The sequence below is a fragment of the Nelusetta ayraudi genome, unplaced genomic scaffold (genome assembly GCF_046127955.1).
Source record: "Nelusetta ayraudi isolate G7.1 ecotype Tasmania unplaced genomic scaffold, CSIRO-AGI_Nayr_v1 ptg000034l, whole genome shotgun sequence".
Classification (NCBI taxonomy): Eukaryota; Metazoa; Chordata; class Actinopteri; order Tetraodontiformes; family Monacanthidae; genus Nelusetta; species Nelusetta ayraudi.
This window is the reverse complement of record NW_027466084.1, coordinates 1351068-1421182: the sequence shown is the minus strand read 5'-3', so window position 1 is coordinate 1421182 and position 70115 is coordinate 1351068. Positions and strand designations below refer to the sequence as shown.

At 46.3% G+C, this 70115-nt stretch overlaps 6 protein-coding genes across 9 annotated transcripts in view; 3 read left to right on the top strand and 3 right to left on the bottom strand.

Moving 5' to 3' along the window:
• LOC142892306 (vesicle-fusing ATPase) overlaps positions 1-16988 on the bottom strand; it is a 47251-nt gene extending 30263 nt beyond the window's left edge. For 2 of the 4 annotated variants that reach the window (XM_076032348.1, XM_076032347.1), the window contains exons 1-2: positions 16767-16987; positions 966-983 (exon numbers count right to left, since the gene is read on the bottom strand). In XM_076032348.1, the coding sequence (XP_075888463.1) occupies positions 966-983; positions 16767-16778 (30 nt within the window). In that variant the 5' untranslated portion in view covers positions 16779-16987. Of the gene's footprint in view, positions 1-965; positions 984-16766 lie in introns of all 4 variants that reach the window. The other 2 variants (XM_076032346.1, XM_076032349.1) reach the window with 2 other exon arrangements.
• A 7790-nt stretch (positions 16989-24778) lies between these two features.
• On the bottom strand, positions 24779-30423 carry LOC142892305 (cyclin-dependent kinase 5 activator 1-like). The gene is made up of 3 exons (XM_076032344.1): positions 28880-30423; positions 27039-27680; positions 24779-26370 (listed from the first exon to the last, which is right to left on the bottom strand). Exons 2-3 carry the CDS (start codon positions 27549-27551, stop codon positions 25879-25881), a joined length of 1005 nt encoding a protein of 334 aa, XP_075888459.1. The 5' UTR covers positions 27552-27680; positions 28880-30423; the 3' UTR covers positions 24779-25878.
• Positions 30424-31732: 1309 nt separating this feature from the next.
• Positions 31733-34653, top strand: rpain (RPA interacting protein). The gene is made up of 7 exons (XM_076032343.1): positions 31733-31908; positions 32020-32211; positions 32390-32462; positions 32895-32997; positions 33114-33177; positions 34217-34357; positions 34443-34653. The coding sequence occupies exons 1-7, from the start codon at positions 31837-31839 to the stop codon at positions 34470-34472; spliced, it is 675 nt and encodes a 224-aa protein (XP_075888458.1). The 5' UTR covers positions 31733-31836; the 3' UTR covers positions 34473-34653.
• Positions 34654-35222: 569 nt separating this feature from the next.
• LOC142892307 (26S proteasome non-ATPase regulatory subunit 11A) lies at positions 35223-45196 on the top strand. The gene is made up of 13 exons (XM_076032350.1): positions 35223-35374; positions 36093-36194; positions 36576-36772; positions 37651-37708; positions 37886-38080; positions 38690-38834; positions 39952-40012; positions 40602-40664; positions 40765-40890; positions 41860-41895; positions 42441-42492; positions 42653-42796; positions 43768-45196. The coding sequence occupies exons 1-12, from the start codon at positions 35284-35286 to the stop codon at positions 42793-42795; spliced, it is 1269 nt and encodes a 422-aa protein (XP_075888465.1). The 5' UTR covers positions 35223-35283; the 3' UTR covers position 42796; positions 43768-45196.
• Positions 45197-46974: 1778 nt separating this feature from the next.
• On the top strand, positions 46975-54979 carry LOC142892309 (homeobox protein Dlx3b-like). Its single transcript, XM_076032356.1, has 3 exons — positions 46975-47674; positions 50732-50916; positions 53112-54979. The coding sequence occupies exons 1-3, from the start codon at positions 47224-47226 to the stop codon at positions 53580-53582; spliced, it is 1107 nt and encodes a 368-aa protein (XP_075888471.1). The 5' UTR covers positions 46975-47223; the 3' UTR covers positions 53583-54979.
• A 14342-nt stretch (positions 54980-69321) lies between these two features.
• LOC142892303 (homeobox protein Dlx4a-like) overlaps positions 69322-70115 on the bottom strand; it is a 14207-nt gene continuing 13413 nt past the window's right edge. Inside the window, exon 3 of the mRNA XM_076032342.1 lies at positions 69322-70115. This exon is cut by the window's right edge and continues 1872 nt beyond it. The gene's annotated coding sequence lies outside the window, so the exon portion shown is untranslated.

Genomic DNA, 70115 nt, shown 5'->3' with positions numbered 1-70115 from the left:
CGGACTGTCTGTGTGCTGTTGCCCCTCTTGGCCAGGTCGCCCTTGTGAAAGAGGTCTTGATCTCAATGGGTCTTTTATGTGGTTACATAAAGGTGAAACAAAAGGCCATCCCATAGTGTGTTCAGCACATCCTGACTGATCTTCCTTGCACTAGTAATGTTCTTAGAGCATTCCAGTAGATTATTCCATCAAGCTGCTCATAATGGAGCTCAATGCAGATATGAGTCAGTGAGCCCCAAAACTATTGACCGGTCGCGTATTGTAGGACTTTCCATGTGATGGGGGAGGAAAAAAAGAAAAAAAAGAAATCCATTTGAGGAACTCAACAGATGCGTCCGGTCGCAGATTGACTACTGAGGGTTGCTCGCAGATCTCAGTTCAGTTCACAGACAGTGCGAGAGGCTCCTGGAGGGACAGCCCGGCAACTTAAAAAAAAAAAAAAAAGCGAGGCCTTCCGGGCTCGAGTGTAATGTTTGGCGTCATCCCTTCCGGAAAGGCTCTTATCTGACGCCCGTGCTCCTCCGCCTGCCGAGCGACGGGGAGAAGCTATACCCCGCAGGGGGAAAACCCCCGCTCGCGACGGAGGCCTGCAGATTAATGGGAGTTACTGGATTGAGATTAATGGGAAGCGATATCGCCGTTACGGGTTTTTTTATTTTTTTATTTTTCTTTCACATCATTTGGTTTCTTCGCCGTAGGCGTAGGCGAAGAAACCTCCGCACTTCCATTTAAAGCGGGAGGTACGTCGCTTTCTCCGAGATCGGATAACGCGCGGTGAAACAAAATGTGGGAGAGAGAGAGAGAGAGAGAGAGAGAGAGAGAGAGAGAGAGAGAGAGAGAGAGAGAGGGAGAGAGAGAGAGAGAGAGAGAAAAAGTGATGCATTTTTGATGTTGTGGTGGATGAAGGGGGACCGGGAGTGGGGGTGGGGGGGGCGGGGGGGGCAGAGATGTGTAACTATACATACCTTGAAAAATATTACCACCTTTGCGGGCGCCGGGCGGAGGCAAGCAGAGAGGAAGGACAGAAGACAGTATTTGAGATGCAGGGGGCCGCAGAGCAGCGAGACGCTGAGGTGAGCGGAGGGGAGATGTGGCAGCTGACGAGAGTCGCATTCAGGGGTTTGGGTGGGGTGGGGTGGGGTGGGGGTTGGCATTCACCCATGCAAGACACACTCTCAGATTCAGTCCAACGTCGAAAGATGATTTATCTTTCGACGGCAAATTTCGATATCCAACAGAGTCGACCTTGGCGTCTGCTAGCCCAGAGTTTTCAACTTTTTTGACATTGAAAAAAAAAAAATCCATGGCTCACCACCAGAGTAAAATATTAATAATGACAATGCAGTCTGAATTTATTTATATTCACTCAAGTTTGAAAGCTCATCCTGTTTAGATTCATTGACAGATATCCTGCGAGGAAGTGAGGGAGGGAAAGCGGCTCACATTCCTCATAACGCACAGTCACTCCACAACGGAATGTCAGTATTTTGTTTTGAGAGCGAATTAAGCGAAATTGGATCATTATTTCACGGCACACCTGACATTATCTCACAGTACACCGGTGTCCCGCGGCACTCTGGTCGGGAAAAAAACACTGCGCTGGCCAATGGCAATGGATCATTTCGCTCGCAAACTTTGGTTTATGCTCGGAGTGAAAACTTAACGGCCGTGCCAAAGAAGTCGAAAGTGGTTCCACTTCATTACGGTGGATCGAAACAAGAGCGTTTGTGCCAAGAACAAAAGACGGGAGAACAACAAAGTGCTTTCCTGATTTGATTCACAAAGTAAAACGTAGAATAAAGTTTTCCGGTGCAAAGCAAATGTATTTTTTTTTTTTTTTTTTTTGCTAAAGCTTAGTTACCTGATTTAGTTACCTTTTTTGAAATAAGTAAAGTACAGACACTGTGAACATCTTTGGATTTTTTCTTTTTTTTTTCTCTCTCTCTCTTTCCAAATTGGTTTTAAAACATCTGGTATCGTTCTGGAACCATTATCAAAATTCGCATTGCATCGAGCAATTTCAAACGGTACCCAGCCCGACTCACACACTCACTCACACACACACACACACACACACACACACACACACACACACACACAAGCACACAGTGAGGGGACCTCGGGTGGTGTTGCATGCGCACAGGCCAGATTTGAGGCTCGCCAAACCATCTTTTGGTTGAAGACGCTGCTGCGTCAACTGTTGCTGTGTCTCTTTTTTTTTTTTGCGGCGACGCGTCTTTCGGTTTGACTCTGCGGCCCAAATCTGACCTGGCAGAGGGCGGCAGGCCGTCGTGCCCGAACCGGCGATGCTGCGTTCGCAAGGCGATCGAGCTGCGCCTCTCCTCCACGCCGGAGACCAGGTGGTCCCGGGGGCGGGGGGGAGGGGCTACGCAGCGGAATCAGCTGCGTTCCCTTGCGGGGTTGATGGGTGTTTGTCGGTGATGGACAAGCAGGGTCTTTGGTGGGAAGGAGTTTGCTTTTGAATGCAAATGAAAACAGAAAACAAGATTCTGCGGTGGGTTAAAATGTTTGATGGTCGAGAATCTGATTGACAATGTTAACCCCCCCCCCCCTTGGCAGGCGTTGCCACTTTGGTCTTGCTCATGTGTAGTTAGTCTGGTTTAGTGCGACCGGGTCGGGTAACATTAGCCAGCATGCTCAGGACAGACAGCAAATCACAGGCAGTGAGACAGTATCACAGGAGCAGCAGGTCAAGTTGGACCGGGTTTTGACTGTCCAGGCTGATCCTGATCACTTCACTACTTCAAGTATTGTAATGCTTATTTTGAAAGTCAAAGATCTGGAAATATAAATGTACAACTGACGGTGGGATAACACAGGGGGAAAGGAAAGAAAGAAAAAGCACATACACACAATAGCTCTGCTCGTACCACGGAAAATGGACATCTTTCTCCACCTAGTGCTTTGCAATGGTATTGCAGTGAAATGACCACTGAGGGCGCAGTGACTCCCGTCCAGAGCCAAAGTCAGCCATGAAAAAAAAATAAACGATTAAAAGAAAGAAGAACGCTTAAAAAAAATTAATGAGCTCCATTTGGCACAGATTGACTGCTTCTGCTGCTGCTGAGTCACCACCGGGTGGTGTTAGCGAGCGGGGAATCATCAACTCACTGGTGTCAAGCCTCCTCAAATCACTCTGAGACAAACAGAGCAACACATTTAGACAAAGTGCCTCCTCCTCCTCCTCACCTTCCTCCCCCTCACCTCTGTGCTCTCTTTCTCTCAGGGCTGGAGAAGCTACTGCGAGGGTTGTGGTTAACTCAAGCGATTGAATTTAGTTTAATTAAATCGAACACCTGTTGGACCATTGGGTTTCCTTCGTGCTACTGCTGGCTGAGGAGGGTTTTTTTTTTTTTTTTTTTTTTTAGATTTCTTCGTCTGTCTGTTTCGTGCGGTACTGACTCTGCACTGTGAGCTCAGCGCATTGGGAAAAAGAGGCGCCTCTCTCGGGGGCCTCCTGCCTCTGTCTGTCCATCCCATCGACTCGGGCTGCGTAATTTGGTCAAGTGGCACCATAAATGGGCCGTCCAACTGTCTTTTGCGTCATCAATTGGTGGCTGCTGAGTGGTCACGTGACCATGCGCTATAAACAAGTCAACCTCACAAAACGTCGAGAGAGTGTTTGACTTACAGGTGAAATTCATGGAAAATGTCTTTTATTATACCACGAAAGTAAAGCATGCAAGGGTCTTTCCTTCAGGTAAAATGCATCAGCAATAATGACAGTGGTGGGTTTACTGCGACACGTTATTTTTTTTTCAATATCTTGTCATTAATGTGACCTTGGAAGAGGTCTTTTGTTTTTTTGGCGGATTATTGACTAATACAAAGTATAAGCGCTGAAACAATGAACATCATTGTGATGTGTGCATTCAACAGTTCAGAGAAGGTCAAGTTAATCCCACTTCTATAGAGGTCACGGCCCACTGGAGGTACGTTCTGGAATTTCACCCTAAAGTCGAACACCCTGAACTTTTTGTAACACCCAATCTGGAAAAGGCACGTTTGATGCCAGAGAGGTTCTTTTGTTTGTTTGTTTGTTTTTTAGCTGTGACTGTTTTTTTTTTTTTGCGATTCCACCCACTTTGTCGATGGCTCTCCTATTGATTAAGCAGCACAAAGCCCGCCCGCCACTGAATATGAATCCCCGCTTCCTCAGCCACCTCTGCTCCCTCGCGCCTGCGTCAAAATCTATTGTTTCGAATCCTCGGGCGGATCCATTATTTTTCGTGAGATTGCTCCCCACACCTGAAACTACGAGGCCTGCACCATTAATCGTAAAAATAAAAAAAAATCTCATTTCGAAATGGCGCTGTGACCTTGTTTATTTATTTATTTTCATTCAGGGACAGCAACTGCACGAAAAACAAGCGCTCCCACTTTCCCACTTGGCGAATGGCAACGCAAACAACGTGCCGCGTGACGCAGAGCAACGAATCCGGTGACAGGTGAAAGCAACGTGAACAACGCCAACGCGCTTTCAAAGGAAGAACTTGACCTGCCAATCAAATTCATTTCGAAGTCCACGGTGAGAACAAAAATAAAGCCCAAGCCTCAAAAAACGATCCCATTTCGTAGTTTTCGGCTTCAGCGAAGACGACCAAAGTCAAAAGAACGTTGCGTGCGTGGAGCGTTTTGATTCGTTCGCAGCGCGGCGAGGAAAGAAATTCACGCGACTGTTTTATATGGGCAAGGGTAATAAATAAATATTTGTTTTGGGGTGGGGGGGGGGAATCGTGAGAGAATCGTGATTTCAATTTAAAAAAAATAAATAAATAAAATAAAATAATTGGTTATTCTCATTTTTTCCCCCAGAATCATGCGGCCCAAACCTCTTCTTTAATTGCTGGCCTTTGGTTTTTGAAAGCTGCAGAATGTGATGTGGGAGCGGTCACTCCCAGAGCTAGCGCCTCCAAAACCCCCCCCTCGTAAACACGCCTGTTACTCTGCGCTCCCTGCTCAATAATTCATCCCGCGGCGTCTCGGTGGGCGTATCCGGTCACGCGGGGCGGCTGATGGATGGGCGAGAAGCCGCTGGCTTGCCTCGGAGTGGAGGGTTCACCGAGCGGCGGGCGGTGCAGCACGCTGAGCTGGGCCGCTCTGAGGGGCCTGGGACTGAAGCTGAGGGAGGCTTTAAACCATTTTCCTGCTGTTTCATTTTTTCCCGACCACTTAAGCAAATGCCTTTTGCTCTACGCGACGGCCGATCCGGGAAATCGATGCCCGAACGACCTGCTGCTGCTCTTTACTGAATTTGACGCAGCTTGTTGCTTAGAATTGGCTCCCAGTGCGGCAGAAGGAGCAATGAGCTGAGAGCTGGGTGCTTTTTTGGGGGGATTTAAAAGCCTGTAATATGGGTAATTTTGAAAACAAATCTCATTGGTGGCGACACGGTGGCGCAGTGGTTAGCGCTGCCGCCTCATAGCAAGAAGGTCGTGGGTTCGATTCCGGGGCCTGGACCTGGGACCTTTCTGTGTGGAGTTTGCATGTTCTCCCCGTGTCTGCGTGGGTTCTCTCCGGGTTCTCCGGCTTCCTCCCACACTCCAAAGTCATGTGAGGTCAATTGAACACTCTAAATTGTCCGTAGGTGTGCATGTCTGTCTCTATGTGGCCCTGCGATGAACTGGCGACTTGTCCAGGGTGTCACCCTGCCTTTGCCCTATGACAGCTGGGATAGGCTCCAGCAGACCCCCGTGACCCCGAATAGGAATAAGCGATTATAGAAGTATGAATGAATGAATGAATTTCATTGGTTACAAAAATAAAATCCCTGTCCACACCAGCGGTGTGGTAAAATCAGTATCCGTCTATCTCCGCAAAAATCTGTTTCAAGCAACAGCCAGCAGGTGGCGATATCGCTCCTAACAGGAAGTTTAATGTAGCCAATCACAAGGCTGGAGAAATTCACGACCTGGAACAACACCAGTGGCGAACTGAAGCGGGGCCGATTCTTTACTCACATATGTGTCAAACTCTGGCCCACCGACCAAATTATATTTGGCCCAAGAGGCAATGCAAAATCACTGCTGGAGCTGGCCCGCCGCTATCACACAGCACATGTGCTGCTAATGCTACAAATCCCAGAATGTTCCACTCAATCAGGACAGCACGTTCATTTGAGGATATTTTATTATGATTATTATTACTTCATTGTTCAATTGTTATTTAATTTTTCAAGTTATTAATAGCCAGTGGAAAAAGGTTACTGTTGAAATATAAACCAGAGGGCTGGAAGAGGCACACAATTTTTTATTACATTTCTCTTTTATTTTGATGAGGCTTTTGAATTTGAAATTCAGTTTTGCATGCAATATCAAGTTATTTATGGAATAGTATTAAGATTTGCTTATTCCACATTTAGGTTGAAGCACAGCTTGTTTGGGGTCCATGTATAAAGGTTCGATGTTATATCTGGAGGAAGATTTTTTTTTTCCAATAGATATCAATGTTGGCCTGCGACCCAATCCAAGTTTTCCATTCTGGCCAGCTGTGTGTTTGAGTTTGACACCCCTGCGCGTACAAAATCAACAAAATGTGCATTTGTGTCAGTGAAAGTACACAAGCTCTACTGATCGAGCAGTACCGTGAGATTTATACTGACGCCTCTGTCGCAGCTGGATGTGGTGCAGTAGTTGCAGACATACACTAAGCATTGATAAGTTCGCTTAAATAGCGCCAGTGTTTTGGCAAACCCCTGTAGAACGGCAGCGCCATCAGCTGGTCGCGTCCGCTAGTCTCAATGGATACGCCTTACTTTTGTTTACCGTGACACACTGTGACGTTTAACGATGTCGACAAGAGATTATTGGGTTTTTTTTTTCCTCAGATTTCCCGTCCACACGCGACTGCTGGAACCCTGGACTCTGGTTTCAGGAGCCCATTGTATCTTCCTAACACAATCTGCAGCGGTGCTGCACTGTGTCGGCCGAGAACTGTGTTAGTCCGCCTGCTGACAAGCCAACACAATCACGGAACTAATAGCGTTAGCGGCGGCCCTGGCCGGAGCATTTACGGCGCAGTAGCCATTAGCAGGCGGCGGCCGAGGGAACCAAACACAAACACAACACAACACAAACAGGCAGCGTCCGCGGTCGCTGATGCAGCTTCTCTTCTGTTCAATCAACGTGAGCCCTTCTGTCTTAAAGGGGCAGCTTCAGAATTTTGGACGCAGGAGCTCATTTCCAAGCTAGCCACTGTGCTACTTATCAGTGGAAACGGTTTCAACACATTTCATCCAGTCCTTCAGTTTTTAGCAGAATTAGCTGGTACTATGCTAGCCAAGGTCAGCTTTGCTTTACGCGCAAGTCGCTAGTCCGGGTAGCATCAGTCCACCGCTGCAGTAGCCTAATAACTACTACAGGAAGTGCAAGTACGTTGTTGCTGAGACACTCGTCCAGGCATGGGCAAACTACGGCCCGGGGGCCATATGGGGCCCATTAAGCTTTTTAATCTGGCCCGCCAAACTTTAAGAAATTATATTAATAGTAAGTAAGTCATAAAATAGCTTTATTTCATCTATTATTCAGTGTTTTAAGAGTCATTTCAATAAAGAGCTAAATACTGCGGGGCTTCAAAGACATATTTTGTTGTTTTGCTTTTGTTCATTTTCAATTGACATTGAAGCAAATGTTTTCTACATATCCCATGATATATTTTTTTCTCCTATAAGGTGGCTCACCAAAACACTCCATACATCTGCTCCTGCTCCGGCCCCTACAACCAAATGTGGCCCCACCAGTTAAAAAGTTTGCCCACCCCTGTACTAGTCCCTCTAAATGCTATGCGTTTCAAGTGTAGCTTCATTTCTAACATTATTCTATCAACACAGACATTTACATATATATTGTGGTGTTACAATGCGTTTGCCTCAGGTGTACTGCGGAGTGGGTGAGATTGTTTTTATTGGCAGACTAGCAGAAAACGTCGACCTCGTGCTAGCCTAGCATCAGCTAATTCTGCTAAAACTTGAATAACTGGACGAAGTTAGTTGAGATGGTCCACACTGACACAGCATACTGGCTAACATGGAAATGAGCTCCCATGACCACAATTCTGAACCAGCTCTTTAAGGATGCAATGATGTAAGCAAGAGCATCAACTGTAAAATTAAGCTAGCGCTCATATTTTTCGTGACCATCCACGAGGCATTTTCCTCCACACTCGTGTTCTCAAGTATCCTGATTCTGAGTCCCTCTTTCTGGGACCATTCTCTATAAATCCCAGAGACGGTTGCGCCAGTGTGAAAATCCTACTGGATAAGCACTTCAGCCCGCATGATTGGCATCACGTTTGCGATGACGAGCAGTTGAACATTTCATCTAATGAAGTGGCTGCTGAGGGTGCACTGAATCCCACACTGCAGAGATTTCAGCCAGACAAAGTGCCAACGCCTACTGGAGTGCTTGTCTGCAGCGGACACACAAAGCACGCTTGACCAAGATGCACTAAGAAACAGGGTGTATGCCTCTGTGTGTGTGTGTGTGTGTGTGTGTGTGTGTTTGCTTGTGTGTTTGCTTGTGTGTTATGTCAACTGCCCAACAGCAGAGTGGGCGTCTATAAATAGCACAAGCCCAGAGCTCGCAGAGGAAGGCCCTGCACCACGACAGGGATTAACCGTTACTCTTTCCTACACACACACTCACACACACACACACACACACACACACAGCCAGGCATTCCCTGACACAAATCCACATGTAGACCAATACGCAGGTGCGCTGAACACACAAATGCGGCGTCTTAGAAAGCCTGTTGAGGTAGTTCAAGACTTAAAGGATAAATGTGTCGGAAGGGTGGGGGGGGGGGGGGGGTGACCGTTTGTTGCCAAGTGAGGATCTGACAACCCACAACCCACCAGACATCGTGTGAAGGCCTCAATGGAACGTTGCAATGCAACATTTATTTAGGTCTCAATTGAGACACTTTAACAGGGGCGACACGCAATTCATCGTTGTCAGACACGAGGTAATGACAAACTGCTATGTCAGCTTCCAGGGGCGGGATTTCATCTGGGGGTGAGCTTTGCATCACACGCCCTTCTCTGTCTGTTGACTTCAAGCTCTTTCTATTATCTGTTTTCGGACATGTCGCACCCGCATGTTAGCGCGTGTGTGAATCTTGGCCTCTATCCATGGGAACGGCTGCCCCATCACCCTTATGAACAGTGACAAGTGACCGCCCCTACGGCAGGCAAACGCCCTGCAACTTCAGAAAAACACCCATGGTCAGTGTAAAACGCACCCCTTAACCGAATGCTAGCATTAGCTAAAATTATGCTAAATACCACGCTAAATCCAGAGGGTCACCCTCAGTTCCCAGAACTCTGTTACCACGTTGTGCTTCCAAAGGGGACCGTGATCAGTGACGGACCCGCATCATACACAGAACATTGCAAAAAAAACAACAAAGAAGAAAAAAGAATTGAAGGGGAGCAGAGTTCTGTGTCGGACGAAGGTCCGTCACCGATCGTCGACCCTTTTGAAACGCGACGTGGTAACAAGAGTTCTGGTAACAGAGGGCGACCTCTCTGGAATTAGCGCGATATCTAGCATAATAAAAAAAAAAAATCTAGTAGAATTTTAGTTCACGTTAAACATGTCCAGCTTGTTCACTCCACATTCAAACGCTTGCCGAATCATGAACTGCATCGCATCGTCACTCAAAGTTCTCCTTGCTCGCTCAGTGGGTGGTTTTGCTTCGCACGGGCGACTCGGGAGGGGGCGGAATGACGGAGACGAGAGAAGCACGAGCGCAAAGACTCTTTGCTTTGTGCGCTCATCTGAGCTCCGGACGGCTAATTGCCCGTTTCACCGAGAGACAGTTCGATTCTTATTCTTTGGTCTTTGGTAGAAGAAGACAATTTTTCAAGAAAAGGGGGCTGGGAAAAAAAAAAAGGTGCAATGCAGCTTCAGAGTAGCAAAAACACGACAGTGTCGCGCTGCTAATTGATTCCTGGAGCGAGACGACCGGCTCGGCGCCTCTCGTAAAAACAAAACAAAGAAAAACAAAAAAAAAAACGAAACAAGGGGCCCGTTTGCTGATAAACAACCGTGCGCCAGAGACGTCGACGGCGCACCGTCACCTTTGAAATTGGGCGTGGGCGCTGCGGCGGAGGCGAGAGCAGGGAGACGGCAGGCAGCAAGCGGGCGGAGAGCTCGTGAGCGAGAGGCAGCGCGACCACGGGGAGATAAGATAACAATGGATAAACTGCTTTTTGGGCAGAGCTGCCATCTCTCACAGCCAACCCACTCACTCGTTCCAAACACACTGGGGGGGGGGGGGGGGGGGGGGGTGGAGACGCACCCCCGCTTCCCTGCGCGACCGACACATCAAAGCCATTCAATTGCTTTTCAGCGATTCGGACACAATGGGATCAATAAAGTTGCTCTTCAAACGGCGAGTTGCGCCTGCTGGCAGTGATTCAGGTTCCGTACCTGTTTACACTCATGGTCCTGTGGTGTCAGAACAACTGCAACCGCTCCTTTCTTAAAGAGATCTGGACCAGAGGAGGTTACTTGTAGTATTTGGGTCCGAGGCTTCGGCTCTATTGGACCTGATACTTTAAAAGGTCAGGAGCTCCCCAGTCTGGTGCCATCTGCCCCTCCTCCAACCTCGGACCGGGCGATGCTGCCCAAGCGGCTTTAAGGTCAACGCACCATCCGAACGGGCGATCAATAAACCCTTTAAAAAAAAAAAAATAGTGTGAAGCATCTCCATCTGATAAGTGTGTTGTAGTTGGAACTGTGTGGCATCATCAAGTCATTTTACTTCCTTGTTTTTTTTTTAAAAAATGAAGATGAGCGTCTTTTCGTGCGAGCTAACCCTGGCCGGAGCATTTACGGCGCGGTAGCCATTAGCAGGCGGCGGCCGAGGGAACCAAACACAAACACAAACACAACACAACACAAACAGGCAGCGTCCGCGGTCGCTGATGCAGCTTCTCTTCTGTTCAATCAATGTGAGCCCTTCTGTCTTAAAGGGGCAGCTTCAGAATTTTGGACGCAGGAGCTCATTTCCAAGCTAGCCACTGTGCTACTTATCAGTGGGAACGGTTTCAACACATTGCACCCAGTCCTTCAGTTTTTAGCAGAATTAGCTGGTACTATGCTAGCCAAGGTCAGCTTTGCTTTACGCGCAAGTCGCTAGTCCAGGTAGCATCAGTCCACCGCTGCAGTAGCCTAATAACTACTACAGGAAGTGCAAGTACGTTGTTGCTGAGACACTCGTCCAGGTATGGGCAAACTACGGCCCGGGGGCCGTATGGGGCCCGTTAAGCGTTTTAATCTGGCCCGCCAAACTTTAAGAAATTACATTAATAGTAAGTAAGTCATAAAATAGCTGTATTTCATCCATTATTCAGTGTTTTAAGAGTCATTTCAATAAAGAGCTAAATACTGTGGGGCTTCAAGCTGAGCGTCTCTTCGTGCGAGCTCGTCTCTCGACGTCACTTTCGTTTCCGCAAAACAGCGAATCTTAAGTGAAGCTTTGCAGATTGGCCTTCAAAAGGAGAAAAACGTCGCAGCAGAAGAAGCGGAGAGGGAGGGTTTCAGAATTTCAGACGCAATTTCTGAATCACGTCGACAACTTTCGATGTCTGGTGATGATGGAAGGAGGTTCGGGCGACGCGTTAGCGCCGAACCGCCGCGAAAACGCGAGCGAAAGTTCCTCCTTCTCCTGAGAACAGAGTCGCGCTCAAACAACGGTCAGCTGCGCGCCAACGTGGGTTCGGCAGTCGGCAAAACGCTAACGGCGGGCGGTCGGACGGGACGCGTCTGCAGTGCAAGAGTTACGCGTCCCGAGACGTCAAACGAAACAAAGGCTCCGTCCTCCGAGATGCGAAACCCTCGAGAGGCGGCGCCGTCTGTGCAACCGTGGAATCCCCGGGGTGCTTTCCGAGGCCACTCGGACCGTCGAGTCCTCTCCTGCGACGCGCTCATCTCGCACGGTGAAGGAGGGGGGCTGAAGCGGGCCGAGTGCGGCGCAGCTCCTGGTCGACTCGCAGCACTCGGCCTCTTTGCTGTTCAAGTTGTTGAAATTGGAACAAACTGAGCAGGTGGACAGAAGAGCAGAACCAAGCCGCACGTTCCTCTTCGGCGTCGACCTGGACTCTTCAACACCATCAGGTCACGTATGAGCCGGTGCTTTTCAAGCGCTGTGCCGCCGCGGCACATTAGCGTACCATGAGGTGATGTCAGGTGCGCCGCGGAAAAATGATCCAATTTCACTTGATTGGTCTAAAAAGTGCTTTAAAAGGAACGCCAGCCTATTTTGCTGCCGGCTTTGCGTGCATCTGAACAGGCCCAGGCTTCACACTGGGTGAGTATGAATGCATTAAGAGACTATATTGACTATATTAGGCTAAAAGTGTCATTTTATTGCATGGTGGTATGCCATGGGATTTTTTTTCATTATTCTTTTGGCTTCAGTGCGGCCGCAGCCAATCGTCCGCCTCCATCTGGCCCCTCTCCTCCTCTGCGTCTTCTCCTTAAAACCCAACTAACTTCACATCCACTGTCACTCCATCCTTAAAATGTCCTCTCAGCTCGTCCAGCGGGCCGATTGCCTGCCACTTCTAACCACAGCATCCTTCTCATAAAACACATTCACCATATTCTCTCGCAGCATTAGCGATTATCTAATGCCGTTAATGTCGCTGGTGGAAACAGCGGAAATTCAAATCAGATCTTATTGTTGCAAAAGTGTTAAACCACCACTGAATTTCTCACCGTCACCACCAGGTCTTAAATGTGTAAAAAAAAAACTTTGAAATCTGAAGAAATTTGGTTCAAAATTAAAAAAAGAAGAAGCTATTGATTAAAACAAATACAAAACGTTTAGGGGCGGTTATGGTGAATGAGATGAATCAAACAAATACATTTAATGAGATACAGAGACTAGCGCGCGTGTGTGTGTGTGTGTGTGTGTGCGTGTCTACAGGCAGCCTGCGTTCTGCATCATCAGACTGACGGCAGTTTCTTTTTTCGGGTAAAGGCGATGTGCCTGCTTTCCTCGCCACGCATTCGCCAATGCAATCAATCAAAAATTCATGAATTCCTTTTTGGCTGCGGGAAGGCCGATCACCTGCACCGCGAGTGAGAGCCGGAGACTGCGTTGGTGTTCAGAACAGCAACGAGCGCCGGGGCGAAAGAAGCAACGCAGACGGTCGGACGACGTGGAGGTTCAGTCCCCGTTTCGACAAAACACGACAGTAGCATTTAAGCTAGCGCTTCTCAACTGGTGGAGTCTCAGGAAGTCGTGGCCCAAATTTATTACACAAAAATAAAAACGCTAGCCCACTTTCTAACATGTGTAGTAAATAAATGACTCAAATTATGGAATTTAATAATTCTGTCCTACAAAACAAATACCCAACATTCTCTCTATAAATCAGTTCACATTTTAACACTTGCTTACTTATCATGTCTTTGATAACACAATTTGTGTGTGTGTGTGTGTGTGTGTGTGTGTGAGTGTGGTTGTGCTCCGTGATAGGCTGCAGTATGCCCAGCAACAGAGTCCGGTCTGCCGGGCAAGTGACGGTGAAGTCTGTGTGTGTGTGTGTGTGTGTGTGTGTGTGTGTGTGTGTGTGTGTGTGTGTGTGTGTGTGTGTGTGTCAGCAGGGGGGGGGGTGGCAGAGTCGAACATCATGCCGGTGGACATGTTTGACTCACACAGGACAAGCGAGAGGACAGAAGCGCTGCTGAGCCTCGTCCACACAAAGCAGAATGAAAGTCATTACAACGACTGTGGTCACGGTTAGCTTGAAATCCGCATTGTTATATTGTTAACAATCCACACACACACACACAGGGACACGCTGAATAGTATTGTAATGCGGTGCCGATAGACAAGGGACGGGCAAACTCTTTGACTGGTGGGCCACGATGGGTTCTGAAATGTGTGAAAGGACAGCAGCAGATGGATGTGGTGTGTAGGTGAGCCACCTCATAGGAGGAACAACATACATCATGGGATATGTAGAAAGCATGCGCTTTAACGTCAACTGAACAACAACCAACGTGTTACAACATAATATGTGTCTTTGAAGCCCCACGGTATTTAGCTCTTTATTGAAGTGACTCCTAAGACACTGAAAATAATGGATGAAATGTGGCTGGTTGCGGTACTGCTCATCACCCTCGTTTCGGTAAAAGCCCCCCGAAAACTGTCCACTGTAACAACTGGCGGACTAAGAAATCATTCTTCAGCACTACTGATGACAAGACACTCGAGGTGGGGGGGGTAAAATGAAGCATGAGAAAGACGAGTCACTCCGGCTGAGTAATAGCTGAGTATTACTCAGTCTTTATGAAACGTGATGGCAAAGGTTTGAAAATAATTGGATATTTTTAAATCCTGCCAGTCAGTCATTACTATTATGATAATTCTAAAGAATTTGTAGATGTTCAGCCCTACGAATTATATAAAGGAAGTACTAGGCCAGTGGTCTCCAAACTTTTTTACCAATGGGCCACATGACGGAACTGCATCATGTCGGCAGGCCACGGTTCGTTGACAGAGGGGGCGCTGGTTGGAAATAGCACTAACGTAGCGCGCTATCGCTGTCGCGCTATGCTAACGTGTCGGCAAAGTTACGTGGCGGGGGGGGGGATTATGACTGCCTTCACGCGGGCCGGACAGAGACACGCAGCGGGCCAGATGTGGCCCGCGGGCCGTAGTTTGGGGACCCCTGATCTAGGGATTTCAATTCATTTGTTTCAAAAGTGAAACAGCTAAACAGCTTTTCACCCCAGTGAAAAGGAACTCTTCCAGCCACTGGAGGCAGGTTACGACTGGCCACAATCTTAGCAACAAACATCTGAAGGCTTTTCGGTTAACAACCTAACGTTTTGTTTTGTTTTTTCTCTCGTCCTCGACTGGCAGGTTGACGTCAAGAGCGAACGAGTTCAAATGATAAATGAGCTGGTAAACACCGGCACGCGTGCACGCCTTCAATTTGCATTCGCTCGAGCTGAGAGGCGATACCCAGTCCGAGTGATGCTGCCGCTGCCAAGGCTTTCGGTGCCTGGCGCCATGACTCTGCATTATCAGGGAAGACACCCGGTCCAGGAGGGACCGGCGTCGGACGCTGAGGCGTGAATATGAACTGGAGGCGGCGATTTAGGTTTTAAAAGAGCGCAAGGGCGTAAAAACTCAGTCGGAACGTTTCACTTCTGGGACATTTCAGAGGCCTGAAAGACGACGTGAGGATCGTGAGAGCGATGATTTTGGGTGGAGGGAGAGGTGACCTGATCAGTGTCATTGTCACAGCTGCCTGAAAATGGGACCAATGGGATAACGGGGAGGCAGAGATGACACTGAAAAATGGGTTGAGACGCACAAACAAAGACTATCAGAGGGCTGCAGAAGGATTTGGATGTTTTGGAAACAGATGTTTCTGCACCTCTTGTGCCACTGTTGTGGTATTGATGGCGTCATGGAACGTACCGAGTAAGAACGTATCAATTGTCTGGAGGTAAAATAATAAAAGGGCATTACAGAAGTGCATTTTCATTGATCTGGTCTCATGATAACCCCCCCTCCCCCCAGAGTTCTGAGACAGCGATGGTCAACAGCAGGTTCAACGAGAAACCTCTCCTCCACCGCAGCGACGCTATTAAGTCATGTCTGTGTACGTTACAACACACAACAGCCCCCATGTAAAGGAGGTTCCATACAGTTACCAGGCAACCGGCGGCAGCTTCAAGTTAAAACTATGTGCGATGTACATGGTACTCTCCAGCACAGCACATTTTTTTCCATGAGGACAGCAGATTTGAATTGTGGATTTTAGGATACGTAGGTTGCGTTTCCTCAGTCATGCTAGCTTTGATGCTCTCCTTATGCTAAGCTAAGCAACATATCTAATAACTGTACCTTGGAATTGATGTACGGTGGAGTGTATTTGCAATCCTGACAAATGGGGAATGCTTTGGAAGATGTCGAACCGACAACCCTATTCCTGCCAAATTAGTGAGCACTTTGCATGTGACACCGGCTTCGTGTTTAGTCCAAAATGCAGCTTACTGCGTTATGCAGGATGATTAGCGGAAAAACGCTCCAAGAGAATCAAGATAGAGGAAGAACTCTACAGGCGTGTGCTGTGAAACCACACAGACACACACACACCTGTGTCCCTCTGTACCAATGATGGGTGCACACAGACAGACAGACAGACAGACAGACAACCAGCCGACCCACCAGGGTTACACAACCCGATGGGACAAAAATGAGCACACAACCACACAACCCCGCATCCAGCTGTGCTCGCTGCAAACGCCATCCTGCAGTAGTGTTGCGGCATAGCATACAGCGGCGTCGTACAGCTCGGTGGAGGTTGCTCGGTGCTCGGTCACCCACCGCCGCGTCGGCTCAAGGGCAAAGCAAAGAGTCCCGGATTAGAGGAGTAGCAGGAGGAGGAGGAGGAGGAGAGGGAGAAGGTTGGCTGGCTGGTTGGGCTCGCATTGCTAGCCGTGACACACAACCGAACCGGACACGTGTGTGCGCGGACGGCATAGTACGTGAGGAAAGAAAGAGTAGAGGGGGGGGGGGGGGAAACCACACAGACGTTCTGTCGCTGGTTTTAAAAGCGAGTCAACGTTCGACCGACATTTAAAAAAAAAAAAAAAAAAACCTGCGTACGCGTTCTCTTCCGCCGCCCTCGAGGCAAAAAAAGAAAAAATAACAGACTGGGGATATTATTATTATTCTTTTTTCCACTGAAATTATTTATTTGTGTTTCTTACCCGGGCCGCCATCTTCACGGGTTCGGTCGTCGGGTGGGATGCAGCTCAGCTCGGGTCAGTGCAGTGATTCGATGGCGAGCGGAGGGAGAGAGAGGGAGAGAGGGGGGAGAAAAAACCGAAGAAGAAGAAGCAGCTCGACGGTCGGTGCACAGCAGATGGGTTTATAAGCCGCAGCACACCTCTTCCTCTGATTGGCTGCTCGCAAGGCGGAAGCGGACCCCCGATTAGTTCGCGTGCGGTCGATGCGAGAGGCTCCTCGCACTCGCGTAGAGCGAGTCTCGTCACGTGGCAGGTTTGGCGAAGGTGTGTGTGTGTGTGTGTGTGTGTGTGTGTGTGTGTGTGTGTGTGTGTGTGTGTGTGTACGCTTTGGTGGAATTTATTAAGCACCAGTTTATAGCACATGTGTGTATGTGTGCTAAATACGACTGACACGCAACCCGCCGCTGTACCAATAAAAGCTTGTGTGTGTGTGTGTGTGTGTGTGTGTGTGTGTGTGTGTGTGTGTGTGTGTGTGTGTGGACATACATATACAGTGTATATCTATATATATATATATATATATATATATATATATATATATATATATATATATATGTATGAATTAAATGTAAAAAAGATTTAATGGTGTGCGTGGGCTGCGGTGGCACGTGCCAAGACACCTGACTCCGTTCTCCATTCATGACACTGTCGATGTGTTTTTGTATCTAAAAGGTTTATAAATGAGCTCATGACCGCATAAAATTCAAGTTAGCAGTGAGTGACAACTCTCGCTAAAATGAAGTCACTCTGTGTTGACCGTAACAGTGACATTCTTGTGTGTCTGAAGGACAGGGTCACTCACACATTAATAAATAAATGGTCGGGGTACCATCTGGATGTGTTTGAGCGCCGGTGAATAGATGTAACGTGTTTTGAATTGAGCTACCTTGACGTTGTAAGATGAAAATGCTTATCATCTTAAAATGCTTACAGAAAGGACCAACTGACTCATCCAGATGTTTAACCATGTATTCAGCCCACTGTGGGTTTAGATTTGGGTTTCTGAAAACAAAGCCACATGAATTAGTATTCTGCCAGGTAGGACAAACAAGGATACACATGCACATTCAAATGATATCAGGTTTAGGACCATAGAATATCAGCACAGAAAAGCAAAAGACAATGACAATGCCTCTTGATGAAGGTGTAGGAGTAATGTCAGACTCTAGTCATGCTCGACCCATGCTCTTATGTGTCAAGGACCATGTGATTTGTATGCTCAGCTCACTAAGAAGAACGATATGAAAAAAAACTGTAAAATGAAAAAGAAGAAGAAGCATAGTTTGCATTTATATGATCAACATTAGTTACTGGAACAGACTGTGTTTCTGTATTTACCGAAAAGCGACCAGTCAAGCAGACATGCAGCAGTGAGGCTGCTTCAGCACCATGGACAGCACAACACAGTGGCCAGGCTCAAACACGCTGTCACCGCTATACAGTTTATAACCAGATTTACTCTCTTCATTAGTTCCACCGTGACTCGTTTAAAAGGTCCCGGAACCTATCGACTCTGTTGAGCAATGGTTAATTTCAGCATTTACGGACTGACTGACTGGCTGGCTGTCTATCAGAAACAGTGACACTGCTAACAGCTATTGTTTGACATCAAATTGAGGCCTACTTGTCACTGCTTCACATGATTGGGTTGATTAGAGGTATAACTATTATCAATCTTTATGTCAACCAACCAACGTCTGTTTTATAAACAGCCAAAGTAGATGATGACTTGCTCTCAGTGGTTCATTTTTCAACTAGAAGTGGGGTGGGCAAACTTTATGACTGGTGGGGCCTCAATAGGTTCTAAAATTCAACAGAGGGGCTGGAGCAGGAGCAGATGGATGGAGTGTTTTGGTGACCCACCTCATAGGAGGAAGAAATATATATCATGGGATAAGTAGAAAACATATGGTTTAATGTCAATTGAAAATGAACAAAAGCAAAGTGAAAAATGACTCTTGAAACATTGAAATAATTGCTGAAATACAGCTATTTTATTAATTACTTACTATTGAAATAATTTCCATAAATTCGGCAGGCCAGATTAAAAAGTTTAACAGGCCGTTTATGGCCCCCGGGCCATGGTTTGCCCATGCCTCAACTAGAACAATTCCCCAGCTAAATCAAAGATGACAAGTTACAACTTCTTTTGAGAACGGTTTGGAATTCAAATGTAATTGGGGTTAACTGGGGTTTGCCCTGCTTTAAGGAAATTTTCTATGGTGTAACATTTTTCTTGGGCAGAGTTCAGCTCTGCACTGGTGCATTAAAAATATCATATATGGAATAGTAGTTTGTGTGGCAGCCATATGACCCTGTTATTAAAATGCAATGAAAGACAACAAAAAAAAACACAGCTTCATAAAGCACAACAGAAAAAGAAAAATCTACAGTCAAGCTGGCACACAGGATTTTGTAGGGCCTGATGAATAATCTGTATGATCAATATAAACACTAACTGTCTTGTGGATACTTTGTTGTTCATTGTGTTTATTTACTTTCCGCTTATTGTTTTCCCTTAAAAAAAAAAAAAAATGCTGCTTGCACCACTTAGCTAAATAAACTTGTCCAAACTATGGAGCGCATGAAGGAAAACACTCAAGTATGTAAAATGCAATGGTTGGAAGGAGAAGAGTATGCCTATTTGTAGGAGAAAGAGTTTATTCTGCTTCCAAAATGACTTGCTGACACCTCCTGGCAGCAAAAGATATTAATATTTCGTTCCCCCCCACAGCTGCAATTATTTACACTCTTCTCTTCTTGGGTTCCTCAGTGTCGTTTTCCCTGCCACTGGCAACAGACCACTCCAAGCACATCACACCGCAGTCATTTCACGCACACATTTTAGCCAGGTAGCATGCTAACAACAGTTTAGTGACTGTGTACACTGAGCTACAATATATCAAGTTTCCTGAGCTATTATTTCCCATGACATGTACAGAAACACACACATAGACATTGGTGTAGCTTTGAGTTAACTCGTTATTATTTGGAGATCGTAAATTATTAGTTTATCTGTAGCTAATAACGCTCTTCCTTGCCACAGAGCTCTTTGGACCTGAGCATAGCCCAAGGGTGTCTTTTATAGTGCCTGAGTATAAAGTGGGTGGGCATGCTCAGCTAATCTCAGTTACACCATGTTACCTTATGGGAGTAGGTTGGAGGAATGTGTGAATTCATTTATTGTATGTCACATAAGTGTAATTGGATTTAAATTATTTATAATACGGATTGTGATCTATGTGTTTGAATTCATTCCAATTAGTGGAGACCCAATGGTATTTCTGGGCAAGTTTTTCCTTTTGGTAAATCCTTTTTATTTTCCTCAAACTGTATTTTTTTTGTTTTCATTTTCATGGACTGGCTAACAACAGCAATAGAACACTTTTCTGCAAAGCATGGACTTTGTAATGCTTCCTTTTGGAGTAAATCAATTGCAGCAATTTGTGGCAATCTGTCGTCACTTAATGTCAGTGTGTGACAGCAATGTTCTTTCTTACGATGGGGCTCATTTCTAGAAATGAGACATTCAATTCCCCTAAAGAACGCCTGAGCTAAATATAGTTCTCAGTCGGCTCCTAACATTTCAGTGATTCTCTGCTGCCTTGCTGTGGTCAGACAGAGTACTGACGCTAATGGTGCAGGGCTTTAAACATGTGGGGGGGAGACAGCAACAACAAGCATACAAAAATGAGACGAGACTTTTAAAGATTTTCCTTTTAATATAAAGTACCTGTAACAGTTGATCAAATTATTCTTATTTCTCACGTACATATTCATACATCCACATAATAACAGACTGCAGCATCAGCACTCCAGTAACACTAGTAGCCTTGATCTTTGTTCAACATAACTTCTTGTTTACACAATGAGCACAAATGAAAAGAAAGAAAGAAAAACTCATCACCTTTTCATCGTCATAAGCTTAATATGTTACACGATAGTTGTTGTTTTTGTTTTTTTGTTTTTTTTGTCTTGTACGTGTGGCAAGAGAAAATATGGCACGTATGAGTTGATCAGTGATGACAGCGTGTGTTGGCAGGGTGTCGTCAACACCGTACCTCCTTCTAAACCCAGAAAAGGTTCATCGAGAAAACGGGACTTGTGTCCCAGCTTCTTTGTCCTTGTCTCTTCTTGCACAGCTGGATGGACAGGCAGGCAAAGGTGAAAAACAAAAACAAAATTATCATCATCATCATAATAATAATAATAATAACAATAATAATAATAATAATAATAATAATAATAATAATAATAATAATAACAACAATGAGAAATCTCAAGGGATCGTCACCCCACTGTTTTACACAGAGATCCATCAAAGTTCCTCTTGGCTGTTAAAAAGCTGTCCTCCGACATCCACATGGAGTCAAATACACAGAACAATAATAGTGTGGCTGTGTTATCTACCTGTAAAAGGATTTCAAATTTAAACGGAACCACTTTTCTACTAGTTAGAGAGACAACCCATCTTGTTTCTGTATGTAAAAGCAACACACATTTTACCAATGGAAAAATACCCTAACGTTTCGAGAACTTAAATGTGCCGGGCTTTAATGGCATTTATTTGCTAAGGAAAAATATGCAGTAACTGTCAAAATTCTGCCCAAACATCTTCTCGGCTAAAGAAAGCAGAAAAGCTTTGATCTTAGGGTTTGGGGAATTCATGCAGTGCTGGAAGGATATTAGAAAACAGAAGGTTATGAACTAGCGGATCTCTCACCTTTTACCTGAAAACTGCACTTCTAGCAAGAGCCACCAAAGTTAGTTAGGTTTGCCAGGAAAAAAAAATACCGTAGTTATAGATAGAAGGACTGACACATTTCCTGCCCATCAACTGCATGTAGCCCTTTTTACACAAGGAGTGAGCATTCAACTTTTCTGTGCGAGAGAAAGCATTTAGGCTGAAAACCAGCGGGATTGACCAGCTGCAGCCAAAAGAAATGAGAGACTCTTGTCCAATTAAACAATGTTCAGTGTTGTTTTGAAACAACTGATCAGCCAAGTCGAATTTTGAATCAATTATCAGTGTAAACCATTCCTTGCGTTGTACAGAAAGCTGGATGAGGACAAGACCATCTCTGCACTGATACTGTGATGTTGTTGAATCACAGCATTTTTTTAAAAATTTATTTTACAATTTCCGGTTATCATTAAGACTTAAGCTCACCGAATGTCTCGTCAAAAAAGAGAGGATGCCACCTCAATACTTAAGCTTTAGCTCTTCATCTAATTGGCCTCCCTTCAATTTGGATCTTTAGGTACAATGAATGAATATAAAAATCACAACTATACAACAGTCTGCTTGGGAATGCCATTTTGGAGAAATGCTACGACTTGTGTACTGTTCAGCCCGTCAGAAACAGTTTCGGAAGAAGGCCTTGTAAACAAGCTTGTTCGACATGAATTCATTCATTGTGTGCATATTTATCTGGTGAGGTCCGACTCTGCATCAAGGCTACATTGTTGTTTTTTTTACAGCATGGTTCCTACTGCAGCCCAATCGGTTATCATCCCAACACGAAACACCACGAGGGTTAAATCACCAGCTGCATCCCAATTTGTCCCAGTTTGTCTTGAGTTTATCGCCACATCATTCCTAACGCGGCGAAAGCATGGAAATGTTGGTTCTTGAAAATTACACAAGAGCGTGCCATTATCTAATATAGTATTTTTTTTTTTTTCCTCCTGTAATTACAAATACAGTAAGAGAACGCTGAATGCTCCAAACTTTGGATGACTCCAATTTTGGCTTACATTTTGCAAAGTGACACATAAAATGTTTTCAATGTGTATACAAACCACAAATCTAATTCCCCTCCCACATTGCCTCAGCAAAGTCCACGTAGAGTCTCTGACATGATGTCGCAACATTGCAGAGAAAAAGAAAAAAGAAAAAAGAAAAAGAAAACCTTGCTTGTGAATCTCCTTACGGTCCTTCTTGTCTTGTTCCGCAAGCCTTGAGTTGGCTCGTGTTCGTTGTTCATTCATCTTCACCGTTTCTCTCCGTATGAAATGAGTCATTCAAATGATATGGCACAAGATCTCTGCCCCCCCGCACCAGGGGGGCAGAACTTTTCTGAGATGTGGCTTCAGTTAGACTGACTGATGTAACATCATCAAGACACCAGCAAAGTCACTTCCTTAATGGAGGGAGAGTCAGGTGGCTTTGGAATGCGAAAAATATATTCTGATGATATGATGATATGTACATACTATAATTTCTTTTTAAAGTAACTTGTCTAAGGAGGAAGTGCTAGGTTCGAAGTAAATACAGCCCAATATTTAAGCATTTTGACTCCAATCCGGACATCAGAGATTTCAACCCCTGTTCTTTACTTTGGAGGATTCCTCTCAAATGTCTCTTTTATGAAGCTCCAGGCCCTAACTTCACAGCTTAATTTATGCCTGCCTTAACTGAACAGTGACAAACAAGGGAACCACTCCAACTTAATACGGGTCTTAGAGGCCCCTGAGCACCATGGAACCTTCCTGTCGAAGGTTCTACTCGCTGACCCCTCGATTGCGTCGCCGGTGCCTGAGAGTCTCCCGGATGTCACATCACTGAGTCTAACTCCCGGCAGTCCCGGCACGGCTGTCGCTCAGTCTTTCCTGTGACACTTGGTAAAGGTGTGCCCCAACACAAAGCAGCATGCTAGGAGAACCTATAGAAGCACACATGCATGTCAAACAACTAAAACCACCGGTCTCTAAAAACAAGGAGAGGACCAGCTCGGAGCAGGGGGTCACAGGTAGGACAGTGTCTCTGTCGTTTACAGTTTGTTGCTTTTGTTTGGGGGGGTGGGGGGCTGGGAGGTGGGAGATAATGAATGGAGGAAAGAAGAGAGAAGAAGGGGCGGGGAAGGGAGGCCGGGGGGCGGGGGAGGGGCATCACTAAGAACAGAGGAGGAGGTCCCTCGAGCCAGCAGCGACAGCGACATCAAAGCACCGTTCCAACAAAGGAAAAGTCACGTCTACGCTTCTAGCGTCAGCTCCCACACCTGCAACATATTCACATTTTCTTTTACCCTGACGTGTGCGGTCATTGGTCGAGGCAGATCGAACAGGTCTAGCCTTCATGCAGCACTGGGTGTGCAGTCCTTCTTTCACTCTCCCTCCTTCTCTCAGCAGATTGTTTTTTTCCCCCCTTGTGGTCTTTCAGCACAGCACCAATATGGACTGCAGGAAGAAAGTGCAGGGGGAAGTATTGGGGTGAACACAAAAAGAAGAAAAAAACTCCCCATGTAACATTTACCGTAGAGGGTCTGTATTGCATTTTCCCAGGTTTTTGTAAAAGTAAACAGCTTAGAGAAGGGCTTTTTTTTTTTTTAATGATTATTAATCTAAGCCTGAGGGATAAGCATTTCATACTCTTAAAAAATAAATAATTTATCTCCTGATTCACAGCAGATTACGCCGGATAATCCCGAATACTACCTTCAAAGTACCGTGCTTTGTGTAGCTTTGTGTCAATGAATTACTCCGCCTCGGTGCAACAGCACCGTCTTAAATTTCACTTTGCGACAATTTTTGCAAGACGTCGCCGTGCTGAGGTTTGATCCTTTCGCACGTCTCCGTCGTGGGATTAACTCAACTGGACCTTTCACCAGTTTTGGTGAGTGCAATAAGCTCGGACAAGACAAAGGGTCGGGGGGTAAGGTAGTGTGGAGTTGGCAATAAGCAGGTGGCCATGTGCAACAAATGAAGTGACCTCATGCAAAGGGGCTCTTGTCCTCGGTCTGTCCTTTCTCCATCGTGAATCATCGCATCGCTATCACGCAGCATCGTCTCTACGCATCCGCTGCCCCTTCATAAATCTCTGTTGTCTGGTGTTTCTAAACGTTTAAAAAAATACAGATAAAACTTCCTGCGACAGATGCAGCTTCCAGTTTGACAGGACACAACTTCCCCGCCCAGAGGCTCACAGACGGATTTTCAGATATCAAATCCGAGACGACGTCTTTGATTTCATTTCACACTGATTCTACAGCCAATCAGCTTCCATTTGGAATAAAGAGGCAGGAGGTACGACAGAGGCAAAGTCGTGACCGAAGCTGGGCAGAAAAACCACGGAAGTTACCATGAACTGTACAGAATGGCTGGTGCTACTGAGATTAGCATAGATGCTGCGATCAAGGCAGTTTTGTCAGGATTGGATGGCATTCTCTTATTGGTAGATTTAAAAAAACACCACTGAGGCCTTTTGTGGTCAACAACTCATTTTCACCTTACTCCTGACTCACTGTGGCAGTTGGTCAGTGAAACATTGTGTCTGACCAAAAATCGGTCACTTGTAACTAATGTGGACCCACGCACCAGTAGGAAGTCTTGAGCTGGATAGATTGGCAGTAAATTAAAAAAATATATATATATACATATATATATATATATATATATCAGATTAGTCTGCTTGAATTTGATTTTCAGAGGACTGGTGAGGTCACCAAGTTTTGCCTCTCCTTCACAAACCGTTTTGGCAGATGGAAACGTGATACAAATCCAAAGGATTTAGAAAACGCCCCATCTGGCGCGCCAGTTTGAGCTTCCTTGTTTTGGGCTCCGTCAGTAACACTGACACGCCTCATTACCAAGCAATCGACACACGATAGCGCTGCCCGAAAGCAAAGTGTCGCCTCATTCTGAGACGGAGACCACGTCAATGTATACAAGTGGCTTACCGACCGTGAGGAGCAAATCTGATTCGGCCCTGTCAAAGGATGGGTTGGGCGCTGCCTCCTGCACCGCAACGACCCCGACTTGATCTCCTTTGTTGTGTGTAATGTGCTTTGTAGTCCAATTGCTGCCTTCAGGTGAGACTTTGCAGTTCACTGACTGTCCCTGCCTAAAAGCCTGTTAGCGTTTAAGTGGCTCATTTGGTCTCCGTTACCACCAGGAAATTAGATTAATGATAAACCAGTAGAGACACCAGACAACAGCACCGCCCCAAGGATTCAATGCACTGCACGACATATAGCTAGCGTGTCCGCAACTTTATACCTTTAAACATCTTTCTCTCCATCCATCCTTCCTTCCTTCCATCCTTCCTCCCTCCCTCCCTCCTGCCCGCCCCCTCTTATCGATCGAGGCCTATGAGGAGTTTGGTCTTCTCCTCCTCTTTCTTGCTCTCATTCTTCAGGTCAGCAAACACCTGGGTGAAAAAGTGTGGATCAGTGTTGATCTGGAGCATCTTGCCGCTCATGCGGTTGATGATCTCCAGGCAGCGGTCCCAGAAGGCCTCCTTCTCCGCCTCCACCAGGAAGGGCTTGAGCGGGTAGGAGATCTCGTTGCCCATGTACGAGTAGGACAGGTAGAGGCAGGTGAGCAGCGAGGCCTGCAGCTCGCGCTCGGAGGCCACCTCGGAGGACACCACGTCGCGGCACAGCATGTAGAGGAAGACCACGTTGGCCGGCGTGATGAAGCCTTGGTCCTGCCAGCCCTGCAGGAGGAGCGAGCGGTCCACGCTGCGCAGCCACAGGACCGGGTCTGTCGGCGACAGGCGCTTGAGGCGGTAGCACCGGCGGCACAGGAACTCGCCGAGGCTGCGCATCAGTTCACTGGTGGAGGCCTGCGGAGAGACGAGGAGGGTGAGGGGGGGAAGCTACACAGCATTGAGTCTGACATAGAGAAGCTTATTAAAGATAATATGTCTAGTTTTTGGAAATTTTTTTCAGAAGAAACAGCGACATCAAGGGGTTACATTTTGGATTGCGGCACTCTTTCGCTCGTCCTCCCTCACTGTCCTGAGCTTGACAGTGAGCTACAGTGGTCTGTGCACACAAATCTGTATGTATATCATTTACTGTGTGTGTGTGTGTGTGTGTGTGTGTGTGTGTGTGTGTGTGTGTGTGTGTATATACATACATATATATGTTGTCTATTCATAAGAATATACATAGACGAGAGTCTTGCTCCCAGTTAGCTGCCATCTTGCACCACCATATTTCTAAGGAAGCCTAGTGTAGACAATCCAGTCCGCCTGCTGGCATCCTTTCATTTTCAAGGTGAACACTGGCGTCCACCAACGAAGAAGAAGGGGGGACGAGGTATCTCGATTTCTTTGCGGAGGCCACCGTAGTTCACTGGCAAGCTCGGGAGAAGGAGGGTGAGCGAAAGACTAAAATCTGACCGCTAGATGGTAGAATTCTAGACACTGTACCTTTAAGCTTCTACCAAGATGAAAATCATAAAACTTTACACACTGGACCTTCAAGTCAACCTTCAGTGAAATGTTACCTGGACAATGACGCGTTTCGGTGTGCCAGCCGCGGTAGCCGGTTGGATTCCGGAGCCTGTGAGGGAATTCTTTTTGGCAGCAACTGTGACTACATTAGCCAAGGTCTTGGAGATGGGCAGCTGGGAGGAGGTAGTGGTGCCGGTGGCTGAGGGGTCCTGGCCAGACGAGTACGACGAGAGGTTAGCGCAAGACTGAGACTTTTTCAGCTTCAAGCTATCGGAGCCTGAGTTGGCCATGGCGGTGGCGTTGCCATCCGGAGAGCTCCCTTTCCCGCCATCGCCGGCGTCCGACTGCAGCTTCTTGGAGCCCTTCCTCTTCGCCGAGACGGCCACGATGCGTTTCCACGGCAGGACGTTGATGATGGAGGGGCGTTTGAGGGACTTGGCCGCCGCCGCAGCGTCCTTTGCGTTCTTGCTGTTCTGGACGGCCGTGTAGTGGCCGACCGTGGCCGGGCCATCTTCGAACAGGACCGCCTTGCGGTAGCTCGGGGACAACGACAGCACTGTACCCATGGCGCCGGCGTGAGACTTGACAGCGGGACACAGGAAGGATGAAGCGGGGAGGAGATGGAATAAAGCTTTCTGATCGGTCTACAGTCAAAGAGCTTTGAAGGGGGTCGTCACGTCTGTGGAATATTGAACCTGTGCGAGGAAGAAAAAAAAACGGGACGCGGCATTTTCCATTAGTTACCCGCACAGTTCGGCCAAGTACAAACAGTTGAGTATTGACAGCCAATTTGTTAATTCCACCTAATTTGATATGTATTGATCGTTTGGTCTTTCCTTCCTTTTGAAGGTCTTCCACACTAGGTGTCGCTTCAAGAGCTATGGATAACAGTCAAATAAGAACTACGCACAGGAACCAAGCCACCCTCTGCTATTGATAAAGGTGATATGAGGGGAAAGAAAAGTACTAGTAAATGACTGTAAAGAGAACGGGTCAACTGTGTCAAACTGCAGAAGATCTGAACTTCAATTTTGTCATTGCAATTAATGCATTTTGCTGAACCTCACAATACTTCTCGGTCAAGTGAGTTTGCCTGACATAAGTCCACTTGCACAAATACACTTTCCCATGATGCCACTGTTTCCCAGCAACCAACACCTGAGCTCTGAAAGAATATAAAAAAAATGTTGTTGATATTTTGCATATTTTGGGACAATTGAAAGTCGCAAAGTTCATTCTGATATACAAAAATACAATCCATCAAAAATATAGAGGACTTGATTTAATCCACGAGCGCTTTTTTTCCTCCTGACATTCCTTCACAGCGGCGCAACAAACAGCACCGAGTTCATGCTGAACATAAGGACGCCTGTTGTGCATCCACCTGTCAAGAGAAATTGAGGTGTGCCTCGGGAAGAGACCACTGCTCGCATCTGCCTTCTCATGAGCCTTTATGTCTGTTGTTTTTTCTTTCATTATCAAAAATTTATGCTGATATCGCACGCAACCTCTCTCTCTCTCTCTCTCTCTCGCGTCAAGCGCAACTCGGTCCTGCTCATCGCTATTATATAAGAGCCAAGACGAGGCCACAGAGGCAGGAGAAAGAAATATGCGCAAGCATCCATCTTAGCTTCAAAATGGAAGCCTTGAAAACAGCTTCTCCAACCTAAGGCCGTCTTGGGCCTGTGCGCTCGAATCGAACGTATACCTACAGGGGAAAAAATATATAAATCCAGAATTATCCCTTTCATGCGACACAAATCGCCACAACACGCCAGAGAAAACCTTTTCTGCAAGGTATTAATCAAAGCCTTCAGGTCCTCCAGGATGATCAATCATATGTTGCACTACAATAAATCGCGCAACACGCATTCAAACGGCGCTGCCCTCTTACCTTCTTAACAATTGTCTCTTCTTGGGGTCTCCATACAGGTATCACACCTTGACCCCCTCCGGCTGCTGCGGTCAAAATGTGAGAACGCCAACCGGCGACAGTGTGTAGGGTCCAGGCCGTGGAAGAAGAAGAAAAAAAAAGAGGCTCGCTCGGTAGCTATGGAGAAGCTGCCTCAGCACTGTGGGCCGACAGGTTCGTTCTCCCGGAGCGATGCCGCCGCCGCCTCCTCAGACCTTCATTTACGTGGAAGTCTGCGGCTCCGCGACGGCGATGCAGACGGTCGGCGAAACGTGCTCGCTCTCGTCGCTGGCGGAGAGGAAGATGTCTTCCATTGAGAGTGGAGGAGGTGTGTGGGGTGGGAGATAAAAAATAAATAAAAAAAAAAATCTCCACGGTCACGGCCGCTACGAATCCCGCTTGTGCGACGCTTCACGGTTCGGTGGGTCCTCCCCTCATGGAGGTAAATAAAACATCGGCCCCGAAAATCTCGATCAAAACAAAGGCGGAGAACGCCGAGATGTCAAGGATCGAATCAAGGAGGAGGAGAAGAAGAAGAAAAAAAAAATGGCCACTATGAATTCCAAAAATAGACGGCAGCTTAAACCCTCAGATATGAAAATCTGCCAGCAAGAGGAGGGGGAGGAGGAGGAGGAGGAGGAGGATGCGGGCATCTGCAGTTATTCGGGGGTTGGATGCGGGAGAGGATAGGCGCGCTCTCATTGGCTGCTGCCGGGATGCTGCCGCCGCCGCCGTTGACCGTCGCTGTCGCAGCCGCGCCGCTGAGGCCATTGGCGGCCGCCGCTGCGGGCTGCAGCCGCTGCAGCCTATCAGGAGGGAAGCGAGGGGGGTCGCTCTCCGAGGTGCTGAACCAGACCGGCGCTGGTGTCAAAAAAGCTGCTGTGCCGCCGAGATGGGAGGGGGAGGGGGGAGAGTGGTGTGGGGGGTAGACCCCCTCCTACCGCCCCGCTGTGGCTGAGCGCGAGGAGGATTTTATGAATCACTCCAAGTGGGACGAGTCCCACGCGTATACTGCAGAGCAACGCGCGCAAGTGCTGCTGCTGCTGTGATGATGAAAGAAGAAGCTCCCGCCATTGTTCTGCTGTGCGTGCCTCGGCTTCCCCATAATTATGCAACACGTGTCGTTTAAGCTCTCTACAAGACCGTTGTTTACGATTTAGCCTGTGTCGGGTTCTACTCGCCAGCATCAAAGCCATGTCAATTCGGGTGTTGCTATGAAACTTGTCCAGCGAGAGCACGTCTGGCTTTGTCGGCAACACGAGTTGCTTTGAAAAAAAAAAGAAAAGAATCAGTGGGACAATTTGGAGTTGAGGAGTTTATTCCCACTGCTTTCTAAAGTCCTTATTACTGATAGTTATAAGACAAAAGTGAAATCACAATTTTTGCCAGCTGTGCTCATCCACTATCCATTCATCCACCCATTTTCAATACCCGCCTCTTCCTGAGCTCAGGGTAACGAGGGTCTGCTGGAGTGTCACCCAGCTGTAATAGGGCGAAGGCAGGGTGGCACCCTGGACAGGTCGCCTCATCCACTAATGCAGGCAAATGCAAATATGTATATTAGATGCATTTAACTGTGATTAACGTATATGTGAGGTGATAAAGTGTAAAAAAAATAATAATGATAAATTCAAAAACGAAAGAGAACTCTGCATTTAGGCTCCTATACAGTCACCTCTTTGAGACATGTGTTCTGGCCGGTGCCCTTGATCAAAACACAGAAAGACCTTGGTCTAGAACACCTATAGCAACCTCCCACTGGCTGCTGACCTCTCAGGAGAGCGGCTCAACGACAGCAAAGCAGTTCTTTAGAGGACAATTGTACATACAACCAATAAAGAACATTTACCTTGTATACTTTCTGAATGAAATGCTGAAATTAAATATAATATAAGTTAATATAAGTAAAAATAAGATTTTTACTCAAAAAGCAGTGCATATTGTCATTATTGCAACAACATAATGTTATTTTATTTGTGTCCTTCATTATTTCCATTATAGACTTTTTTGTATTCATGAATTCGTATTTTGCTGTTAGGTATTCACCTGTTTGTACACTAATAATAAAAACAAGATGTTAATTACTTGAAAAATTTATTGTAATTAATTTTCTTAGATACAAAATGGAGGCAAGTACAATATATTCAAAGCTAACGTTGACAATTTTCAAACATAACAAGTTGACAGATGACAACAGGCTTCCAGTCTTTTTCCCCAAAACAATTTTGACATTTTGTTTAAATCTTTATAACTGGAATAAACATCAACAAAAGTTTTTCAAAACATCTTTTTGAGGAGTTCACCTTGTGCACTGACATTGATGTTCAGCAGCTTCATTCTTCGGCTGCACAGTATTACAGCCATGCATGCCTGTGATTGTGGGGGTTCTTTCTAGTTAGTGCATAATTTAATTTACTTGTAGTAGTGTGTTGCCTGGTGCAAATTAAGCAATTTGACAAAGGGAATGACTCTTGGCAAAGACTTAAAAAGGGGGAAAGCTATTGTATCTTTACAATAGCATGCTGACGCATGAGAGGTCTCAGACTTCTCCTTCCCTGTGTTGATGTATTTCCAGCACTTCAGAGGGAAATAAATCATCAGGAAATTAATTAGCAATAAATACAACTATAACTAAATTAATGGGAGTCAAGTAGTCAATTTGCGATGGGTTTGATAAGCTGCTTGTGTACAATTGGATCCTTTTCCTCAAGCAGAACAAGAGCCGCTGACCATTTAGTAAGTGTATTCGAAAAATTCCGACCAAACTGGCTCAAACCAGCGATGTGTATTTTAGTTTCAGTTTGGACACTGCAAATCCCAGGGTGCAATTCGGCGCGGCGCACGTCAACTTCCGGAGCGCTGGGTTTAAAGGTGAAATGTTCGGTCTCCTTTCAGTTTTGACCAGTGCGGGTCTGGACAGCTTGTAGAAACACGTTTAGATGGATGCTTTGGACAGACACCGCTCGCTGTATAAAGGGACGACTCCACCATGGAAAGAGACTTACCGCAAGGTCTGAAATCATTAGTCGAGCTTTCTGCTAGCTAGCTAGCTAGCCACCGAGCCGCTAACTTCAGTGCGCCAACTTTATGAACGCTGTGTTTGTTTTCTCTGTCTTTCTCAGCGCTGTGTGGACAGACTCAGAAACAGTCGGTCCCGGCTGCTGGAGAAGTTTCGTCAAACGGGGGGCAGCCAGCAGCGCAGCGGGCCCGGGTCCTCTACCATCGTCCAGGAGGTAATGGAGGAGGAGTGGACAGCCTTACAGTCTGAGGACCAGAGACTACCCTCTCTGTGGGGACCACAGGGCATGGCAGAGGTCAGTCAACTCTACTAGTTGTCTCTCTCAACTTGACACACCATCACTGGTACATGCATGTATATATATCTATCTATCTATATATATTTTTTTAAAGAATACAAATAACTGGAGTCATAATATGCAGCTAAATAATACGGCAGATCTGAATGAATGCATTTATTTTGTTCCAAAACAGATGTTCAGTGTCATGAAGGAGTACGACGAGCTGGCGTTCCTTGAGGAAATCCAACAGGAGCTCAGGTCGCAAGGTAGGACACTTGTGTGGGGAATCACGCTCCCTCCTGCAACAAACACACAGTGTTGTCAGAAAGCTTTGTGGCGTCACAAGGGGCTCATTAATACAGTTAAATGCAAAACTACAAAACTTCTGTGAAAGTGAAATTGTGCAAAGGAGGAAATGAAAAGGTTATTCTCTGTGTTCTTGTATTGTTGGTGTATACATTTTTTTAATATTGTCGAGCAGGCTGTACACACCGCTGCTCACTGGAAAGTGTCAGTGAAGTGAATTTTGCATAATGTGTGGCTTTTAAAACCACAATAAAAGCTCAGAAGTCTAATTTTAAATGCTACAAGTGTTTACACACAATGCCATCAGTGTTGATGTCTCTTCATTCAGAACAGATTAATTAAGACCCGAGGAGGACCATTGGAGTCAAGCTTGTGTTTTTCTTTCACTCCAGAAATGAGCATGATCGAAGAGCACCTGCAGTTTGAGCAGCGGTACATTTCGTCTGTGGTGGAAGGGCTGGGAGAGAAGCACGTCATTTGCCCCATGTGCCACACGTGAGTCCAATGGGGTTCCTGAGTTTGACATGAAGCTGTGGCCAGTAGTAGTAGCGGTTTCAATACTCTCCGGATGCTTTATACAGTTGTTCACTCCTGTCACGCTTCTTCTGCAGGAGGAACTTGAACATCAACAGCCATTTCATATCCTGCCTGTGTGGCCTCTACCTCAACACTAAGGTAACGTGGTGGAGTTTTTGTTCAGTTGGAATGATTTGAATTGACCCACTCTCACGTAAAAAATTTATTTATTTTTCTATTCAAAATCAGTCACGGAACTAAAGCAGCTACACATTTAAATTGGTTTCTTAACTGTGCACGGAGGCAGAAGCTGTAAAAGCCCTATAACGTTGAAATTTATTCCTCTAGATTTAACAGTAAACCTTTTTATATGGACCCAAACAAGTTATGCTTCAACCTGAATATGGAACAAGCAACGCTTAATACTATACAATATATAACTTCATATATCGCACACATGCATGATCGAATTTCAAATTTAAAAAAAATGTAAATGTAAACAAAGGTCGTACGCCTCTTTTTTTGTACTTGCAGCCTTCTGATTTAAATTGCAAAAATTTTGCCACAGGCTAGTAATACATTTACAAATAAAACGACAACAATAAACCATCCATCCATCTTCTATACCCGCTTATTCCAATTCAGGGTCACGGGGGTCTGCTGGAGCCTATCCCAGCTATCATAGGGCGACACCCTGGACAAGTCGCCAGTTCATCGCAGGGCCACATAGAAACAAACAACCATTCACACTCACATGCACACCTATGCACAATTTAGAATATTCAATTGACCTCACATGCATGTTTTTGGAGTGTGGGAGGAAGCGGGAGAACCCACGCAGACACAGGGAGAACATGCAAACTCCACACAGAAAGGTCCCAGGTCCAGGCCCCGGGAATCGAACCCACGACCTTCTTGCTGTGAGGCGGCAGCGCTAACCACTGCGCCACATTTGCGCGTGTGTTTATAGTCTGTTAAAGCAAGTAGTCTGCCAGAATACCAACAGAGCATTCTGGGATTTGTAGTATTAGCCATACATGTGCTGTATAATATTAGCGGGCCAGCTCCACCATGCATTAAATACTGCCTTGCGGGCCAAGTATAATTACACTGTGGGCCAAATTTGGCCCGCGAGCCAGAGTTTGACACCTGTGCCCTATATCATGCTTCGGTGCCTCGTTCTTCCCTTTGTCTGTAGAACCAGAACATCACTCCCGACGTCCTGCAGGGCCTCCTCGAGTCCCGGGTGTCGGAGCATGCGGAGAGCTGCCGTCAAAACCCTCTTTTCTCCGTCACCCCCAACACTGATGGTCCCTCCAACCTGCTGATCAGCTGCCAGGTACTGCAGAGCTCTTCCTCTTTTGTCACTTCCCGCTTCCCGTCCATTGTGTGTTTATTCATCTCTTTTCCACCTCTGCTTCCAGATGTGCGACTACCTGTCTATCGTGTTGTAAAAAGCAGCACAAAAGCATCAGATGGGGCGAACACTAAATCGTATAACATGTCAAATGTTTTTTTTCCCCCAATTGTTTATAGCTCTGTTTTCTAAAAATAAAGTATATATTTTTATTTAACATGTAAATATTGTTTATTGTATTAACAGCTGCTACACTCAAAGAACAATAAAAACATCAACACACAATGTTTATGTGAATGCACTTCTTGGGGAAAACTACTTATTTGCATTTCTTTGACATCACAATCTTGTACAATACACACCTTAAAATGTAATTTTTCATCTCTGACATATCTATTCGTAGTACGGTACATCCCAATTGTTATATCAATTAGCGATCTTGTTTTCGTTTATAACATTTTTTTTTTTTTTTTTAAATCGGCGAGTATACATTTTCAGATCAACAACAAAAACAAGAACTTTCACCTTGACACCATGTAAAACAAGTATTTAAGTCACACTGACTCCTGATGAATGTAGCTCTGATCTCGCGCTACCCAAACCTGGAGAAATGGATCGTAATCATTATATCAAAAACATTCACGTCATTCATTACAACCTATTAACAAAAGGTGCTAATCTAGTTGTTGTATCGCTGAATATAATTAACATATTTAATCTTAGTAATATTGTCCCAAAGGGATTATACATTGAACAATTAGAAAGTAAGTACATCAAACAATCTGAATTCGGACGCGCAAGTTCTTCTGAAGAACTCGGCCAGAAGGGGGCGCTGTTGCCACGACCGTGTCAACCGGAAAACGTCTGGCTGTCAGAGGCAGAGCGTAGCGGAGGCAGCCAGAGGAAAGATGGCAGCCGCGGCAGTGGCTGAGTTTCAGAGAGCACAGTCTCTTCTTGGAACAGACCGGAATGCCTCTATCGATATCTTACACTCAATTGGTAAATATTACCCACACAACATGGCGTTTGAAAGGAAATTATTTTCCACGCAGACACCAAAGCTGTACACGTCCCTCCTTATAAAACGTGAGCCTGTAGTTAGCCGTTGTGGCTCCTAGCTAGTTAGCGAGCTGAGCTAAGTGAGCGAGCACAGTGCCGGTAGGTCTGTGTTCTCTGAGCGCGCACAGTGAGTCAGCAGCAGCAGCGGAGCGATAGCCGCCTAGCAGCTACACCGGCTAGCCACGCTGTAGCTAGCCGCTTCGAGGCTCTTTGACAGGCGCTCCGCTGACAGCTGGCGAGGCAACGTTCTCCTCCAGCCAGGTCTGTTAGCGGCTCTGTCAAATCCAGCCGAATGTCGGGCCGTCAAGGAAATGAGTGCAGCACCGTGTCGTCAGTTGAGCTGCTCTTTAGATGATGATGATACTAACTTGGGTTCATGCCGTTGAACAATGACATGTCATTCAGCGACCATCAGATGCTGGCCGTTAGCTGTTGTTAGCGTTTATTGTTTGACAGGTGCGGTAGTTTTGCTCTCCGCTTGGCTGCATGCCGACCAACTTGAGTCGACACAACCTGACTTTGTTTCTGTGTAGACAAAGGCGCGCACGGCCTCGACATCCCTCTCAACTGCGCTGCCCCCCTTGGCCAGGTCATTCTCACACCAATCCCACTCACATTGTTGCCGTGTGTGTGTGTGTGTATGTGTGTGTGTACACAGTAAAGCGGGACATCCAGGAGAGCGATGAGGAGGCGGTGCGTGTCAAAGAGCAGAGCATCCTGGAGCTGGGTGGACTGCTGGCCAAGACGGGCCAGGCTGCAGGTAACACAGCATAATGCCTTATCCTGTGGATTTCTAAGCGCATCTTCTCATGCTTGACACAGCACGGTTTTTAATGAATAAAAAGCGGGCCACTAAGATCATCTCTTGCATTAAACCTCGCTGAAAGATGCTGTTAAGTGTCCAAAATTATTTTTGACAACGATCTGTGATTATTAAACTGAATTTACGCCTGATATGTTTCTCTTTTCTTTTCTTTTCTTTTTTTTTTGCTGCTATGGCAAAATATTCGACACTGCATCGCGAACACACAAAGCTGGCTTCCTCAGCGAATTGCGTCGTTTTTGACGCAATTCGCTGAGGAAGCCAAAAAAAGTCTTCCTTTCCTCCGAACTTCCTAACTTCTTCTCAACTCATTTCCAGAGTTGGGGGGTCTGCTGAAGTACGTGCGCCCCTTCCTCAACTCCATCTCCAAGGCCAAGGCCGCCCGGCTGGTCCGCTCCCTGCTGGACCTCTTCCTGGACATGGAGGCCGCCACGGGCCAGGAGGTCGACCTGTGCCTGGAGTGCATTGAGTGGGCCAAGGCGGAGAAGAGGACCTTCCTCAGACAGGCGCTGGAGGTCAGCTGGGGTTTTTTGTTGTGTTATCGCCTCGAGTCAAGCGGACAGGCAGCAGCTGAGAATTGAAACCACTTGACTTTAGGGTCTTTCCTCCGTTCAAACGTGAAGGAAATATTCATTTAAACTAGGAAAAATATGATTGATTGTAAAAAATAAATAGATAAATAAAGATTAAAAAAAATCTCAATTTGAAATGGTGACGATTCTGTCACATTTGTCTCCATTTGGGACAAGAACGCAAAAAAAAAAACAAAACAAGCGCTCCTACTTTCTCACTCAGCGAATGACAACGCAACAGCGCACCACATGATGCAGAACAGCGAATCCGGTGGCAGGTGGGAAAAACATCCACTGCGTGAGAAGCACCGTCTCACCGACCTTATAGTGTGAGCTCGTGAAACGCTCAGAAAGGAAGACTTTTACTGCCACCAAAATGAATTTAGACGAGAAGACGTCAGCCTGTGCTGAGATCAAAATAAAACCCCACTGTCCTGGAACCGCAATAGAGATCACGTTTCGTGGCCTGGAAGTTTTTCGGCCTGAGAGAAGACGACCAAAGTCAAAAGAATGTAATCGCACAGCACCGCAAGGAATCACCGTGGCCGCGGAGCAGTTTGCCGAAGCTTGGCAGAGAATCTTTAACCAGTTGAGACGGATGCTCAAAGAAAAAAAAAAAAGAAATAAAGAAACTGTGAGGTGTCTCAATTCCAATTTTTCCAATTCCAATTAAAATCGTGATTCTCGTTTTTTTTCCAGAATCGTGCAGCCCTAGTTTAAACACGTTGTATGTTGATGCCGACAGAGATCCTCACATCCCTGTTGCTCAAAGACGGATTCAAACGACTCATTTTGACCACTGTGTCTTTTTCTGTCCTCAGGCTCGTCTCATCTCTCTGTATTTCGACACTAAACGCTACCAGGAGGCGCTCCAACTGGGTAAGGTTGGTTTGCATTGAATAAATCAAATCAAAATCTGCACCTTTCCAGGCCAGTTCTCGTCCTCCGTCCAGAGGTGGGGGGGATCTTTGACTCCTCCCGTCCTCAAAGCAAAATAACCAAAAAAGCAGCTTTGGCTTTGAACTCGTTCTCTTCACGCTCCTCTCTTCCCTTCAGGCACACAGCTGCTGCAGGAGCTGAAGAAGATGGACGACAAGGCCCTGCTGGTGGAGGTCCAGCTGCTGGAGAGCAAGACCTACCACGCACTCAGCAACCTGCCCAAGGCGCGCGCCGCCCTCACGTCGGCCAGGACGACCGCCAACGCCATCTACTGCCCCCCGAAGCTGCAAGCAGCGCTGGACATGCAGTCGGGTAAGGCTGGCGACGACGTGAGACGATGACGAAGCAAACTGCTGAACTATTAAATGATTAAACAGTCGAACTTGTTGGCGCCACGGTGTTCACAGTTTAAATTGCAGATGATTCGGCAACTAAATCTTCATCTCCGCCTTCGGCCATCGTGGTGGCAACCGGGTCTCCGGGTTGAGTTCAGTCTGTGACGTCCTCAGGGCTTCTTATCCAATCATCCAATCACAGGAACGTATTGCCAGCTAGCCGGCCTCGGCATCGCAGACTCAAGATCTGATTGGCTGTCGCAACTAACGGTGTTCCGTCCACTGACGGCTGGACAGCAGCCCGCAATGTCGGTTCTGCTGGCCCAAGGCCGATTTCTTAGAACGCGACAACGCAAGCCAGCTGGAATATGATTGGATGAGAACTCTCGCGTCATATACAACAATGGAGGCAACGCAACCAAGTAGATTTTAGACGACGTGAAAAGAACAGACAATGGGAATAACTTTATTATCGTATTTATGGGGAAAATTCCTTTTTTCAAAGTGAGTTCAGGCCAGCCGAGGAGGTTTAGCTGGTCCTGACGCTAACGTTTCCTCCCCCCCCCCCCCCCCCCTTGTAACGTAGGCATCATCCACGCGGCCGAGGAGAAGGACTGGAAGACGGCCTACTCCTACTTCTACGAGGCCTTCGAGGGCTACGACTCCATCGACAGTCCCCGAGCCATCACGGCCCTCAAATACATGCTGCTCTGCAAAATCATGCTCAGCTTGTGAGTGCCGCACCCCCCCCCATCCGCAAAACACCTTTCGGGCTTTGTTTCTAAATTTGCTGAATTTTAAAAAAAAAAGATTTATTATTATTTATTTTTTTATTTTTTTACCCCAAACTCTCTCTAGACACAGGCAGCCCTCCTTCACATCCTCTCTCAAGTCACACACATTCAGGCGAAGTGGTCGCTCTAAATCAGGGGTCACCAACACGGTCGCCCCCAAGAACCACACGAGTCGCCCGCAGGCCTGTTCTAAAAATAGCTCAACTGGGTCTAAAATGGAATTTTATTCCTTTGCATTCTTTTGTTGTCGCACTTGCATTTGTGTCGATTCAAAAATAACGATAAAGATCAAATTGTTATAAAAAACCAAAACATTTTATTATGCATGAAGTCGTAGAGTAGAGAAGTTTAGGTGAACTCTGTGATTAGTAGAAATGAAGTGTTGAGTATTGACATTATCTGTATCCTCCAACCTTGTTCGGTCATTGTCGATAATTACTGTGAGAAATGAACTGGATCAGTGTCCTCACATCCATGAGTATCATGAATGATAATACAAGTGAAGGCAAACTGAGGAAATGTGTCACTCCGGGAGATTGTAGCACACTGGTTTCCCTTCGCTGGACTGCTTGAAAAGGTCGTTGACCCCCGATCCAACACGTCTGCAGGCGTTTGCACGAACACACTGTTGGTCTCGCTGTGTGGCCCGCAGAAATACCGCCGCCTTGTCCAGGGTGCAGCCGAGCATTCCGACCCCGACCCAGCAGGGACGGGCCGCAGCGAGCCAGAGTGCAGGGGAGGCTCTGGCAGACCAAGACCGCATGACGCGCTTTTTTTCTGCTGCTTCCTGCTTGAAAATGATTATTTGTTTGAAAGGCAAGACGAGCAAGGCGGCCATGAGGCGTAGCACCTGGCCACTGTTGCCCTCTGTGACATCACACTGGGCTCTCGAGCTTGAGCGGACACTTTCTGGAACTTGACGGATGGAACTTTCACATCCGAGGGCAGATTATTGATAAAACATTACATTAAGCCAATGTATCACCCAAACTGTCCGGTCGCACTGTCTGGACGGTTGAAGCTTCATTGGATTTTCTTTATGTCTCCACTCCAGGCCGGAAGAAGTCCAGGCCCTCGTCAGCGGCAAGCTAGCTCTGCGATACGCCGGCAGACAGGTACCATCACCTTCAAGATCCCAAGAGTTCCATCTTAGTCCCTTCAGTCGGACCGCACAGTAGTGGACGAAAGTGTTTGGACACCCTTGCATTTTTACTCAATCCCAGTTATTGAGAATTTTTCTGTGCGCTTCAAAGTGCAGAGTTGCGTCAAAGGCACATTAAACAAAATGGGAAATTATTGAGCAGTTTACTGTTGATAAGGCAAAACGAGAGGACATTTTTTGTTCTGGGTTCTTGCACACTTGATGTGTTTCAAGGGGACGTCCTCTTGCTCAAACATCCAGTTGCGAGCTGGACGGATCAGTGCACGTGCAGCATGTGACACTGAAATAAGGCGCACCTGGAGACTGACGACGGATTCCTAGCGCGATGCAGCACATGACGAATGCATGGCGTGTCCAAATCCTTTTTTTCCACCGGCGCGTAGTGCAGGGTCGGGGCAAACTCTTTGAATGATGGCCCACTGTGGGGTCTAAAAGTTGACAGAGCATGCTTTCCATGACTGAATACCCTGCAAGAAACTCTGTGTTTATCGTGAGATGCGTTCGTGTCATGTTGCAACCTCCTGTCGGATTCCTCTTTGCAGACGGACTCGCTGAAGTGCGTGGCGCTGGCCAGCAAGAACCGGTCGCTGGCGGACTTCGAAAAGGTTTGTGTTGCAATGTTCATGCTTGGTTTCTGCTCGCGGTGCCTTTTTTTTGCCGGCGGCCGAGTTGACGGTGTGTCCCTCTCGGGTCCCGAACCTCCAGGCCCTCACAGACTACAAGTCGGAGCTGAGGGATGACCCCATCATCAGCACCCACCTGACCAAACTGTACGACAAACTGCTGGAGCAGAACCTCATCCGGGTCATCGAGCCTTTCTCCAGGGTCCAGGTAACCACTCTGCAGTTCCACATTGGCAATTTTGCTTTAACCATCAGAATTCAGTGATCGTTTTCAGCGCATTCTGCCACACGCGGTTAAAGTTCTTCCACAAACGGCAGTGGGAAAAAAGTTTTCGGACGCCCTTAAAATTTTACTTAATCCCACTTAGTTATATATATTTTTAATTCTCTGGAGGTGTTTGGCAGCATCAAAGACACACAAACATATGGGAATTATTTGGTTTGTTATTGTTAATAAGGCAAAATAAAATAATTAAATTCTTTGCTCTTTTTCAACGACTCAATTACTCTTCAATTTGTTTTTTTTGTATTTCTTGCACCCTTGATGTGTTTCAAGGGACGTCATGTTGCGGACACATGCAGTTGTTGCACTAAACAAACTGCACTGGGTGACTGAAGACTGTTTCCCAGCGCATCCACCTCCACGAGTTGGAGACACTTTCGGCTTCTTTGGCACAGCGCTCAGTTTCACTCCGACGTTAACAACAGCTGCCGAGTGTCTTCAGCTCACGCCTCTATAATGTGAAAGCCAATCGGCAGCGACCTTAGGTCTTGACACGCGGGCAAATGCTTCATGACGGAAAGATTTACCCTCGTGGATTTTGCAATTTGGCACCGAAAATGTATAAATTTTTCGATATTGGATGAGATCGGAGCCACAAGTTCAGTACGCAGCCATAGTTTAAAACCGGTTTTCTCATAACAGTGGATCCACAACTCCGTGTCGTTATGGCTCATCTTCATACAGGTTGGATACTGTAGAAAAACGCCTTGTTGTTATACAGAGGAAACCCCCATTGTTCTCCCTGCAGCAGTTACCCACGTGTGAATAAACACCGTGACCATTTAGCGCCTGCAGTGCCGAGTTGATTACAATTTATTTCTCCTGGTTTTACAAAGATCTGAATTTACGATTCTGAAATCCCCCCCCGTCTGTTTTTTTTCTGTCCTCTTGCAGATAGCGCACATTTCCTCCCTCATTAAACTCCCCAAGGTAAGACCCCGCCCTCTCACTCCCACCGTTCCCGCCCCTTTCCAATGCACGAGCGGCCTGCGTCGAGGTATCGCTCCAAACTGGGCATGCAAATGATCGATTCATTCATTAATCGAATGATCGATTAACGATTAATTGATAAGTGCAGATTTTTCCGGAGGACCTAAATTTCACAATGAAAAATGTGTAAAGAACACATTATTTAACCCTTGAATGATGTTCAGGGTTCAATGTGAGCCATTATTACATTAGTGAACAGTAAAAACACCATAATGGGTCACATTTCAACTTTAAAGAAAAAAAAAAAGTTGTTTAAAAGTAACTTGTTCTAGGTATATTGTGACCATCACACTATCTAGAGGTGAATTGCTCTTTGCTGCCACTACACTGTTATAATGACATTAACTGTCCGTGTAAGAAATGTTCAATTAACTGCGATTAATTTACTTTAATCGATTAAATTTTTAATCGACTTTTAATCGATTAAGTGTCAACATCCCTACTGGAAACGCAATTCCTAAAGTCCTGTTTCCGATGGTCCGCAGGGAGACGTGGAGCGGAAGCTGTCGCAGATGATCCTGGACGAGAAGTTTCACGGTGAGGCCCCCCCCCACGCCACCCCTTCACTCGCACAGTGAATTTTTGTCGTACGTGTCCGTGTTTTGTGGACGCCTGGCCGCAGCGCTTTTTCTTTTTCTTTTTTTTCTTGTTTCCCGGGTGAACTGAGCTTAAGAAGCGCTGGGTGTCCCTCACGCAGGTATTCTGGACCAAGGTGAAGGAGTGCTGATCGTCTTCGAGGAGCCGGTGGTGGACAAGACGTACGAGGCGGCGCTGGAGACGATACAGAACATGAGCAAAGTGGTCGACTCGCTGTACAACAAAGCCAAGAAGCTCACATAAGGTGAGCGCTGAAATATCCAATCAGATCAGATGATCTACAACGGCCTAGTTTCGTTGCACAGTTGAGTACAGGGGTCACCAAAGGTCGCCCTCCCAGCAGCCCTCTTCGGAAAGTAGCACAACTCGTTGAGCTGCGTCCGAATTTTGATTTTCTCCAACCTTGTTTAGTCGTTGTTGATAATTATTGAGAACTTATTGACGTGATCAGTATCATTAATAATAATATATAACTGCGAAGGTTTGCTGTTTCAGTAGAGTGTAGCAAACTGGTTGCCCTTCATATGACCCAGGACCAGTGAAGTAGCTCTCACTGGTGACGCCTGGTTTAGTAGTTTGAGCGACCAGCTGCTCCGTCCAGCGGACGGCTGTTTCTTTTACATTGCGACAGCTAACCCAAGCCAAGCCAACGCAGAAATAATGACGCAATTTGTTGTGCGTGAAATGCAGTTGGCGATGCAAGAGTGAAAAAAACAACAACGTTAGTGTCAGCGTTTATCCAGACGGCTCAAGTACAAAACTGCATTTAATTTGCATGTTGGTTGGTTGATTGAAAAAAATAATGAATAATGAAATCTAACATTTAATATTTCAAGACAAACACAGTTTTGTAGCACTAAACTTGGCCAAAATCATCACTTTGATTTGACACACGGTGACTAATAGAATATGTTTTTTTTTTAACGCGGGACTCGCCCCCAGCGCCCCACTGCGTCCCTACTTATAAACATCAACACATGGCCGCGGCACAACCAGAACTCAACTTTTGTTTTGTCCACTAGATGGTGCTAAGTGCGATTATAAACGTTATTTGTCAAAAGAAGCTGACGGTCCTCCGCTAGTCAAGACGGTGGAAGGTGTTTCCTAAGCAAAGATGCCACCGTCCAGTGTTTCACCACCACATAATATTCAGCTCTATTTAATAACAATAGTTTATCCCCCCCCCACCCCCTCCCTCCCCGTCTGCCTCCTCAGATGGCTGCAACTCATTGGCTCTGCTGTCCGGAGCAACGTCGGCCAGTCACACCTCCAACACATCGATCGGCGTCGGCTCGAGAGGCGGGGGGGAATTGGAGGTGGGGCGGGGAGGGGGAGGGGCACCAGAATGATTCCACGTCGACTGGCCCCCCTCCGCCCCCCCGCAGCACCCCACTGCCCCCCCCGACAAAGCCAACCAAACGGCCGACCTGGCGACGAAGGAAGGGAACCGGAGCCGACGACTCTGTGGTCTGAAACCCCCCCAACCGCTCCCGTCACCCACCATCACCCCCCCCCCCCCCCCCCCCCCACCCAAACGGTTTCTCTTGTACATGACTGTACAGACAAGCGTCGTACCCTTCGCACCCTTCTCCCTCCCCGACCCACCGTTTCTCTCTGCACTGGCCATCAGGGAATCTTGTAAGATAACAATGAGAAAAAACATGCATATACAGAACTTATATATATATATATACACATATATATATATATATATATACACACATGTATTATACACGGAGAGACAAACAAAAAAAAACCAAGGAATCGTGCTCGGCCCGTTCTTTGAGTGTAACTGGGACCTGATGGAGCCGTCGCCCCACCACCACGAGCTCGGATCCTCCACCTCCGTTTCGCCAACCAGCCGTGATCCCTGAAAGACATTTGAGCCCCTGCGGCCTGGAACAATCTCCTCCGCACTGTTACAGAAGAGATGCTTCTTCTTCTCCTTCTTCTTCTTCTTCTTCTCCTTCTTCTTTTTCTTTTTCTTCTTCTTTCTTTTCTTGCGTCTTCCGCACCCAGCGATTCTCTTCCCCCCCCCCCCCGGACCTGGTTGTTGACCACAAGTGCTCCCGTCGCTCCATCGCAAGACATTGTGGGAGGGAGGGGGTTCACTCCTTGGGGCTCTTCTGCAAAGAGAGGAAGAGGAGGAGCCCCCCCCCCAATCTCTCGGCCAGCCACTCCTCCTCCTCGGTGTTTGTACATAACGTTGCCAAGCCGTCTCTGCTCCTCCAAGGCCTGATGTGTTCTCTTTTTTTTTTTATATATATATATAGTTTGGTCAGAACAAAACAGAGCGGACCCGACCGGACTGGACCCCTGCCACCAAGAGCGTAGTCTGTCATATTAAGTGCTTTTTATGCGCCCCGCCCCCCTCAAACCTCCACCCCGCCTCCTCCTCCGTTCTGTGACCAGAGCAGGGACTCTGCGGTCTGACACGACTGACTGATGGTCTGTTTGAGAAAAAAAAACAAAGAAAATTAAAAAAAAAAAAAAAAAGGGCCGGATTTTGCTTAAAAAAAACTATTAAAAAAAACAACAAAAATCAAGGTGTACATTTTTGGGAACTTAATTTGCAAGGACGTAAGGGTTTAACATATATGACATAGAAAGAGACAAGATGCTAATAAAAAAAAAATTCACCTGCTGCTTGTGTGATTTTTTTTCAAAGGGTCTTGGAAAACACAACTACTAATCCCGCCCTCTAAAACGGGCTAGCAATTGATAAAACACAATCTGATCAGCTGCTATAACACACTTTAATTGTGTACTTCATGTATTTGTGTATTTGAAGCCTCACATGAATAATTGTACATTTATACTATTATTATATTAAATGCTATATTATAGCTTAGCCCCCCTTTCACCCTTTTGCTGGTCCTTCCAAATGTTGTGAGGGAAACACCTGTTCTGAAAAAAGTACAGCAAGCAAAAAGCCCCCAAAACAAGCTCAGGCGAGATGACTCACAGGATGTTGACACCTTTAAAGAAAACCGTTAAAAATCGACTTTGCATAAAATGCAACTTGTGATGAAGATGAAGGATAATAGTTTAGTTATTGTTAATTAGTTATTGAGACTTTAGGGCTGAACTGTGAGAAAGTTTTAATCTGCAACAAACATATTTTACTTTCAATCACAAAATAGCCCCCCCTCCCAAAGCAACAGCTCCTGTTAGTCCCAATGTCTCATGAGGGACATCTAGTGGTGAAACTGTGGCCCAACCAGATGAAGATATGAAACTAGTACAACTAGTTCAAGTGCGCCTGTGTGATAATGGGCCCCTGTATCCAGGGGCCGGTGGTCTCACTCACACACACACACACACACACACACACACACACACACACACACGGCTGCGGTGTTGTCCCCCAGAGGGAGCTTGTACACGCCTCAGACTTTATTGCAGGTTTATAGGGAGTTGTTTGCCTCCCCTGGGGACATGGGAGAGTCCCGGGGCTCATGTCAACACATGAAGAGCAGGAAGGGCTTCTTCCTTTCTCGCTTTCTTTTTTCTTTCTTTCTTTCTTAAAGCGCAGCCCCGATTAACGGTATCGATAACCTGCCTCCCCCTGATCTCCAGGGGCGGCAAAAGCACTCACATTCTGTACTTGAGTAAAAGTATGGACACTTGTTCAAAATGAAATAGTCTGGTAAAAGTACTGATTCTGATTGTACAGATTCTGGAATGTACTTGAGTTAAAAAGTAAAATTTCTATACATATATTATGTATTTACAATTCATAAAACCATATATTTGTGATAAGCCGAGGTAAAATCTGATCCCGTTTTATGTTTAAACAACACAACAGCACAGTTCAAACAGCTCCACTTCAAGCAACAACAACGCAGCAACTACAGTAATAATAAGTGAATGACTTTTAACAGAATTTGTGTAATTTCAACACTTTTAAAGACAAAAGTAACGTTTTCCGATGTAAGAAGTAGTGTGTACAAACTTTTGTGTATATACATATATATATTTATATATATATATATATATATATATATATATATATATATATATATATATATATATATATATATATATATATATATATATGAGAGAGAGAGAGAGAACAGGTCGAGGCAAATGCAGTGGGAGACTTGCACGGCCTCGCCAGCTGTTTACGCGCAGCGGCCGCAGGCTCGAGAGAGAGAGAGAGAGAGAGAGAGAGAGAGAGGGTTTACTGGAGGTTTGTGTGGGCAGCGCGGGGCAGCCAGACAGGCGACAGTCAGCGCTGTCTTGGCTTCGGGGCAGAGGCAGGCAAAGGCAGAGCCAGCCAATGGGAAAGGAGACGTCCACCCCCCCCCCCCCCCCCCCACCCCACCAACCACCCCCTTTCCTCCCCCGCCCCCCCCTCCGTCCTGCCCGGTTTGGCTGAGGCTAGGCGCGCCCTGTAATTACGAGCTCTAGTTGGGTTGGGCGCCGCCGCCACGGTGGACAAGCCCGGCCGCTGCCGCTGCTGCTGCTGCTGCGTCAAGGAAGAGAGAGAGAGAGAGAGAGAGAGAGAGAGAGAGAGAGAGAGAGAGAGAGAGAGAGAGAGTGAGTGAGTTCGGGACTCCGGCAAGCAACTGCGCGTTCACACACGGCACAGAGTTAGCACGGGGAAAAGACTGTGCTATACATATCCATATAATAAATATAGATGTACATATACATCTATATTTAAGGATGAACGGCCAGTGCTCACCTGTCTACGAGGAGAAGAAGCCCTCCCTCACGGGCGCCGGCGGCTCCATCTCCACCAGCAGCACCACCACCAGCAGCAGCGCCACCAACTCCAGCACCAAGGAATCCCCGACTCTGCCGGAGTCCTCGTCCACCGACATGGGCTTCTACAGCGGGCAGGGCGCGCTGCACGCCTCGCAGGATTTCTACCAGCAGCAGCAGCAGCAGCAGCAGCAGTACTCGGCGCAGCAGCAGCAACAGCAGCAGCACATGAACCCCTACGCGTACCACCACCATCACCACCACTACAACCTGAACGGCCTGGCGGCGGCGGTGGGGGGCGGCTACCCACCCGTGGGGAAGGCAGAGTACCCGCCGTACCCGCACCCGGCGGGCTACAGGGAGCACGGCGGCGGCTTCGGCAGGGACGTCCCGGCGGCGCTGCAGGACGCTGGTGAGTCGGTCGCTGCTCGCTGCGCATGTAGGCGCTCAGTGACGGAAAGAAAGAAAGGAAAGACAGAAAGAAAGGAAAGACAGAAAGAAAGAAAGAAAGAAAGAAAGAAAGAAAGAAAGAAAGAAAAAAAGCAGTTAAAGTTGAACGCAACTTTCTTAAGATGAGCCCCCCACACACGTATGCGTCCAAAGAAAGAAAGAAAGAAAGAAAGAAAGAAAATTGAGAATTGTCTTAAAAAAACAGTTCAAGTTGAACGCAATATTTTTAAGTTGATCCCCTCACACACGTACAGAAGTATGCTCTCAAAGAAAGAAAGAACGAACGAAAGAAAGATTGAGTTGAAATTGTGTTTAAAAAAAAACAAAACAAAACAAAACAAAACCAGTTAAAGTTGAACGCAACTTTTTTTTTTTCCAAGTTGACCCCCCCCCCCCCCCCCCCCCCCCGCCGCCCCCTCTGACTTTTTGCGCAAGTTATATCGCCTAAGCCGCACTGACCGCCGTCCGCAGCCTCATCCAGCCACGCAGGCGCAGCAATTGCGCACCGGTTTCATTGCCAGTGGAGTTTTTCCAAAACGCTACTTACATTTTTAGTTTTTTTTTGCTCTTCTTCTCTTAATTGGTCCCCATTAGATTACTGCCACTACAAAAGCAAAAGCCACAAAGTGAACTGCTGCGGAGGAGACGCGCTGTTCTGTTCAAACCCACGTTTTCCACACCAGGTTTATCTTGCTGGCTGCCGCAGCTGCGGAAGTAGCACTACCTGAAAGGTAGGTAGGTAGGTAGGTAGGTAGGTTAGTAGGTAGGTGTTGGTGCGTTTGGCCAATTAAGGCAATGCTGCTGCTTTTTCAGGTTGGAGTTTTTTTTTTCCCCTCCCTTGATGTGGGAACTTTAGTCTTTAGTTCACACAGATGCTCAGTGCTCGGGGCACAATTTCTCCTGCATGCAAAAGGGGGTTTGAGGGGATTTCACTTGGTTCTGGTGTTAGAACCTTTACGCACGCCAGATTTCTGCGTGTGAAGTGAATTTCAATGCATTGTTGGAGGACTTCTTTTTTTCATTTTATTTTATTTAGAAGAAGAAGTTAGCTTCTGAGGTGGAGATGACGGCAGAAGGGCCTGGAAACCAAGACCTTCTCTCTCTCTCTCTCTCTCTCAGGCTCAACAGGGAGAACGCTGGAGTTTCGTGGAGATGAAGTGATTGAGGTTTTATTTCGCTGACCGCGAACGAAGGCCGCTTGCAAGAGTTTTTTTTTTTTTTTTTTTTTAATGTATTTATTTATTTTTTTTAAATCTGATTTAAAATTTTCACAGCAAAGCTTCAAACTTAAGATTGAGCAGAGCAGCCGAGTGAGTGAAGCCACGTCTCACAGCGTCAGGCCAAGTCTCCTCTCGGCGGCAGAGGAAACAAAACTTTACCAACACGAGCTGCACCAAACGTGGAAGCACGGAAGCGAGCGGCCGGTCTGAGAAGGTCAAGACATTGCATTGAAAAATCTTAAGTGCCAAGTGAATTTGCAGGGGCCGCTACGGTGTTATTAAAGGGTCGTAAAAAAAAAAAAAAAAAAAAAAAAAAGGCAGCGGTCGGAACGACAGAACATCATTTCTGGCTCTCTGGAGTCGAGTCGGTGTTCCCTTTCGGCCCGGACTGTTGCTGCGTCACTTCAAAAAAAAAAAAAAAAAAAAAAAAAAAAAAAAACAACCAAAAAAAACAAAACAAAACAAAACAAAAAAAAAACAACGACGAATCTTTTCCCCTTTGGCCCTTTTCTCGAGCTGGGAAACTAGGCAAAAGCGAAGAAACCCGACAGACGGGCGCGAGCGCCGTGTCTCTGGCATTCCTCGCTGGGAGTTGACTCCGCCAAGCGCACCCCCCCCCCCCCCACCTCTCCCCCCCCGCCCCCCCGGGGACTTTGGCCGGCAGCCAAGCAACTTCAGGTGTCACGACATGTCAGTCAGCCTTGGCCTTTGAATCATGCGGCGAGGATGGCTTCTTATCGTGCCAGTCTGTGGCCACGCCCAGGCCGATAGGGGAAAAAACAAATGGGAGGGCGACGCAGCGACGCGGTGGGTTTGCCCGACCGCGCTTTTCGGATGATACGCGAACGAAGAAGAAGAAGAAGAAGAAGAAGAAGAAGAAGAAGAAGAAGAAGAACACACAGTGACCTGTATCAAAATTTCCTTCATCAGATCGGTTTTGGATTGACGTGTGTCTGTGCTTTTGAAATCCCGAATTGCCTGCCATCAGTATTCAAATCAGAAGTGATGTCTTTAAATTGCACCGTGCCGGCTGTATGGATGCAGCACATGTCGCCTGTCTACGAGTGAATTAACGGAAACACAAAAAAAAACGAATTATTTACTTCTCGCAAGGGAACTGCCGAGATTGTTTTCCCGACTGCCACGACCTGGCAGACATCCTCGGCGGGAATTTGAAACGTCACGTGAGCCCTCGTTATCCTCCACCGCGCCACCTCTGATAGGTTCGTGCTAGCGAAAGTTGGGTTTCTTTTTTTTTTTCCCCAATAGAAAGAAAGTCCTGTGTATCAGTCAAGTCATGTTGTCTTCAATTACTAGCTTGCCCCTCTGAGGGAGTCCCGCGTAAAAACATCTTTGTTGAGGGCAGGAAAATAACCCAAACAAGGAAAATGCAGCAAGGAATCAGATCCAGGAGTCGCAGCGCCGCTGGTTGAGTGATGGGTGCAGCGGGGGCCTCCTCGAGGCTACATGAAAAAAAGCAACCTATAAATCTCCGTCTCGCTCCTCCGCTGTGGGACGCTCCGACCAAAATTATAAGTTGAGCGCGCTGGTGGAATTTCTTTGAAATCTTGGCGTCGTAGCCGCTTGTGTGGCTATTTTTGTGCCGCGGCTCCACTGCACAAGACTGCAGCTCGCGGAGGAGCCCCGAGAGAAAGAAGGGCCCGGAAAATCTCACGCAACTTTGTTCCTCAACCCCCCCCCCCCCACCCCCCAGAACATAAAAAAAACACGACAAAACAATCTTTAAAGCCGCGGCCGCAGTGACGGTGACTCTGCCCCTGTTTTCTTCCCCCGTGCAGTGAAAGAGGAGCCCGACGTGGAGGTGCGGATGGTCAACGGGAAGCCCAAGAAAGTGCGCAAGCCCCGGACCATCTACTCCAGCTACCAGCTGGCGGTGCTGCAGAGGAGGTTCCAGTCGGCGCAGTACCTGGCCCTGCCGGAGCGGGCCGAGCTGGCGGCGCAGCTGGGCCTTACGCAGACACAGGTCAGACCTGCTGGTGGTGGGGGACGGGGGGTTGGAGGGGCGAGAGGGCCGATAGAAAGCAGTGCCGGGGTGATGCAAGAAGGAGAGGATGGATTTGAACAACGGCACCAAAAGCACGTATGCGACAGCTGAGCGGCAAAAGTTCAAAAGAAAAATGACCGGATTCCCAAGTGTCGTTTCTGAATAGGCGTGTGCTGTTTAGGCTGAAAGGGAACGTACTGCCAGAGGCTAAGTAAGTAAGTAAGTGAAAAAAAAAACCAAAAAAACAAAACACAAAAATTAGCAAAACAAATTATTTTTGTTTTTTAAGTTTAAGTTTAGTCTAGTTTAAACATGTAAAAAGATAATTAGCAACATATACATGCATCGTTCATAAACCAGGTCAAAACGGGGGAAAAAAAACACCTCAATTCCTTCTCATATTCATTAAATACACTCATTTTAAAGAGTCTTTTGAATTTAATTCCACATATTCACTCCTTCAGTTGTGAAGGAATGCTGTTGAATGTTTGTTGTTTTGTTAAATATACATTTTTATACTATACATTAGAGTTCATCTTTAATACTATTTACTATCTCTCAGTTGCAACAACCCCTGAATACCGGCAGGTTGTTGAAGGAAGGCAAAATTATCGTTGAAAAAAAGAAAAATAAGTTATTTTGTAAGTGAGAGTAGCTAGCGCTGTAGCTAGCGTCAACAGCGGCAGAACTATCTATAGCTCGTGTAGGTCAATGAACCATATCTGGTCATTTCCAGAGGCAATATTATTGCATATAATGATAAATGTGACAGCAACTCAGTAGCGTTTCTACGGCTAAACAAACAGAGCATAAAAGAGAGTGCGACCCAGACTAATCTGGTGTTAGCCGGTGTTAGCGTCGTGTCAGCCTGCCTTAGGCCGGCGTTGCTCTGTGGCCTTAAGGCCTTAAACCTTCACTATTATCTTTGCTCAAGCGATAAAAAACGGCGTCGGTTGTGGAACGGGTTGCTTTTATCGCGGCGGCGGCTGTCAATCATTGTCGAGTGCTATGCTTGAGCTACGTGCACACGCGTCAAGAAAAACAAACAGGGAGTAGCTTCAGACACGTCACTGGCACGCTGTCATGTGTGCGGCGCAGGTGGAAGCGCTCGTGGTGTCCTTGTGTGACATTCACCTGCTGCAGGAAAGTGAAATATTATGAAATATTGCTCACCTGATGATCTATCTGTCTATCTACATCGCATTTCTGCAAATACACACACTAAACAACACTAAGCAATAAATAAATAACACTAAATATGAAAACATGAAGTCTTTAGAACAGATCTATCTATCTATCTATCTATCTATCTATCTATCTATACATGCAGACATACATTGTATGAATTTAGATGTTTGTCTTTTTTGTTAAAGCAGTTCTTGCAGTAGCGTCAACTCAAACAAGGTCAGTTTGAATTTACTTACTGGTGAGCATCAGGTTAATAAGGCAGGTCCCTGTTTTGATTTGCTTTCTGCCCAGTTGCTCTCACGCCTATCAAACTTGCCTCCGCAGCAGTGTGTTAGCTTTGAGTCCAAGCATGTGTCATTTACAGGAATCTCGAAGCTTATCATTGAAGTTGTCATTTCTTCTTAACAAGGTGCTTCAGTGCCGACATGAGCGCGGGAATAACCCAATACGTGAAATGGGCTGTTCACTTGCTTGCAATATGCTTTTCCTGCCAGTAGGTGATGTATACACTGGGCTTTTAAAGGTCAAGTGTGTAATATGAGACATTGGGAAGAAACAGCGACATCAAGTGGTTACATTTTAGATTGCAGCGCTCACCCTCTCAACCTCCCTCTCCTGAGCTCGCCAGTGAACTACGGTGGCCAGTGCACCCAAACCTGGAAACCTCGTCCACCTTCTACACGAGGACGTGAATGTTCACCCTGATTGCGAAACATGCTGTCAGGCAGCTGGATTGGCTTCCTTAGAAATATGGTGGTGCAAGACCCTTGATCTATGTATGTTCCCATATATAAATAAGAACCGTTCTACGACTAGGAAAACCAAATTACTTTCATTGTACTGCGAGAAAACACATTCATTAACGTATTTATAGGTAGTATATGAAGATTTTACCAACCACCAAAAATCGTAAATCAGGCCACCCTTAAGGTGTAAACAATGTCATTTCGATTCGCAGGTAAAATGTTCAATGCGTTCTTCCACAGGTCAAAATCTGGTTCCAGAATCGCCGCTCAAAGTTCAAGAAGCTGTACAAGAACGGCGAGTTCCCTCTCGGCGACATTGCTCTCGACCACAGTCCGGACGCCAGCGACTCCATGGCCTGCAACTCCCCTCCGTCGCCCGCCGTCTGGGAAAGCAACAACGGCAGCAACAACGGCAACACCACCACCACCACCAACAACAACACTAGCAGCGGCAACGCTAGCAACAGCAGCAGCAACGGCGTTAAGAATAACGCAGTGATGGATCCGACCAGCAGGGGGCAGGGTCCCTACGAGCCTGCGGTCGATTCCTCGCACGGCTTCATGGGAGATTACGCGCACCAGAACTGGTACCAGCAGCAGCAGCAGCAGCAGCAGCAGCACAGCGCCCATTTGGGGCTGGCGCCCACGGGCCCCGCCCACCACGCGGCTTCCGCGCCGCCGGCTGCGCCCAGCATGGGAGCCGTGTACTGACCGCCAGGGTTCGAACGGTGCTTCCTGTGGATGCTGTTAAAAAAGCACAGACAGAGCTCATCGCCGGACGCAACTCTTGAAAACCTGATTGCGCGTGTTGCTCAACTTGGCTGTTGGACGGTAGAAATGTTGGATCGCGAACAAGCGGTGCCCTCTCCTCGCCCTGCCGGCTCGTACGCTACTAGCATCGCGGCTATGCTGGAGATGGGGGGGCGGGGGCAAGGTTAGGAGTGTATGACAGCTCACTTTGGTGCTCAGACTGATAACTTTTTTTTTTTTTTTATATATATTAGCCATATCCGATATTGCTTTCTTCTCAATACTGACCGTAGTCCTACTTTGACTTTAGACTTTATTTATTCACTCAAAAACATTTTTCCCTCCTTCCCCCTTTCGACAGCAAGTCCCCTCTTCAGCTGAATACTACTGAGATAATCCCAAAGACAACAGGCAACACTGTAGGACAGGGGAACCTTTGGCAAAAAATAAATACATTTTATATATATATATGTATATATATATACATATATATGTACAGATACATATGTATATATGTATATATATATATATATGCATAAATCATTCATACACGTGACAGGTTGGCAGGAGAGTCTGGGAAATGACGCCTAATTGGCTTGTTTTCTTCACATTCATACACTGACTCCAGGACTTGGAACATACTGTGAGAGTAACGTCATGAATATGAATCCAGTGGAAAGCAGAGTTCTGCACTTCCTGCGGGTTTGCATCCAAACGAGATGACATAAAAAGGCGAAGCATGTGTAAAGTGTGGCTGTATTAGGTGAAAGACACAACTCAAGGTAGGTCTTAGATATGAAAATAGATACACGAGGTTCCAGACGAGCAAAAATGAATCTAGGTCAGCGGGTGGAATCTTTCCTGAAAACCTTTGGACCAGTTCCATCTCTTTGGTTCGGAGCCAATAAGGAAGTGTATTGGAACGTGACCGGACAGACCTTCCAACCACAATTGCATTCTGTACTTGCTAGCCTCCGCTGGCTCCTCGAGGGCTTCTTATTGAAGAGCGACTGCTGTCGTGATGTGTGGGTAGCCGCAGGACGCAGCAGCATTTAACTGGACTCTCGCTAAAAGGCAGCCAAGAGTGAAACGATGGGATGTTTTCGCCAAGAAAAAAAAAAAGCCATCCGTGCCTTTCTCTGTTACTTTTTCTTTTTTTTTAAATGTGAAAATGCCATTCACTTCTGGTTAAGCGACTTCTACCACGGCATCCTGTAAGCATTAGCTATAGGCCAGCAGTCGCTCGCTTGATATATCGATTGAACTATACATATCGTCTTCTACCGCGGCTTCCGAGTGCAGCTTGCAGTGGTGGCTTCCTGTTTTCTTTGTCACGAATAAAGAGAAGAATGACCGGCAATGGATTGAAAAATGCTTCCCGTCGTAGGTTGGCAAGACGGACGATTTGGTGAAGAAGAAACGTGGATAGCCAGGGCTGACTGAAGGTGTCGTGGTCTGATTCTCAAAGACATTTTTCACGGTAAAGAGGTTGAGGTTCAACAGTTGAGCCCCTTTCCCACTGGCCCCAAACCCCCCCCCCCCCCCCCCCGTTCAAATCCGCTAATTGGCTTTAATCGGCTCAGCTCCGATCAGCTTGCAGTGGGAAAGCCAGGCCCGCGTCAATACGCTAATTTACGTGATGACGTTGCGCTAATAATATCTTGCGTATATTACGTACCGAAACTAAGCTAAACCCGACGCGGCTAGCGTTGTCGCGTTGTCGCGTTGTCGCGTTGTCGCGTCGACTCAAAAAGTCACGCGCGAGTCGTTTTGCCTGAAAGTGATGATGAGGCAGCTGGGGGTAAAAAAAAAAAAGAAAAAAGAAAAGGTGAGCTCAGACGCTCCAACATCAGCCTCGGCCTCCGCAGACGCTCCTGCGCGTGGTGTGTTTTCTTTGGGGGGTGATTATAGAGAGCCAGACGGTGAGCCAGTAATTTATACTTTATGGATTTTTTTGTGAGCTGTTAAAAGGCTCCTCTGGCAAATGCGGCGTCTCCCTCCGCAGCGTAAGCCAAGATATCCTAAATCCCCCGAGGCAGAAGAAGAGCTTCTTGCACCACCGCAGGGGTTTGTATTTTTGTAGAGTAAAAAAAAAGGCATCTCTTACCTGATGTTTTCTGTTAACTTTACATTTTTTTTTTTTTTTTTTTTTTTAAATTAGCAGTCTTAATACTGAATATCAGAATGCCAAGGTGCCAATGTTTCCTGTAACTCAACCACATCTCTGTGTCTTAACAAATCTTTCTCTCTCTCTCTCTCTCTCTGCCAGTTCATTTATGTATATAAAATGTGTAAATCAAGAGGTTTACATTATGACAAAAAAGACAGAAGACCCCCTCATCACGTTGCACTTTTTTTTTTTTTTTCTTACAAATTTTTTACTTTGGTAAATTCAAAGGGCGACACGGTGGCGCAGTGGTTAGCGCTGCCGCCTCACAGCAAGAAGGTCGTGGGTTCGATTCCGGGGCCCGGACCTGGGACCTTTCTGTGTGGAGTTTGCATGTTCTCCCTGTGTCTGCGTGGGTTCTCTCCGGGTTCTCCGGCTTCCTCCCACACTCCAAAAACATGCATGTGAGGTCAATTGAACACTCTAAATTGTCCGTAGGTGTGCATGTGAGTGTGAATGGTTGTCTGTTTCTATGTGGCCCTGCGATGAACTGGTGACTTGTCCAGGGTGTCACCCTGCCTTCGCCCTATGACAGCTGGGCTAGGCTCCAGCAGACCACCGTGACCCTGAATAGGAATAAGCGGGTATAGAAGATGAATGAATGGTAAATTCAAAAAATATCTGTATCCTGCTTCGACACAAAACATGACCCCGACCTCTGTGAAGCTATTTGGACTTATAATTTGCATACCAAGTTGGTGATAAAGTATTTAAAAAAAAAATACTAAGTTGTACATATATATATAAATATAAATATATTCTATTGACATGTGCCGTACTCAGGTTTTTTATTTATAGTTTCAAACTGTAGTTCAAAAGTGGCACAAATGTTTTGTGTCTTAGGAGCCTTCTTTTTTTTTATTTTGAGAAAATGACCTAAAAAATAAAACACCTTTATTTAAGCGGGGTGTCAGCGTTTTATTCACACACACACACACACACACCAACGCACACACACACACGCGCACGCATCGGAAACTGAGAGCGCAAGTGGTGCCGTTTGGGCCTCCGTGAGTCAGTCGACAGATACAGGTTGCGCCCGTCTATATATTACAGACACGTCCACAGAGTGCGTGTAAAGAGGCTGTGGGAGGTGACAGAGCTGCAGACATTCTGGAGTCTCGGGACTCTAATAACACACCGCTGACACAGAGGAAGATGGGTGTACACCGCTTTCATGTGGCACACAGTTGGAAAGGGGAGGAGAGATGCGTGCGTGTGTGTGAGAGAGAGAGGGAGAGAGAGAGAGAGAGAGAGAAGGCCAGCTCTCTCAAGCAACCAACCCCGCAGGTTAGCCGACAAAAAGAGGGCGTGACGACGGGGAAGAAATATAGAAAAAAAAACCTGAAGCCCTCTCAGTGCATTCACAAATCACATGCTTTTGTTCTAAATACTTCATATTTTCATATTTAGGGTTTTGTGTTGCGTGTGCATTTGTGGAAATGCTAGCTAGCTAGCTAGATAGATAGATAGATCGATGGATAGATAGGGAATGTGTATCACTCTCACAGTCAAAACAATTAAAGAGTTGAGGGATAAAGGACATACAATTGACAACATAATAATACAATATGTAATAGTACAACATAATAAGCAACTTGTCAGACAAGTCGCAGAAGTGCTGTGGTGGTGCAGTTGTTCTGGCTAGCCTTGGTGTTAGCCAGCCAGTAGCTAGTAGCTTGCACCTCGAGCTGCAGCGACACAGTTCAGTTGTGGTTGTGGCCTGTTAGCAGTTCGCTGTTAAAGGAATAATAAAAAAAAAAAAACAGTAAGAAGAAAAGAAGCCTGTAGAAATCCGAAATTTAGACTCCCTGCAGATCAGTGAAAATGCAATGATTTGTGCACCACACATCAATTGTGCTGCATTGCCCGCAGAAAAACATACAAATTATGACATATGCACAGTAAATTGTATTGGTTCTCAGGAAAAAGGCCCTCTGATTCTACAATGAGATGTGTGTCTCCTAAGAGTTCAAGACAAACGACTTGCAGATCCGACTTGGAACGATTCCACGCCGTTTGCTGTGTTTGTTTCACCAGGGCCAATCCAACCTGCGGCCTCTCTGTTTTTGGCGTGTTTGGTTCGAACGGAAATTCATTTCAAAAGAGTGAGAGCGGTTTTGGCATGGCCGCAGGCCGGTACGTCAAGGCGCCACCCAACCCGCCAGGTGAGGTGAGAAATGAGACCGGGCAGCGCGCAGGGACGGCGGCTTGATCGAAGCGATAGGATCAGATCGTTTACACGTGCATGAGATCAGAGGAGCGTCGCCGCTTTAAAGAGAAAAAAAAAAAACACTGTCGCGATCAGGTGACGGTCGGCCGCTGCAATCAAGCTGAGACTCGCCTCAGCTGTCCATTCGCTCCACTGAGACGAGGGAGAGATTCTCCGTTTTCTCCCGCCGTTCTCTGAACACCTTGTTTTTGGGCCTCGCGACCGGCCGATTGTAGACTTTTGGGCTCTGCTCCGCAGACGGCCTCCAAAAAAAAAAAGGGGGGGGGGGGTGGCGCTGATGAGATCCACATGACGAGGATCCAGGAAATGACTGGCCTGGTTCCTGATGCGTCGTTGCACTGTGTCTCCGACGCCCCAGCGTCGTTAAAATGTGACGGCGGCAAATCGTTTTGCACGATTCAAAAACCCTGGAGGAAGTTTTAATGTCTTTGGTAAAGAAAAAAATAAATAAATAAAAAAAAAAAAAACATATACAGGGTGTCCAAAGATTTTTGACATCATTTCAAAAGCAATAATCTTGAAATCGACTAACGAAATTGAACAGTGCAGGTGTTGAACATCATGGGTTTATTATGGGAATATGTGCACCGCCTGTGACACGGCAACACTGGGCCAACTGGGTGTACCGTGTAACAACTGGGTGACTGTGCGAGTGTAAGGGCACGCACGGCTCGACCTGAAAAGAGAGCAAAAATAAAACATTCAAAATAAAATCTATATACATATGTATATATATACATATGTATATATATATATATATATATATATATATATATATATATATATATATATATATATGAATATATGTATATATACAGTATATATACATGTATATACTGTATATATATAAGAATCATATATGCATATGATTCTTTTTTTTTTTTAAATCATGAATGAACTAATTATGATAATTGAATTTTCATTTCATGCAAATGCAATGTATTGTTTCTCCTGCCAGCAACCGGCCTCGTCCTTATTTACGACCGCTCTCTCTCTCTCTCTCTCTTTCCAGAATTGCACTATTTGGCAGATGGTTTGGGCGCAACAATGATAATCCACTTGGCACGCCGCTCTTTTCTTTTCTTTTTTTTTTTCCCGCGGCAGGAGAAGAGGGTGTGGACCCTGAGCTGCTGATCCACCGGGACATCGTCCCTGTTTGTTTAGGGCTCTTACCTTCCTGCGCTGAGCCCTCAGCTTCCAGGTGTCACGCAGGAATGCACTTGAACATCACTGGCGGGGTGGGAGGGGGGGGGTTCGCGGGGTGGTTGGGGAGGTTGGGGGAGGGGGTTGCTGGGGGACTTGTAGCAACCTGTGACTACCACTTCCACAGGAAAACCCTCCCCCCCCCCCCACCCCCCTTTTTCTTTTCCAGAAGAGCCGTCGTAGCTTGTGATTTCAAACGAGGCGTTCGACAACAAAAGGATTCCTAAGAATATCCCGACGCCGCCCTACAAACAAGAGAGAGAGAGAGAGAAAAAAAAAAAATCAATTCATAAAGTGTTACATAAAGGGAGAGGTGAGCTGGAGAGGTGAGACGAGGTGAGACGAGGTGACGACATCTGCTGCTTGCTGCTCGCTGCTGTCGGTGACGGGAGGTTGAGTTTTAGAACAGCGGCGTGAAAGACTTGAAACCTGGCGCTGCTCCGCTGCCTCCCTCCGGCCGTGACTCACCCACCTGCAGTTTGGAAAAGCCGATAATCACCAGAGCCGGTATCTTGTCATTTCATTTTCTTAGTCTTTACACAGAAAAAAAAACAGCAGGTCTGTGTCGCCGGCGTTCGCTAGAGTTGAGGCTCGTTTTTTTTCTTTCTGACCGCGTTTCCAATCGAGGATTCCTCGGAATTAGACACGCGCCTTGCAAACGGAGGCACTTCCCAGGTCCAGACATCCACCCATCCATTAGCAATGTCCGCCCCCGTCCTGCACTCAGAGTTGCAGGGGGTCTGCGGGAGAACTGAATGAAATACATTCCAAAAATAGACAGTTGCAGCACCTGGATGCATCTAAAAACTATGAATCCATCCCCGTGTATCCACACACCGGTGACGAGTCCCGTAGAAAGCAGGAGGCGCCGGGGCCACCGTGGGTCAGTGGTGAAAATCTGCCCTCTTCACTACATCATCAGTTTTAATTTAGGTTATAAAACAAGGTGCAAAAAGAGGATCGTGGTGCAAATGGAGGCGCTGCCAGAAATGAAAACACATACTTAATCTTCAAATGCGCTGCAAGCAGAGAAGCAATGCAGAACACAACGGATGCAAACCGAGAAAACGCTGCATAAACCAGACACTATGCAGGGGGCGCTCTCTCCAAGGACGGCTGACTGACGGTGTTTCAAACAACAGCGGGAAGGTACGACTTAATGTGACTTATATCCAGAGTATGTTTTACGGCAGTTTCTACGAGAAACCTTCTGGCTGTCGAGTCGACTGGTATCCATCAATCCCGAGTCCATTGAGTCAAAGACTGACCGAGACTGACCGAGAAGAAAAGTGGTGAGTCCTGAGCCCAGTCTTGAGAGTAAGACCGATCTTGAGAACTACAACACTAGCGTACATCCTTTCTTTAGCTCTGTTTATTAAAATAAAGTTGTTGTTTTGTTTTTTTGTTTTTGTTTGCTTTTCTGTTCTGCAACCTGGAGTTGTGTGCGTTCTGGGTCCTGCCTCCTGATCACCCCACCCGGCACGACAAGAGTGGTTTGACAGGCAAGTCACAGCAATCACAGAGAGGTTCCGCAGCCTTGCGATGAAATGCAACCAGAGAGCGACTGGCTCCAGCAATTCACTGATCTGAGAAAATGTCATCTTTGCTTCTGGATACTGGGCAGCGCAAACGGTGTAAAATCTTCCTGTTTAAGTGTCTTTGATGTACACATACAAGGCACAAGTCAAAGCGGTGCTAAATGCGACTGTAACATAATGGGTAAAAGCCGGGAGTTGCTCAGGAGTCGACCGACCCGGTTCTTCTCAATGAGCTGAGCCGGGAGATTTGGTTTGGTAAAAGTGACTGGGCTGTGCCGGATTAGTTGGGAAGATTACTTTGCAAATGTAATTGGTTAAGTTTAGTTACCCAATTGAAAATGCGATTGCGGCGTGACCATTTCAATTACTTTATCAAAGTAATGTAACGAATTTCACTTGATTGCATTTTGATTACTTTTATAAATTTTGAGGAAGTGCTCTCGACTGTTAAGAGCCGAGCTTCCAACTTCCAGCAGCACTAGAAAACAAGATGCCACATGTGTCGTGAGGTTCGACATGCACATTTTGGAGTCAAACTTCAGTTCTTCAACCTGGGCAATTATATTTGCGCCCATTTCTGAGCCAAAAGCCATTTTTTTTTTCTACTTCCGTCACTGCAATGTGTTTTTAATTTTTTTTTTTTTTATCGACATTGTTGTTGCTGCAACTTTGAAATTGCTCAGACTACGCTCCAGAGAGACACAATTCAACTGGCACGTGAGTGGATGGGGGTGCTTTGCAATTCTGAACTGTGCAGGTGAACCAATCGGGAGCATCGGAATAGTATCGTACTCGGACAGCGCTCGTCCCAAGCCAGTACACGAGAAACCCACACGGCAGCAACAACAAAGTGATTAAACATAAAACCCAGACTTTTTAGTAAACATTGGCCAGATGTAATCAAAATCGTGTTCACGAATAATTCCACAAGTAACTGTAATCTAATTTCACACTTTGTCCAGTAATGTAACTGATCACAAATATGTCTATTTTGTAATTCAATTACGTAGCGTTACAATGTAACCCGTTACTCCCCAACACTGGACGACACAGTGCGTGCAAGCGCGCATTGGAGGAAGTTGGGATCATCGAGCCAAGGAGGGCAGTCAAGGAGGCCCCCTTGAGGCTGCCTCATGCATTGGAGGACATTGCTGTCCATATGTATCACCAGTATATGTTACTTATATGTGGCTGAGCGCGGTGTGAAACAGTGGTGACCTGCGTAAATTCCCCCCCGAAAGCGGCAGGAACAACAAAATGATCCTTTCCTACACAACCTTTTTTCTGTTGTGTGAGTCCTGGATAATTACAGACATTGTGTCTCAGTAAAACGAGAGAGACGTGTCAAATAGTTTCCATCGAGGTTTAAAAGCTTTAAGAACCGTGCAGAGAGACTGAGAGGATCAGTCGATTAATAGCTACAAATCAGTGACTCACTGCTCCACCGGTGCAGGGGGCCGAGCCCTCCCCACCCCACACGCCCAACACACACACACACACACACACACAGACACCCCTTTTCATCAGGAGTCCAGAGCCGCAGTGGTGCAGTACCCCTGGCTGCTGTGAGGGGGCAGTGCAGCTGATTGTGGAAGCGTGACACTCTGGCTCTGGATGGAAAGCGAGAGAACTTCAAGTGTGACCGGTGGAGCGTTTGGTTGTAAAGGCATTTTTCTTTTTCCATACAAAGGTTACCTGCTTTGCCTACTCGTAAATACAAAGAGTGGCTAATTAGCCGTAGCACTTTTTCTTTTTTTTCTTCTCCTTTCCCCTTTGGACTCTTCCTCTGGCACTGCTGTTGGCCGCGATCCACACGGATGCAGACGACGTCGGACAAATTCCGACAAAACAACGCAGCCCACTGCGCCGCGGCGGTGGAGGCTACGCCGGCATTTGTTCCCTCTCACAGTGTGCGTCCACTTTAACGAGCGCATGCAAAGTGACCCCCGCCGTCCGCAACCTGTTTTAATTACGTGTGTGTTTGTCGGGCCCCTACACACACACACACAGACACACAGACACACAGACACAGACACACACACACACAAGCATCCCTTGTCTCCCACTCCTTGCTTATGTCTTTCCTGTTTTGGTATGCTTTGATTTTAGTCCCCCATTTTTTTTTTTTAATCGTTACTTCAATGTTAGCTGATTTTTAAGGGACATAGAAAAGAAAAGGAACAGATTCATAATACGTACAATTGTTTTGTTTTTGTGCGTCCCTCCACAACATGTCATAAATGTAAGGTTATCCTGTGCAAAAAAATATAAGTGTCCAAATAATAAGACATCAGGTTTACAAAATAAAAGACATAAAGTGTTGCATTTAGTTTTTGGTCTGCCGTGTAACTCCCAAAAAAGTTTCCATGAGCTCATCATCCTGTCTTCCTCTTTCAAATGAATAAAGCACAGCTTCATAGGATGCCGTCTACACCACAGCATCCAACCATTCCCTCTGATTAGGACTCACACTTGTTTTCCACTTTCTTAAAAGCCCTCTAGAGGCGGTAGTCAGGTCCACCGTGATAACGATAATGTTTTTAATCATTGTGATCATTATTATCATTTTGACATGAAAATCATTCATTCATTCATCATTCATCTTCTATACCCGCTTATTCCTATTCAGGGTCACGGGGGTCTGCTGGAGCCTATCCCAGCTGTCTTAGGGCGAAGGCAGGGTGACACCCTGGACAAGTCGCCAGTTCATCGCAGGGCCACATAGAGACAAACAACCATTCACACTCACATGCACACCTACGGACAATTTAGAGTGTTCAATTGACCTCACATGCATGTTTTTGGAGTGTGGGAGGAAGCCGGAGAACCCGGAGAGAACCCACGCAGACACAGGGAGAACATGCAAACTCCACACAGAAAGGTCCCAGGTCCGGGCCCCGGAATCGAACCCACGACCTTCTTGCTGTGAGGCGGCAGCGCTAACCACTGCACCACCGTGTCTCCCTGATATGAGAATCCTTTAAAAAAAAAAACCCACAACACGACTATTACAGAATACATGGAACAACAAACAAGCTCTCGATGAACAACTAGCCGTGGATGCAAGTGCAAGTTCTTCTTCTTCTTCTTCTTCTTTTTTCTTTTTCTTTTTTCTTCTCCTTTTAACTGCTGTTATGCCCTCAGCTGTGCACGTGGCTTTAATTAAAAGTCTCTTAAATTTTTAGAACACAGGAAAAGATGCTGCGAATGTATCTTAATCTTCCGTAAATTGAATGTGCAAGTACCCTTTACCTCTTAAATGTTGTAATGCCAGCTGCTTTTATACCCATGTGGGTAACACACGCACGACACACACACACACACACACACACACACACATTGCTTCAAGAGGGATGTGAAGATGAGCTGATATTGATGGTGCACCAATACAGAGCACCGTTCATAAATTATTATTTTTTTGGTCTCAATGGAAGGCAAATGATTACAGTCCTCACAACTGAGTTGTCCAATGCGACTCCATTGCATTTGATTAGCACAACGCACTTCCAGATAGAATGGCAGACTCGCTAACGGCGCAAAGCTCTCGCCGCTACAGGCCCGGCTTCTTTTTCAACAAAGACATTTACAGCGCAACCAATATAACCAACATGCACTCACATGCATTGCACTCGTTCATGTCGGCACACCAGGAAATAGACCAGCCATGGGCAAACTGTGGCCCGGGGGCCATATGCGGCCCGCTGGCTTTTTAATCCGGCCTGCTGAACTTTAAAAAAAATGACATTAACAGTAAGTAAGTCATGAAATAGCTGTATTTCATCCATATTGTCATTCTTTGGAGAGTCATTTCATTAACTAGCTAAATGTCGCGGGGCTTCACACACACATATTTTGTAAATTTGCTTTTGTTCATTTTCAATTGAAAATAAAGCACATGTTTTCTACATGTGCCATGATATTTTTTCTCCTATGAGGTGGGTCACCAAAACGCTCCATCCATCCTCCGCGTTTGAGGACTCAATGTCGGGCGAAAACAATCTCCTTCCCGTCGGCTCATCTGCCGGTGAGCGCGTGTGAGGCCCACACCTCCCCTCCCCTCCCAACCACCCCCCCGATGCGTTCCTCCTTCTCTTTTACAGTCTTCCCAGCAGACGTGGCGTTGCCGCGCCCCCACCCCGACCCCGGCAGGCTCATTTTATCAGTTCATTAGGGACAATGCAATGTGTCTGAAGTCTGTGAAACAAAGTCTTGTATAAAAAAAAAAAAACAAAAAAAAAACACCCCGGTGGTGTGAACTTGTCTGCGGGGCGACAGGATGCTGCTCCGAGCGGTGGATTAAGGAAAAAAAAAAAAAGAAAGAAAGGAAAAAAAAAAAGTCGGAGCCCCCTGAAAAATTCCAGAGTCTGGCTCCGAGGAGCCTGTTTGATCCTCGGTAGCGGAGGAGAGAGATAGGGGGAAGGAAGGCGGGAAGGTGTGGGAAATGGAAACGCTGAGGGCCAGGAGTGGGCCAAACCAAAAAAAATCCTCCAACATTGTCTCACCACCGTCAGCCCCTGGTGACATCATCAGCGTCTCCGTGTGGCGGCTGGAGGTTTGCCGCAGTGTTTCGGGCCCCCCACCCCCGGAAAGGCATGTCGCTAGCTGTCTCTGCTGGATTTAGGAGGAAGAGGAAGCGCGTCTCCCGAGCTAGCGCAGTGTCTAATCCCTGATATCCCTCCATTCTCCCCATCCCCTGCCGCTGCCTCACAGGGAGCAACGCTGATTCCTGATGCCAATACTGAAACTACCTCCGTCCGGACAGTAATTAGAGCATTAACAGGTCTTCATTGACGTCTTTGTCCACAAGGCTTCTGTTACCTCGCAACATGTACGAGTAGCTACAAGTCTTCTTGTTTGAGCTCCGTGTGTTTTTTTTAAAAAAAATTTTATGATTTAACTAAAAATGATTAATTAAACACCTTCTGTAACACAAGTTTGTCATTGTTATCATTTTTTTTTCTTTGTTCTGCATTTATATTGTGACTCACACCAGCTTGGCGCCTACGGATGCTCAGCTTGCAGGCTGTAAATGATGCAGTTGGATCGGATTGTTTAGTTCAAAACACTTATAAAAAGGATAATTCCATGTGGTCTGTCAGCTCTACTTACTTGACGGGAATAAGTTAGTGAAAGGTCCCACAGAATGATGAAGTTTACCAATGCTCTATAACAACAATATGTTTCTCTTCTAGTCTCTCGGTGAGCTCTTCAGAAATGAGGAAAGTCCACCCATCACTTGGTCCCCTTTGTGATGTCACTGATGCCAGCGTCGCCCTCTAACATCGAAACCAGAGGAAGGTTCAATACAGCGTCTGTCTTTGCAGGAAGCGAAACACCAAGTGGGAGGATGTAAACAGAGGGCTAATGATTTGTTTTCTGAAAATCTGTAGAACTTTCCTTTTTTTTTAGTTAAGTCTGACAATGCAAAGTCATTAAATGATCTTTGCTGATTAAATTATTTTTTAGTCCCTTTTTTACTGAGACCATTAAGATGCTATGGCTAAAATGAAGAAGCAAGACATATTTAGTGTAACTGTTGACGAGATTCAAGAAAAGCTCAAGCCAGCTGATCACCCATAATGACTCCTGAGGAAATTGAAATGTATATAAAGTAGCATTAAGTGACTAAATAGTTAAATAGTAAATATGAAGTTAGTTAAAGTACATGTGTGATACACTACTGTACTTCAACAAATGAGAAAACTGCACAAGACTGCACGTGTGGCTGTCTGTGTGTGTGTGTCTGTGTGCGTGAGTGTGTGTGTGTGTGTGTGTGTGTGTGTGTATTGACCGTCGGGGTGATTAGTGACGCTGTTGCGTGTGAGCAAAAGGAACACTGTGACACGGCAAGAGACAACAGCAATCATGAGTTACTCACCTAAAATACAATACAGTTCGCACATTACACACACACGTCCGGAAATACACAATTACTCCAACTTCCCAGAATAATGGGCCTATGAATTACGGCCCGGGTCCGGGGTTCTTCTTTGCGGTTTTTGCGTTGGCCCTGAAGTGTGACATGTGACCTTGTGCTGCCGTGACAGCCTCACATGTGACCCTTGAGGAACAATCCAAGCAGGAGTCTGGCACAAATTAGACACAAAGGAGCAAACTGTGAGCTGGTGCACTGGAAGGACTGAAGCATTTCAGACCTAAGTGATAACATGTGCCCTTCACACTCCCCTGGATCTGGGTGACTTGGATTTGCTGACAGCTTTACTGACTTGCGCCTTGCTGTGATGTCAAAGTGATGCCAAAGGGTTTGAGGGACATCTGCGACTCTGCACATGTGCACGCGTAGCGTTCAGGATTGAAGAGGTGGCCCCAGATTATTACTTTTGTTTTTTTTTTGTCTTGGGCTCAGAAGCATGATGCAGATCCCACATGGACGCAACAGTCAGATTAATCAGAGGACAAATGTTTAACATGTGGCAGTGGTGGCGGGAACTAACATGAGAAAGAGAGAGGGCGAGCAGAGAGGAGATTTGTGGAAGTAGTGAGAGAGGATGGGGAGTTAGTTGGTGTGAGAGAGGATGCAACCGTATGGAGTTAAGTGGAGGCAGATGATTGGCTGTGGCGCCTACTAAAGGGAACAGCCCAAAGGAAAAAAGGGCACTTGTCCTGTAAAGTTTTTGAGTGCGGGAGGAGGAGTGATAGAAAATGGATGGATGGGTGGATCATGGACGGATAGATCATGGATGGATCATGAATGCATGGATGGATCATGAATACATGGATGGATGGACGGATGGACGGATCATGGCTCATGGATGGATGGATCATGGATGGATCATGGATAGATGGATGGATGGATCATGGATGGATGGATCATGGATGGATCATGGATGGATGGATGGATGGATCATGGGTGGATGGATGGATAGATGGATGGATGGATGGATCATGGGTGAATGGATGGATAGATGCATGGATGGATGGATGGATCTTGGATGGATGGATCATGGATGGATGGATCTTGGATGAATCATGGATAGATGGATGGATGGATCTTGGATGGATTGATCATGGATGGAACATGGATAGATGGATGGATGGATCATGGATGGATGGATGGATGGATCTTGGATGGATGGATCTTGGATAGATGGATGGATAATAGAGTTTAATGCAAGCTAACAGACCACTGACTTCTCTTTTAGGAGTTTTCTTCTGTCCTCTCACCACACATCCTTTTGGTAAATCAACCACCAGCTCAGGAGATGATTCTACAATCACGATGTCTATATGTCCATACAATAATTCATAGAACTTATTATAACACGTTTTTGGATGTATTCCCACCTGTCTGCCACCTATCTGTCCCTCCCTCTCTCTCTCTCTCTCTCTCTCTCTCTCTCTCTCTCTCCACTGATTTGTATTTCACCCTCACAGGTCAAAGCAGAGGGCCGTCCTCCACAGTCAGCGTCCTACAGGTTTCTTCCCACTGGGGACTTTTTTTAATTATTTTTTTTTTACCCCAGCTCCTGTCGCTCCATGCTTGTCCTGCAGGGATTCTGCTCGCTTCTCTCCTTTTTGATTGTGCAAGGCGCTTCGAGACGCCTCTGGATGTGATTTAGCGCACCCATAAAACGCTCTTTGTATAAAAGCTGATTGAGCTGACTGATTGTGTGGCTGGAAAACAAAGCCTGCCCCTGGCAGCGGAACATCGTTTCACCCCTTTTAAAGACAACAAATGTAACGCAGGTCCGTGCTAGCGCAGCCCTCTGCTCCTCTCTTCGGCCCGCCTGAGGAGAGGCTGCTGCCTTCTGGTCCGGTCACAAAACGCTTGGTCTCCTCAGCGCAGTGCCTCAGTACTCAGTACTCACTGTTCCATACTGCATTATACGTTAAAAACACACACACAGAAAAGAGAGAAAAAGTAGAAAGGTAAAATAAAAGCATCGGTCCAAAACACATTGGGCTGTTGTGGAGGGATTAACCCTTGATAATCCATTTTGAATGCAATCTCCTTCCTCCACAGACTGCTCCTTCAGGGCCCGAGGGTGAGGAATATTCCCCTGGCTAACAATTACAAATAATTACCGTGTCAGAGTAAAAGGCTTTTTTCCCCGTTTTTAACAAGCTGTGTCCCAAATTACCTGTAATTGACGCGGCAATTTATAAAATCATTGATGATGTTTGTCGGCCTCTACTCCCTCTTCCAGATGTTTGCGGAGTGAAAAGACGTGACCCGCCTCCTCTGATTTATGAACTCTGAGAAAATGTCAGCGGAGGGCAGGACACAGGGGCCTGAGGAAAAGCTCATTATCGGACAAATACGCTGTTACACAAATTAGCGAGAGCTAAACGTGATGTTATCTCTCAAACGTGCAGGAAGAAGAAAAAAAAAAAAATTGGCGCAATGTTGTGGCTAAATAGGGTTGCAGACATAAACAAGTGCTAATAAATCAAAAATAGAAAAATACAAACTAGTACACTAATACATCTAAAATATTGAGAATATGTCGTTTTTTGCGTGTGTTACGACTTGAGGTATACAACCACAGGTCTCTGGTACAGAGGAGGGAAAAATAAATAGTGACAGCAGCAACATCATTAATTCCATGACTGAATTTATAAAATTAAAAATGGAATATTTACAATTTGGGAGCGTAGAATCACACATCATGAAGCATGGTAAGAAAGCATGAAAAGGTCCCCATAGAAACTGATATCAACTTTCCACAACACACACAAACACAAAAAGTACAATAAAGGGCTTAAAAGAGACATTTCAAGGAACATCATAAAACCCAGAGATTGGCCTAACCACTTCAAAATAAAAGAACATCTCAGAAAAGCACCCCAGTGCCACAAACCCACGGATGAGTTTGTCCCTCCAGCTTCAACAGTCAAAGAGCTCGTGGTCAAACGCCCTTTGAAAAAGTCATTGTGAACTTGCTCACGTTTTCAGTTTTCAATTTATTTCAATTTACCAGGAACCTGCAATTTCTTTTTAACCGACATTACACCAACAAAAAAAAAATATATATATATATGACAATTTAACAGCTTGAAAATAGCCTGAAGGCACTGAACACAGGAGGTGAAGAACATTTGAAAGAGCTCTCATGAAAACAGGTAATAAATAGCAAGAGTTGGACCTGCTCTTCCAGAAGGCACATGGGAAGGTTTTTGTTCTGTTTTCTTGGACAGTGGACTGTTTGATGATGGCTCTTCGAACCCAATGGCTAAAGAACTGTTGCGGTATCAGCCCGGCCCGGCGCAGCCCGATGCAGAATTCCCTTTGCAAAAAGCAGCCTGTTCCGCAGATGGGCCATGATGATGTAATCCAAACCAATTGTGACCATTTATCTCGTTGGGGGGGGGGGGTCGTCTAAGCGATGACT

Bases quoted from the DNA above. Each gene is read 5' to 3' on its own strand.
- LOC142892309 (XM_076032356.1), top strand. From the start codon at position 47,224: ATGAACGGCCAGTGCTCACCTGTCTACGAGGAGAAGAAGCCCTCCCTC. The intron at 47,675-50,731 runs GTGAGTCGGTCG...TCCCCCGTGCAG, and splicing joins GGCGGCGCTGCAGGACGCTG to TGAAAGAGGAGCCCGACGTG. The intron at 50,917-53,111 runs GTCAGACCTGCT...GTTCTTCCACAG, and splicing joins TGGGCCTTACGCAGACACAG to GTCAAAATCTGGTTCCAGAA.
- rpain (XM_076032343.1), top strand. From the start codon at position 31,837: ATGGATGCTTTGGACAGACACCGCTCGCTGTATAAAGGGACGACTCCA. The intron at 32,998-33,113 runs GTGAGTCCAATG...CTTCTTCTGCAG, and splicing joins ATTTGCCCCATGTGCCACAC to GAGGAACTTGAACATCAACA. The intron at 34,358-34,442 runs GTACTGCAGAGC...CTCTGCTTCCAG, and splicing joins ACCTGCTGATCAGCTGCCAG to ATGTGCGACTACCTGTCTAT.
- LOC142892305 (XM_076032344.1), bottom strand. From the start codon at position 27,551: ATGGGTACAGTGCTGTCGTTGTCCCCGAGCTACCGCAAGGCGGTCCTG. The intron at 26,371-27,038 runs GTAACATTTCAC...GTCTCTCCGCAG, and splicing joins CGAAACGCGTCATTGTCCAG to GCCTCCACCAGTGAACTGAT.
- LOC142892307 (XM_076032350.1), top strand. From the start codon at position 35,284: ATGGCAGCCGCGGCAGTGGCTGAGTTTCAGAGAGCACAGTCTCTTCTT. The intron at 35,375-36,092 runs GTAAATATTACC...GTGTGTACACAG, and splicing joins CGATATCTTACACTCAATTG to TAAAGCGGGACATCCAGGAG. The intron at 38,081-38,689 runs GTAAGGCTGGCG...CTTGTAACGTAG, and splicing joins AGCGCTGGACATGCAGTCGG to GCATCATCCACGCGGCCGAG.